Raw genomic sequence first — 72,089 nt, 5'->3', positions numbered from 1 at the left:
TTCATATAAGTTTTATAGTTGCAATTGCATTTAAATGTTTATTTAATAGTTTATATTGTTTTATAATGATGTCTCGATGTAATAAAATGTTAGTATTTGGTATTTAAATTTTTTATTATTTCTTATTTTCATATAAATTTTATAGTTGCAATTGCATCATATTTAAATATTTATTTAATAGTTTATATGGTTTTATAATGATGTCTTTATTTGAAATAACTTCACTTTAAATAATAATTTATTTACTTTTATTAAAAATATAATTATTTTTTAAATATTTTATTTCATTTGAATTGAAATGACAGTGTAAATTATACTTTAATTATATATTAACAAATTTAATAATAATTTTTTTTTTTAAACATTATTTCAATTTTATCTATTTTTAAATTGATTTATATAATATGAATCAATTTAATTAGATATTTGACTGTACATTTAGTTTAAATTTGTTTGAAATTTATAAATTAATTTTGAAAATATATAATCTTAATTATTAATTTTAAAATATTTTTTAAAATTTTAATATACATGATTTGGATTTATAATAACGATTAATTTCTTATTATTTAACTCTTTAATTTAATATATTTAATTAAATTTTAACATATTTATGGGATCGGAATGGAAGTTTATTTAACTATTTTAATTTTAAAATAGTTGAGAAATGTATTTAAATAATTTAACCACAAATTAAAAATTGAATCATTGTCGAAACTAGATTTTAATAACTAAAAATGAAAAACTATTTGTAGAATTACAATTGAGATTTATAATTTGAATTTCACTCTTCAAACATTGATTTTATTATTTATTACAAATTGTGGAAATTAGAAATGATTTAAACAAACATGTTAAATAATAAATTGTACAATTTCAAGATAAGATAGAAGAAGAAGTGATATTAAGTCCTGGCTCGAACCAGAGGTGAAGAAATTGGAGAATGAGGTGACATGGTCAAAGCTTCCTGCTGCTGTAATCTCTTGAAAGACAAACTTACTTGCAAATTCTTCTGCAAACGGAGGCTCTTCCTCTTCCTCGCCGCCATTGAATGCGCCACGAAATTCTCAATTCGTGTAAGAGAAGCATTCACAGTTTCATCATCCATGTTCGCAATACAAACCCTGAACCAACCAGGTTCAGAACAGTGAAACGAAGATCCGGGCGAAACATTCAGCTTCACTTGATTTATAATCACCCTCCATAGTTTAGCCTCTGCTTCAACACTCTGTTCATCCAGAAACCCACGTAAATCCATCCATAAGAATAAACCCGCATTCCCTTTCAAACTCCCGATCCCCAATTTCGCCAATTCCTCCGCGAACACTTTCCTCCTCTTATCTAACCGATTCGCACTTCTTTCCAGGAATTCGTTCACGAATTCGTCGTCGGCTAACATGGTCGCGACCAGTCGTTGAGTCTGAGTTGACACAAGTCCGAAACTAGACATTTTTCTAGCGCAATTCACCACTTCATCGTTATACGAATAGATAATCCCGACTCTGAATCCGGGGAATCCTAGATCCTTTGATAGACTATAGATAATATGGATTAGATTACGATTCGTATGTTGTTTCTCTTCTTCGATGATTTCAGATATGCTTATGAAATCAGGGAAACCCGAAACGGTTCCGGCGTAGATCTCGTCGCAGATGAGATGAATGTTGTTGGACTGAGCGAAACGGAGGATGGATCTTAGACTTTCTTTATCAAGAACTGTTCCTAATGGGTTTGATGGGTTTGTTAAAAGCAAACCCTTGACTGAAATCTTTTCAGCCGTCGCTTTATCGTAAGCGGATTGTAGCGTTTCAACATCCGGTTTGAAACCATTTGAGCTTTTTGTTGTTACTGGAATTAATTGAATTCCTGTTCTCCACCTCAAATCCCGATCAAACCCAGGATAATAAGGTGTCGGAACTAAGAAGGCGTCGCCGGAATCAGCCAAACAGAAAGCTAATGTTTCTTGAGCTCCGGTGGCTCCTCCGCTCATAACCACCCTGTCCGGTTCGAATTCAACTTTTCCACCTCTTACCCTAGTCATAAATTTCGCCACCGCCTGCAATTCAACAATCAAATAACCATCATTCTTCTATACTTTATACAATTATAGAAATAAATTATGCTCAAAGCTGTAGTCTTGATACATACATTTCTGAACTCCGGCAATCCATGGTAGTCTTGATAAATAGCTACATCTTTGAAATCGTGTAATCCTTCGGCAGAGCAAATAGAAGCTTGTGGGTTTTTAATAATCCATTCTTGTATCGAATCAAAGCAAAGCTGAAATAATTAATTAACTATTAGCTTGATCATCATCATCATCATCAATGGCGGCAGACAAACATTTGAGTAAAAAATTATAAAAAATTACCTGGTTTTCTGCAAGACCCATTTGAATAACACCATTGGGATTTGAAACAGAGTGATAAGGATCACTTTCATAAGCTTTCCAACCATCGAAGTAATGAGATTCTTCTCCATGCCCATTGCTTCTTGCCATTTTAGACAAAAGAGTTGAAGAAGCTTGATTCACCATTTTAGAGAGAAAGTAGAGTACTTGAATTGTTTTGGTTGTGAAGTATTTGATGGATGGGATGATATTGAAATACTAGTCTCTATCTCTCTATTTATAGAAGAAGTAGGGTAGATGGGTTTATGCAGACATTAGTGAAGGTTCCCATGAAAGAACAGTGAGCTTCCTGTGTTTGAAAATTTTTTTAAAAAAAAATGAAGAGAAAATCGAAGTGGGTCCAAGTTTGATTATTAGAAGATGATGATAACTTGATACCAGACTGGGAGGTGATTTAAGATTATTAATTAGAAGGATTGTGTACTTTGATTATCCGACCTAAACTAATTATTCAATTATGTTTTAGTGTATGACAGCAAGCGTGCATAATTAGAAAATAAGCCGCTGTGATGGTCCTTAAACATTATAGGTGTAGGGTCGTTATAGCGACTGTACGTGGGGTGTGGGGTTTAGAGAGAGTAAGGATTGACTTTTTTTTTTCTTTCTATATATTGTCTATTTTTAATGTAAAATTATTTCTATATATATAGTATTTCATAAGATTAATTATCTAACTAATTTAGCCTATGTAATCAATTTAAGTTTTTTTTAATATAAAAAATATCATATTATATCACCGTCAGGATTAAAAGATGGTACTAGGTACTCAAAAACCTAATAGTTGAAGGTATTCCCCTGATAGAATGATGGATAATTCATATCGGGTCGTGAACATGAGAAATTGAAATACATGTTAGATTCGGGCAGATTCGGGTTTGGGGATGGATAATAGTTGATAATCAGTTTCGAAACTCATACTCAATATATAATAAAATAATTTTATACAATATTTAGAACTTTTCTACTTCCTGTCTCAGAGATGAGATGTAGAGAAAAAGATCATAGTATTAGGGGTACCCGTCGGTAATTGGGTATTCAAGTTATTGGGGATCGGAATTGAATATGAGATACCTGTCGGGATGAATAACTATATTAAAATCGGATATGAGATTGAGTATAATATTATTTTGTGGGTAGTGTAGTAATTGACATTCTTAGTTATGATATATATTTCAACTTAAGGGTTTTAAGTGAGAATCGAATTTGTGATATTTATTCTCTTCATAAAAGTCGATTGAAATTTTGATTTAAGGTGTTTTAAGATAAATAAAACTTTTGTATTTGAAGTCTATAGACTATATATACTTGAGCTATAGAGTGGGTTAATTTATTAAATGACATTTATTTGATACATTTAATTAGACAGCTCATTTATAGATTTTTCAATATATTATTCAAAATAGATCGTGTCCTCTTGATTTGAAATTAAAACGAAGCTAATAGATTATTTATGAATATGGTTGTTCCGTACAAGTTTTTGTAGAGTGAATTATTTGTGATTATTTGAGTATAAAGATACTATGGAAATAAATATATAATAATAAGTTATTTAAAAATATAAAATATTTTAATTGATAATTTAAATGATTTAATTGAAGATGATGAATTATTTTAAATTAAGATAAGTTAACCTAATTGAAACAAAGCCTAACCTCCTCATCATAATCCTCTTCAATTTAAATGGTTTCTATAAGATAAGAATTTCTTGCAATCATTTAACATATATAATTGAATAATCCACTTCATATTGCATACTTAGTGAAAGGAAACTCCTTGAGCTTGTTTATAATGTTTTATTGGAAAGTTTTAAGATATGAAAAATATTCAGAATTTAAAATTATTTGAGTCAAAATATTAAAATATTCTTTTATATTTAAAAGTTAAATTAAAATAAGATTATTTTGATTAATAAATTTAGTGTTTTAAGGATTTGCACGATTTAATAAAATAAAATCCAAGATCAAACAAGCTCTTGATTATGAGACTGATGATTTTTGAGGATGAAGAGGATTTCATGATCGGTGATCGAAAAGGAATTCTTGATAAGATTTGCAAGACTGAGAAAAATGAAAATGAATTAAAATAATCTAGCGATAATGTAGAAATGAAAAATTAGCTCAAGTTAACATTAGTTTTTCCTTTATTTGAGGTTTATAAAGCGTTATAATTGTGATTTCTTTAATTTTCATAGTTCATTCAAATTATGACAACTTTTGTTATGACTTTTACTATAATGTTTTTAATTAGAATATTGTTTACATCACACTTCTGAATAATCTTCGTCGGTAGGAGAGAATCCTCGTGAAATTATAATCACTTTGAAAATTGTGAGCTATGTGTTTGTGGAAAAGTTGGTATAAAAACTTTCTATTACAATGTAACTTGGCTTCAAATTTAAACAATCCTCATGATGTGTTTGTACTATTGAGAGATTGTTATCAATATCATGATAATGGATACAGATGAAACTGGAGTATCCAATTAACAGTATCTGTCACCTAACACACTCAAATAAATTGCCATTAATGTATGGTGGCTACAATATTAATTTTTCATTTACTTTGGTTGACTACATATATGAAATATGTATTCTATATGCATGTAAGATACATTATAAGGAAAATGTCGACCCGATATTTTGTGGTTACGAATAATATTGGTGGGCACGTAGTCTACACGTGCATGAAATTTAAACCGCCGTGTATGCAAGCTGTAACACGAGTCATACGGTGTTATTGGTCCACCTTTTGTTTTGTTTGAATTATGGCTTACTTTATGCTTTTGCCCCCACTTTTGTTATAGCCCTCTTTGACATTATGATGTACAAAAAGTATATATCTTGTCTAAAGGATATGGCTTTTCAAGTGAATTCTAATTATGGATCAAAATGTTGGAGAAATTTTAGAACAACAATTAATCTTTCGCTAACCATTGGAGTTACAATACATTAAAATGTTAGATCACATTATTGTATTAAAAAAAATTATAATTGCTAATTTTAGCTCGAGGAGAGATGTTTCCCTCAATCGCATGTCTCCTTTTCAGTTGTTTCTTTGTTGGGATGAAGGTCGCTCTTTGTGAGGTTTTGCCTTAAAGCTTGATTTTCACATTTTGAATACGCAAAGATGTGTTTTTCGTTTTTACATTTCGACCAATAATGTCATGTGGTGTATTTCCTCTTGAGTAATGACACTAGACAATTTAACCCTAAATGAACCTATACCCTCTTTTAATCCTTATTTACAAGCTAATTAAGCCTAGTTTTGACTTGAAACTATAAAGGCAATACCGACGGGGCCCTTTGTGATTTGTCTGTTCATTATGCTTCTATGGACGATCTTGTTCACATTGTTTACATGTTATACACTATTTGTATAGGTCTTACTAGACTTCCACTATTTTGATTTGCTGCACATTCTTACATAAATATAATATCTATGTAGATTTAGAAAAATAAACTGTTAAAATGAAACTATGGTCATTTATAACGACGGTAATAAATTTTGATATATAATACAACACAAATGGTTTAACAAGATTCTACGCTTACAAAAATCTCGTTTTGATCCTGTTTTTATTTTGAAAATTTTAAAAGATTAATTATTGACTATAAATATTTTAAAAACTCGAAGAGAATTTGACGGTTACAAAATAAAAACCAAAACTATATGAGAGCATAGTAAAATATGCAAAACAAAACAAAACAAAAACAATTTAAATAAAAAATTCAAAATGTTCCTAGATAAAGATAAGTGAAAATTTAAAACTAACTTTGGAAACGTTTTTTTAAAATTAAATAGAACTAGCTTGATACCCCAAAAGATGATCCCGTTTTCATTTAAAACGCTTCTAATAGAAATTAAATTTGTAATTTTTAGTCTTTCATTTTAAAACGTAATTAAAGAGAATGTTCCTAACTAATTGAATAAGACAAGATTTGTTCATTAAACAAAACAAAATATTACCAGAGAGATACAAACCAAAATGGATTGATTCTTCACTTCTTATTCCTTTGTCTTTAACAGCACATCAAATATTAAATTCAAGACTAAACCACAAAATATTGACTTCGGTTTCAAATAAGAAAAAAAAAATGAGAATGAAAAAATAACTTTATTAATTGTTAAACTTATTAAAAAAATTAATATTTTGTACAACATAATCGTTACTATGATTTTTTTTATTTGAAATACATAATTTTTTGTTTCTTTTAGAATTATTTTACCATTTAAACTATCTTAGTGAGTTATTTTGATATTATTTTTACTTAACTTATTTAAAAAAAATAATAATTATAAGATTATGGGTTCATTAAAAATATATATAAAATTCATATTTAGGAAAAAGTAGCAATTTTAAATACGCATGTACATACTTAACCATTACCTAATCCAACCACCCGTCATGGTTGACCAAATCAAATCCTCCATAGAATTTGTAATGAAAAGAAACTACTAAATCCAATTTGACTGTGACCAAAAGTAATTACTTGTAGAAGAGAGGCAGGCATATGCCACGTCTGCTAATTAAGACAGGGCATAGAATTGGAAAATCCATGTGGCCAACTTTGTTTGAGTTCAAAGGTTGCTGCTAGATATTGTCAAACGCAACATGTTTTACCTTAAAAAGGAAAAAAAAATAAAAACATTTTCTCGTGGGTGGCTGCCAATTCTTCAATTGGAATTTTCTCCTTTAAATAAATTAACTTAATTAAAATACATGTATCAATATCACAGATAATTAATTTCAATAATATCTAATATTGGTGTATATATAATCTTACTTAATAAATTTCAAAACAACCATTCATTATGTTGTATACTTTTTCTTTCAATAATATCTAATATTGGTGTATATATAATCTTACTTAATAAATTTCAAAACAACCATTCATTATGTTGTATACTTTTTCTTTTTCATTTTTTTTATGTCTTTTATCTTATACCGCATAAAAATTGTCTTTCCAAAAATAAATAAATTATGGATTGCATATGAGAATAAAAGGGGGTAAAAGACAATGTTTTATGCTAATTGAATGAAATTTGGGATGTCAAAATTTAGTATTTTTTTACTTCAAACTTTAGGTAACACATAACACCAAATCAAATGAAATACACTAAGGTTAGATAAACGAATTAGAAAGGTATGTTATTCAACTTTCAATGTTGTCGTCTTATCATTAGAAACATCAAGACCTTGATCTAGATGACACCCGAACCCTCAAACTGAAACCCCTTAAAAATGCATTTGGTTCTTTCGGTTTAGATGTGACAAATGATGATCTCCAACATGCATGTAGTGAAACAATTCTTTTTGTATAGAATGTTTGTTTTGTAGACTTGATGTTAACAAATAATAACCTTCTTCCTATTAGGTTACAATGTTTGTTTTGTAGACTTGATGTTAACAAATAATAACCTTCTTCCTATTAGGTTACCTAACATTTTCTCATTTCCCTTCTTTCTTTCTCATTTTTATGATTTATATATGTTTATGTTTTATTACAAGGAGCCTTTTGTATTAGGTGACAACTTTGTAAATACAATTACTAATATTCCAAAATGTAATAATTTACAATTCTAATTAGGCGATGACAAAAATATGAAAAGATTCGTTAATTTTTTTTACCAACTATTCTCAAATCCGGTTTATTAGCTTTTTTTTAATGAGAGTATAAATGTTTGTTTTTGTTGCATAATAAAGTAGGAAAATCTTCTACAAAATCTATAAAGTTTGAAATTAAGGCCATTTGTGCTGAAACAAGAATAAATTATGAGACTTGTAATACTTTTAGCTAGTCTTATATATTTAACAACCACCAAATCTTTTTCTCTTTTTTACCTTTTTTTATCATTCAAAATTTGCACAACCATATGGTAAAAACAAAACACAAATAATCAAAAGGAATACATCACAAAGAGATCAACAAAAACATCAAAACCAACTTTATCCCAAAAATCAAAGCAAACGTTTCAATCTCTTAACAATTATGGATTGCATTTTTGTTAATCAAACTAGACCCAAGTAAAATAGTCATCGTGAAGAATTGAAGTCAAACTTATCTTTGGCCAAGTCAGACATGCTGTGGAGTCAAACTTATCCTTGTCCAATTAAGTAAAAGAATTTGATAAGATTGAAAATTAAACATGACAAATTGACTATGAAATATATTTAAATTGTGTTTTAATGTTTTCTAATTATTTATCAGTTAACTTGAATATGATAGGCATTTTTAATTAAGCTGGTTTGATAATAATTTAAGCTAAAACACAAAATATTATATATTATTAGACATTTGGGGGTGATTTCGGTGACTGGTGTGTATAACAGTGTTAGTCATCATATGGAACATCTAGATGAGAAAATAAAAAAAAATATTATAAGATATTTTTTATTATTTTTTATTCTGTGGTCTAGCTATCTATATTTCTTTTTTATGACTAGTAGTGTTCTTTGAAAATCAAATAGGACCGCTTTTCCTATATTTTCTTTCAAATAGTGGGACTTTTATCCATTAATTAATGAAACCGCGAACCATGACACCTAAAAGAAAGAGAGTGAACGATAAACTCAACGGAAAATTCAGCGAAAGCAAGTCCACGAATCCGACGTGGCTTGCCACGTTGCCCAACGTCTCGAAACGGTCATTTTGGGTCCCCAAAACGCTCATTTTGGGACAATTGTTTTTTTCTCGAAATGACCGTTTCGGAATATTTTAATTTTATCTTTTCTACCCACGTGCATTTTAAAAAAAATTAAAATTTTCTTTTTCCTATCCACATGGTATGTCACGTCAGTTTGTGGATTCGCTTTCTCTGAAATTTTCGTTGAGTTTATCATTTTTCAAATAAAGACTCAAATCAAACAAATAGTAAAATTTTAAACTAATATTATTTAAGGCTATTTTAATGTTAGGACAATCTTTCATTTATGGCGGCTTAAATGTGTAAGCAGATCGGTTTGGTCGGTTTATTGATCGAAATTCACATTCAAATAATTAACTTTGGTTTATTAAATTTTAATCTGTCGATTTTTCAGTTTGAACAGTTAGAAGATGAATTTGATAAATTGACAAATTTCTTTAAATAAATTAAATATATATCAATAACAACGTATACATATTTTCATGTATATCAACAAATACAATATTATGAATAAATTAAATATATATCAATACAATGTTAAAATTTACACCCTTTCCTTATTATATGTCGCATGTTTGCATCTTGCACACCTAGTGATTGTTCATATCGGTTTTTTCGATTACTTTTAATACGGAATATGACATTTATAAAAATAAAAATAAATAATTAAAAAGTTTGATTCTATTAAGAATCTAACTTACATTTGGTCAACACCATCTTTGTATTTATTAAAAATAAACTTAATTAAATGCATTTGTTCAATTTAGTCTAATTTATTTAGGACATTAATAGCCCGGCCTCTTTATTTCTTATCATAAAAGGATCTCAAGATTTGATCATTAATAGCCCATTTAAACGTAATTCATTTGGCTCTAATTATGCTTACTCTTTTAAAAATAACTAGAGAAAAATTAAATGCATCAAAGACTATAGGAAAACATGTTTATATCCGGGACAAAAAAAAACTCCTTAGTCAACAAATTCAAGTACAAAACAAAATTATAAAATTAAAAGTATTCAAACATTTTTCTTAAAACTATATCTTTTTTAAATTCAACCATTTATATATATTCTAAAAAAATAAACAAAATAATATAAAGAATGCTTGAAATAAAATATGACAAAGACACAAATAATAACTTCAAAATGATAAGATAGTTTGAAACTTGGGCACATGTCGATGACACGAGGATGACATGACAAACAACATGTCACATAGGGTGGATCATTTTATTTTCTTATGCCACGATGATTAAATTAAAAATATGTTTCACTAAATAGTTGTTAATAGTTGTTGACAGTTATTTAGAGATATAATAATAATAATTAAATATGTGAGAAATTAAAAATTACATATACTTATCTTTTATTTATTTAGAATTAAAAAATTCTTTAATATTCTTTTTTCTTTGAAAATGGGATGGATATTTCATTTGATGAGTACGTTAAATTAGTTTCTCTTTCTGTTGATGGGGACGCAAAGAGGAAATTGACCGTATATCAATTATGAACCATACCGTTACAAAATAACCATAATAATAGTTATTTTGGTTTGAATACTTCTAATTTAGCCCTTCATAAAATTAATAATTTCACTTAGATATCTTCACTTTATATTCATAACAAATACACGCATCAGAAGGGACTGTACAAAAGCGAAAATCAGAGACATTAAAGACGGGAATTGGGACTCACTAAGAAGAAATCCAGAAGGACAGAGGATACTTGATCATATAAGTAACATACAACTACACGACAGACCAAATATTCATGAATGGAAAGCTGAGGACAATGGGAAGCTGGTATTGAAGAAAATATGGGAGGTAACACGGGAAAAAGCACAAAAAGTAGAATGGGCTCCTCTTGTATGGTCAACGGAGATTATCTCTAGACACCAGTTCATCCTATGGCTCGCCTTCTGGGAAAGACTCAGCACTTGTGATCGTATCAGCAAGTATATGAGCATCCCGGACACGAACTGTCTTCTATGTAGAGGAAATGAAGAAACCATAGATCACCTATTCAGGAGTTGTTGTATTACTTCAGAGCTTTGGGACAGATTCTATAAAATCCTGGAGCTGATCAGTTTCCCGAGCTAATGGAATGATATCAAAGATGCAACACTAGTCAAAGCCAAGGGAAATAGATTTACAATAAGCGTGTTCAAGTGCGGCTTTGGAGCAGTGGTGTATAACATTTGGCAAGAACAGAATGCAAGGGTATATGGCAGAACCCGCAAGAGCGTTGAAGAGTTATGGAAAAATATTGTATCGGATTGCAGCGCCCTCGCGGGAACATGGACAAGAATTCCAAGCACGAAGCAGAACTGGAATATCTGTAGGAACTGGAATTTACCGTTCTTTAAACTTACTAGAATTGAAATCATTGTAATCAGATAATTCATTTACGTTTTTAGTTTTTTAGTTTTTATTCAAAATGTTACGACTTCAAAATCATTCTAGGCCTGTCTAGAATGATCTCTTAAACTCGTGGTTTTTTCCCCATTTTTGGGAATTTTTAATAAAATAACGCTAAGTCGTTTTTGCAAAAAAAATAAAAATACACGCATAAGCCTATAAACTCAATTTCACATTAGATCACATTATTTTGGCTTATATAAAAAGATAACATTTGCACAATTATTTATTATAATAGTGACCCATAAATTCCAACAATCTCATATATTGTATAAACAATTTATCAATTAATTATATCAATATAAGACCAAATAGCTCGTCGTTGTATTTAATCACAACTAGACCCAACAATGATCACATAAATCAATACAATTAACTGACAAGTCATATCATGAATGTGAGGAATGAAAATTTCTTACACGGTGATCTTTTCATGTCAATTTTCAATTGGTCTTACTTAAGTGAGATCAAAATTTTAACATTATTGTACAAAATATCTTTAAACATTATAGAACTGTAAAACATAAGTGTATACACAAATACATTAAAGTCATAGAACAACAATGTAATATAAACAACCACTTAATTAAACTAAAGATCCTCAAATATTAAAATACTCATGTGAGTTGTGTGCTCATGAAAGACCTTGGGTATCAAACCTTTTGTAAAAGGATCTGCTAACATGGAGTTTGTTCCTATATGTTTTATTCTTAATTGTCTATTATGTACTTTTTCTTTAACAAAGAATTTAATGTCAATAAATTTGACTTTGTTGTCCTCTTGTTGTTATTTGAATACAATACGGCTGATATATTGTCACATTACAATTTTAGTGGTCTTCTAATTCCTTCCATAATACGCAGCCCAATGACAAAATTTCTTAGCCATAAACCATGATTTGATGCCTCATAACATGCTATGAATTCAGCTTCCATGGTAGAAGAAACTACAAATGTTTGTTTAGCAATCTTCCAATATATAGCTCCTATAGCTAATAGATAAACATATCCTGAAGTCGATCTTCTACTATCTTGACATCCCGCAAAATCAGAGTAAAAATGCACAATGATCTTAAACTTATTTGACCTCTGATATATGAGCATGTAATCTCTTATTTTCTCTATGTATCTCATAACCCTTTTGGCTACTTTTTAATGATCTAATCATGCGTTACTAATATATATGCCTAAAACTCTAACAATATACACAATATATGGATGCGTACATACTTGAGCATACATCAAACTCCCAATAACCGAAGCATAGAGAATTTATTTCATTTCTTCAATTTCTTCAATTTCTTTTGGACATTGATTGAGATTAAATTTGTCTCCTTTAACGACAAGGGTATCTAAAAGTTTACTAACAAACATTCCATATCTTTTAAGCACTGTATCAATATAGTTTCTTTGAGATAACCTATAGATAGCTCGATAACGATCTCGATGTATTTAGATTTCTAATAAAAAAGAAGCTTCGCCAAGATCTTTCATCGCAAAATTATTTGATAGAAATTTATTGGTTTCATACAATATGCTTAAATCATTTGTGACAAGTAGTATGTCATCAACATACAAAACCAAAAAAATATATTTACTCCCAAATTTTTTTTTATACACACATTCATCAACGACATTTACCTCAAAAACAAATGAGATAATAATTTGATGAAATTTTTGATAACATTGACGAGAAGCTAGTTTGAGCCCATAAATGTATTTTATCAATTTACATACCACTGATGAAAAGGGGGTCAAAACCGAGAGTAAAAATTCTCGGTAATGACTCTATATCTCTCGGTTTTCTGACATAGTTTTCTAGTTGCACCATATAGATTGTTTCTTCAATGTATCTATTGAGAAATGTTGTCTTGACATCCATTTGGTGAAGCTCCATATCAAATTGTGCAACGAATGTCACGATTGTCCTAAAAGAGTCATTTAATGAAACTGGAGAAAAGTTCTCTTTAAAAATCAATCAATTTATTGACGAGCCTTATATTTTTCAACAATACCTTTGAATCTCGTTTGGTTTTAAAAATCCATTTACAACTAATAGATTTATTTTCTTCTAATAATGGGACAATTTCCCAAAATTTATTGTCTTGCATAGATTTATACTCTTTGTTTATTGTACAAATCCACTTTTCAGAATTAATATCCTTCATATAATGTTGGAAGCTCATAGAATCATCTTCCATTATACCACCAATATCCTCATTTTCTTGAAGAAAATCTATATAATAATTTGATATAGCAGTTCTCCTTTCTCTAGTGGATCGTCTTAAAAGCACTTGATCTTGAGGTTGTTCTTCGTGAATTTGTTCAACAATTTCTTGTTTCTCTTGATTTTGATTTTGAATTTGATCATCAATAGGAATAAAATCCATATCAATGTCAAAATAGTTTGGGATATGAATCAAGTTTTCTTCCATAGGAATTGTTGAATCCAAATTATCTTCAAAGACAAAGTTATTTCTCCCATCAAACTCAATATCCTCAAAGAAATATTGTCGTTCCCGTCTCAAATTTGTTTTTAACTTGGGATCATAAATTTATATCCAATTGATCGTTTAGAGTATCCAATAAAATAATTGCTAATTATTTTGGGATCAAATTTTCTTTCATTCGGCCTATAAGGCCTAGCCTCAAAAGGATATCCCCAAACATGAAAATGCTTTAAACTAGGTTTACGACTAGTCCAAAGCTCATAAGGTGTTTTAGTAGTTTTTTAATTGGTAATCTATTAAAAATGAAGGTTGTAGTCTTTAATGCCTCTCCCCATAGGGATTTTAGTAAAGTCAAACGACTAATCCTACTCCTTACCATGTCTTGAAGAGTGCGCTTACGTCTTTTAGCCACATCATTCATTCAAGGTAAACCATGCATGGTGTATTGTTGGACAATATCACACTCCTTTAAATATCTGACAAGAGGTCCTGGACGTTGTTCAACTGAACCGTCATATCTATCGTAATATTCACCACCACGATTATATTTGACTTTCTTTATTCATTTATTAAGTTGGTTTTGAATTTAAATTTTAAATGATTTGAACCCATCCAATATTTGTGATTTTTGATGAATTAGAAATATGTATGCATATCTTGAGTAATCATCTATAAATGATACAAAGTATTGTTGACCATTCCAAGAAGATGTAGGAAATGACTCACAAATGTCTGTATGTATTAACTTTAAGACGTTAATTGCCCTTATTTTACATAATTTTATCTTTTAGTAAGTTTTCCTTTAATGCATTCAATACATACATTACAGTCTGAAAAATCAATTTTATCCAAAATTCCTTCAAAAATAAGTCTTTCAACGTTATTTCTAGAGACATGTCATAATCGCTTGTGCCATAAGGAACTTGAATTTTCATTATTTATTTTACGCTTAGTACCATGTAATTCCACATTCAAGGTTTAATTATAAGAAGTAACAGTTTCAAGCAAATAAAGATTATCATAAACTATAAGTGAACCGGTTCCAACAACTGTAGAATTTAAAGATAAAGTTAAAATTTTGTTTTCAAATTAATAATGATATGCCAATTTGTTCATACAAACAATAGAAATTAAATTACGTCTAAATGATAGTACAACAAAAATATCCATTAAATTCAAATAGTAACCAGTACTTAATAAATATCTAAAATGCCATATCGCTTCCACTTCTACCGATTTCTCATCTCCCGCATAAATGCATCTTTTAGCATCAATTGGTCTTCGGTAATTCAGGCAACCCTACAATGAAACACTTATGTTAGTAGTAGCACCTGAGTCTAACCACCAAGTATTTCTCGGCATTGAAGCTAAGTTAACTTCAGAACATAATAAATTCAAAAATGTACCTTTCTTAGCATGCCAAATACGGTACTTAGGACATTCATTATTTTGATGTCCATCCTTCATACAAAAGAAGCAACTTTTTATCAATTTTAAATTGAGCTTGAGATTGAGTTCGTTTCTTTTGTGCTGAAAATTTATCTTTAACAACCTCATTTTTCTTCTTTATACCCCTTTCTTTAGAGGTGTTTGTCAAATGAACACTTTTAGTATTGTTTTGTTTCAATCTCTCTTTCTCTTGTACACAAAATGAAATGAGCTCAGTAAAAGACCATTTCTCCCTTTTACAGTTATAACTGACCTAAAATTGAATGAATTGAACATGAAGAGATATAAGCACCAAGTGCACGAGTAAGTCTCCAGACATCTCGAGTTTGAGTGCTTTCAACTTAGAAGCAACATTAAACATTTCTATGATGTACTCCCTTATGTTTTCCTTACCTTTAAACTTCATTGAAATTAGTCTCTTTAAAAGAGTGTTGGATTCTGTTTTATCACTTTTCTTAAAGTACATTTCGATTTTGGCAATAAAATCTTTGGCATTGGTGATCTCATAAAATATTGCTCCCCTAAAATCTTTAGGTATGCCACGCTTTATGATCATAAGACTCAAATTATTAGAACGTTCTCACTTCTCATATATTCTCTTATCATGAGAATTACTATTATCCATAGTAGGAGTGAGCTCATCCATTCTAAACGAAAAGTCGATATCCATGCTTCCGAGAATAATAAGAAGGTTCTCTTTCCAATCCTTAAAATTGAATTGCTTCCATTAAGGATCAGAACCGAATTAGCATTAGCAGATACAATAGCAACAACTGTACTCATAAACAAAAATAAAAATAATAAATTACAATAATAACATGCTTATGACTATAATATTAAGTAACAATTAAATTAAAATTATGATTTATCCCATCTCAAAATACTTAACACGTCATTAATATCAAGTCTTTAGACAATAATATTATTTTGTTGTAATGATCAAACATTAATAATAAGACATATCAAATAATTAAATCCATCTTTGAATAGATTAATTATTCACATAAACATGACTTTATAATTATTACATGTTTATCATCACAAGTATTTATGTAATTCAGTTAATTAATTATCGGATCAAATAATATAATCATATGAATTACAAAATACTAACATTCAAAATTTTATTGAATCAATTTCAACAAACATTTTTACTTTGGTGATTATTTATATCAATAAATAAAATTAAATTAATGAACTATAGTATCATTAATTTTGAGTTTAAATGTCATATTATTGTATATAACCCAAATTAATAATATATATAACTTAAATTCCATTTTTTTATTAATTTTAAATTTGTTCACATGTTTGACTATTTTAATCTTCATATAAATATGAAGAATTCAATAAAATCTTTTACTTAATTTATATGTATATAAAATAAACATATATTCATTCATTCTCTCTTAAATTTATAATATATTATATATTATATCAATCATTAACTAACGAGAATCTAAATATCTCTAAATCTAGGTTTAACCCACACAAAAAAAATTCTTCTGTCCTAAAATGTTTTCATTGTAAATCTTTATATTTTACACCAAATTTATTTAAAATTATCACAAATTAATATATATATATATATATATATATATATATATTCATAATAACATGCTTTTAATTATCTACATATTTCAAATTTCATGCATACAAATTTGCATATTGTATATCTACACCGATATAATTTCTCACATAACTAAATATGCATATATATATCTAGATCGATATAATTTCTCACATAATTAAATCTGCATATATCGATATAATTTCACATAATTAAATATGCATATATATATATATATATATATTATTTACACCGATATAAATGACTCTTATACCGATTGTTAGATTTATCTGAATTAAATCCTAATAATTTGTGTGAGAAATTAAAAATTAACGGAAGTAATCTTATTTTTCTTTAGAATTGAAATATTTTTTAATCTTCTCTTTCTTTAGAAATGGATGGATCTTCCAATTGATGAGCATGTCCAATTAGTTTCTCTCTTGTTGATGATTACGCAAAGAGGAAATTGACATCAATTGGGAATCATGCCGTTACAAAATAATCATAATGCTACTTATTTTAATTTAAATATTTCTAATTTAGTCCCTTCATAAAATTAAAAGTTTTATTTAAATAACTTCATTTTATATTCATGACAAATACATTAATAAGATTATAACTTAATTTCATATTAAATCATATTATTTTGGCTTATATAAAAGATAACATTTGTACAATTATTTATTATAATAGTGACTCATAAATTCCAACACATGTCACATTTTAATTTCTTATAGCACGATGATAATTACAAATATGTTTTACTAAATATTGACAATTGTTTAGAGGATACAATGACTATAATTAAACTATATCTCTATAATATCTTAAAAGTAAATTGAAAATAAAAAACAAAAAGACCTGTTTAACAAGAATATTTTAAAAAATGTTAAGAAAAACAAACCAGACTACATGTAGCACGTTTAATTTTGTTTAGAAAAGAAACTAAGATTAGAAACGTCATTTGTTGTGATGTTTCATATGCCCACTTATTTGTGACTAACATTGAGAATATTTTATAAAAAGTAAAGAAAAACAAACCAGACTATATGTGGCACGTTTAATTTTGTTTGGAAAAGAAACTAAGATTAGACACGCATTTGTTGTGATGTTTCATATGCCCACTTATTTGTGACTATCATTGATAGGTGTTGGAGGGATATTTTTTTTTTCATCTTTAATCCTATCTATTTCCATATTTTTATTCATGTGATTAAATCTCTAAAATTTAATTCATGTTTAATAAGGTTCACATATTAATTCATGTATAGTCAACCACTATATTTTAATTTATGATCAATTAAGTTCATAGACTTTATTCAATTTATACTCATAGTTTTGATGTCATTAATAATTACACACTTAAGCTTGATATTTTCATTAAATTGGGTAAATTCTGTGATAAAATGGTATTTTTGTTTTTATGATTTTTCTTTCATTGGATAATAAATATTTGCCTAAAACTTACTTTTAAAAGAATTTATATTTTTATGATTTTTCTTTCATTTAATAATAAATGTTTACCAAATAAGTGAGAATCTTGAACTAGGACCATGTCTGCCTAACACATTGATGCAATTATAAGCTAACCAAAATATAAACTAGATATTTTAAATTCTTTTGGGAACATCGACCAAGAAGACAAAATTGTAACCACAATCATAAGCTAGTAAAAGTAAATATGTTTATATCTTTTTCTTCTAAACACATCTTTATTGGTTAAACTACCTCAATTTGTCAACAATTTAGTCATGATATTCAATACATTGAGACAAGGAAAATAATTTATTTTAGGATATGAAATATGAAAAATTAACATTTTCAACAACATTGTAAGATTTGTATGATTTGTATGATATTAATACAATCACATCAAATATGTCACTAGTTTATCCCTTAAAAATAATGTTGCTTGAATTAGAACTAATTTCGAAAATAATCTATTTATTTTTTCTTCAAATTCTCAATTTGTTCAAACTCAATTTTTATTTATTTACATTTAAATTCATTATTATAATATATATATACATATATATAATTTTATAATATATATATATTTAAATTATTATTTTTATTAAAATATTTAAATTATTATTTTAAAACTTTGATTATTTATATTTTGATATACATATTTAAATTATTATTTTTATAAATTTGATTATTTATATTTTGATATATATTTTAAATTATAATTTATATTTTAATATATATTTCAATTATTATTTTATATAACTTTATTTTTAAGGTTTCATCAAATATTGTTTAAATGAGAATCATTTAAATATAATAACAAAAATATTACAAAAACACTATCGTTAAAAGTGTCGCAAAACAGAGTCGAAACATAATGAGATTAAGCATTTGAGAAATAATAATAAAAACATAAACTAAAAATGTTTAATTAACGAAAAAACCTAACATAAAATCTAGCATTAACAGTTTCAGAGATGCTCAAGAAAAACAATATTGGACGTTCCCAATAACAAATGATTGAGAAAAATATGATAATCTTGTTTCCAATAAAAATTTTGAGAGAGAAGAAAACCATTGAGGTCAAAGTTAGCGTATTCAAACTAAGATTGATAACTATAACCCATAGAAATCCCTAGTCCCGGAAAGGCTCCAGGCTCGAGAAATTTCATCATCGATTTGTGTATCAAAAGAAAAATTAATTACAAAGATTAAAACAAAAGAAGATTTTAACATTTTAAAATTAATTATAACAATAATTAATTCTTAGGATCAATTATAAATAATCTTTTAGGATTAAAATAATCAAATCACAATTTGATTAAAAGAAATTTGTATTAAATAAAAATGATTAATTTAAAAGATGATTTATTTGATGAAATAGTCGCCAATTGATTTTTGATTAAAAAACATCAAAATTTTGTGTACGTGTACACATAAACGTATATTTGATCAGAGATTCTTTTGAGTTCGATGTTTGGTGATACTCGAAAAAGGGCTTTCGCACTATATCATTCGTACCCATTAAAGACTGGTCTCTACTTTAAAAAATATTGTCTATTGAAAAATTAGTTTTACTACGTTTTATTTAAACAATTATTTTTCAAGTCCTAAACATGCACATTTTTTTTCATTTAAAATTATAGAATAATATATAAATGCTAGTACATACGATTGATGTTGATAATTATCGAAGAAGGTAGCTGAGAAATATTAGTTTTAAGACAATAAAATTTAAAAATAAATCAAAATAGGCTTTACTATTATATTTTTTATGAAAATATTTTAAAATTGTTTTCTATTTTTTTGGATTTTAGAAAAAATGATTTGGGGCTTATAATTAAAAAATAATAATTTTTAAAATTAAAATCCCAAATAAATAGGTCCTAAGACTAGTCTCCTTGGTCGCGGGGTCGGTTCTTCGGCCACGGCTAAAATTCCTCGATCACGGGTGTTGGACTCTCGGTCGGATGTAGTTGATCCTCAGACAAGGCTAGGATTCCTCAATAGGGTGTGGGGATCTCTCAATCGCGGGCATTGATCCATCAGTTGGATGCTGAGGACCATTGGTCGGGGATATAATTCTTCGGTCGAAAACCATGTCGAGCTTGTTTTCTCGATAAAAAATCAAGCCCAAGCTAAAGTCCCTCGATCGGGTGCGGGATTTCTTGGTCGGAGTCTATGATTCCTCAATCGGCTGCGAGATTTCTTGGTCGAACGTCAAGATCCCTCGATCGGATGTAGAGGATCATCGGTTGGACTGAGATTTATCGGTTTGATGTTTTGATTGGAGCCTCAATTCTTCAATCCAAGGGTATGGGGTGCTTCGTCTAGTCTCAATGATAATTTATAGCATCATCCCAATGCAACATTCGATCGGGATGATATTCCATTCAATTCAAATAATTTTTAGTAAAAATTGGGATTTTGATTTTAAAGGTTTTATTGGATATAGAGAGTTTACAAACAAATTTCTTATAAATGTTAAATCAAATGAAACCAAATCAAGAACTGAAATTTTTATTTTTATAAAAAAAATTGGTTTTGGATCAAACATAATTGAGATTACTTGGAATTGATCCGAATATACTCCTAACATACCTAGAAATGTGTTAGGAAGGTTTTTGGGTCACTATTATTGAGTTAAAACTCAAGAATATATCTAAAACAAAAACCCTATTTTAAAACTTTCGAAATCAGATTTGAGTACTTTTTATTTAGATTGATTGATTTAAATTAGTTTCGACAAAAAGCTTGCAAATGATCTTAGGATTGTTTCTCAATAAAAAATTGAACAATAAGCCGTATTTAAATTTGATCGAACTAAAATGTAAAAATTTTAAGTTGAATTACAACATGAATGAAAGCTTACAGTGAGTTTGGAGAACACTCCTAAACACTTTTAGAAGCTTTGTGATTACCCAGAATTGAGCTTTAAGGTCTTACACAAGATTTCAAAATTTTCAAGAAAAACTTGAAAATTTTAATGGCGAATTTTGTGTGAAATTGATTTAGGGCTTATGGTTCTAATCATTGGCTTCGTTTTGGCAGAGAGGATCTATTTATATCCAACTAAGGTCAATTGATCGATCAAGTGGATCGAATTTTAGACAAAATGTCATTAATAACTTTTGTATGTTCTTCATCCAACTTAATTGTTTATGTGATGATTGAACCTATGATTGTATGTGAAATGATCACCAAGGTGGGGTGATCATTTCAATCTTTAAACCAGGCCATTTGGTGGATTATCAGTCGAGTTCTATCTTTGAAGAATCAAAGATTTCGACCGATGTTGATCTAGTTTATCGCGAGAAAGAAGACAAACTAGAGTTGAAAATGACGTTGTAGAATTCAACTTTTGAACTTTTCACTGGGTTAATCTTTCAATTTATATTAATGTGGGGATTGTTGGAATTAAACTAATTCTATTAATGAATGGAAAAGATTTTGAGTAAATAAAATCAAATAAAATTCACACTATATTCAAACGTGAATTAACGATAAATTTAATCTAAATTATAATTAAATATTAATTTTTTAATTAATATTTAATTCCTAATTAGAAAATTAAATTTTAATGTGATGATAAACATTCAACTTTAATTAGCCTATCAATTGGCTAACGTATGAACTTTTCATTAGCTAGCATTGAATGTCTAACGTTGCATTTTAGAAATGATGTTAATTAGTTATGGAATAATTTGTAAACGAATGATTAATATTTATTGCCAATAAACGTTTGAATGATTTTATTTGAAGGTTTAATTCTCAGCAATATATACTCATTCTTTATTCATTTCACCCCACCATATCATCTATACCATTCTCTCTTTAAGAGTTCCAAAATATTTTTCTCTCTACATTTTCCTTTTGAACCCGGTGATAGTTCAGGTAAATTGTCAAGTTCAATGCGTAGTGATTCCAGTGCATAATCATTACTTAATTCGTTGTACCCTGGGAGACAACCATCTGTTATAAGCTCCAGCCCAAACGAGAGACGATTGAACTATTTTAAGGGAAATGTGATAAGCACATGCTCAAATCAACCACTTATTTAGTGATATCGTTCTTCATATATTTTATTTATTTGTAACATCATTTTATATATATTTTCTATAATTTTTTAAAGACAAGATGTATAAAAAGTTGTCCATCACAAGGCAAAGCTTAACTACATTAATTCTGGAACTCTGAAAACTAAGTAAAATAACCAAATCATTAAAAATATCATTACCCTAATTAACGAAAACCAATTATTTATGTTCTCTAATTTGTCAATTTGATATGAGACATACCAATAATTTTATTTCAAAATCCATCAATGATCCTAAATGTTCATGTTTAGATTTAGATTTAGATTTTCTTTGTCTATAGTTATCAACATCCTCCATCAAATTATCCACAAACTAGGTTTATAAGCGGTTCGGTTAGTTTATAGACCAAAATGCACAATCAAATCGTTGTGGTTGGTTTGCGTGAATCACAAGCTGTCGATTTCGGTTTATTGATCGGTTTAGTTTAATGATCAGTTCAGTTTGATAATCGGTTTGGTTGGTTTTAAAATTCTATTTTAAAAATTAACTAAAACTTAGAATTAATAAGATAACTTAAATTCTTTTCCAAAATCTGTTTTATTTTCAGAAAAGGTTATTAAGGGATGATATTGATGAACAACTCAATGAAACAGAAAGAGATGCGCTTGAAAACTTCAGGAAGCTGAGTCTGCTTGAAGAGAATTTTATTAGATAGAAATCAAGACAGAGCTGACTCTCGTTGGGTGATAAAAACACATCTTTCTTCTACAGAAAATGCAAGGCTAGAAACATGAGAACAATGTATACAGGTTGAAGAATGATGATGGTGAATATGTTTAGGGTCAAAAGGGTGTACAAGATTTGGCTATCGATTTCTATAAGCAGTTTATGGGTACAAGAAAGCAGCATCAAAGTCACCTGAATACCTGGTATCAGATTATTGATAGGAAAATTTCTGTAGAAGATAGTCGCGAGTTGATAAGAGTGGTCACGAGGGTTGAGGTTAAAGAAGCTCTATTTACTATTGATGGGAATAAAAGCCCGGGTCCTGGTGGGTTTAATGCACAGTTCTTCAAAGACAATTAGTCGGTTGTGGGTAAAGACGTTACTGATGGGGTTCTGGAGTTTTTCAAGAACATGAAGATGTTAAAGTAATGGAATACAGCGGTCCTAACCTTGATCCCCAAAACTGCGGTACCCGAGAAAGTACAAAATTTCAGACCAATTTCCTACTGCAATGTGATTTATAAAATAATTTTAAAAATCATTTCTAAATGATTTAAAAATGTCATAGGAAAAATTATAAATCTTAACCAATCTGTATTCATCTCCGATAGGACAATCTCTCATAATATTATTCTCATCCAGAGCCTTTTAAAAGGCTACGGGAAAAAGAAAATATCCCCGAGAGTGACTTTCAAATAGATATCAAGAAAGCTTTTGACTCTGTTAGATGGGAAGCCATTCGAGACTTTCTGGTTGTATCTACTTTTCCTATGATTTTTATTGATTGGATTATACAGTGCGTTTCATCATCTTACTTTGTTGTTAGCGTCAATGGAGTCCACAAAGGCTATTTCAAGGGTGAAAATGGGGTAAGGCAAGGGGACCCCCTCTCTTCTTACCTTTTCGTATCTATCATGACGATCTTTGAGAGCATCTTCGCGATGTTCTGAAAGAATCGTCAATACATCTTTCACTCATTCTGTGAGGAAGAGGAGGTAACTCATTTATGATTTGCTGACGATTTGTTCATTCTAGCGCTCACAGACATTGATTCCATTAAAACTATTAGGGATGCACTAATGTTCTTTTCTAAGGTTACATGTTTAACTATTAATGAAAGCAAAAGTGTGGCATTTTATGGAGGTATGAAGGACGAAACAAAGTAGGACATTTTCAACATCATGGGCATCAAGGAAGACAATTTTCCCGTAAGGTACTTAGGAATTCCGTTAACCGCGAAGCAGATCGAGATAACACATTGCAAGCCGCTGATGGAAAAGGTAAAAAACACGATATCTGGCTGGGCAGAGAAAAAACTTTCTTATGCATGGAGGATCGAACTTATCAAAACTGTGGTCATGGGCATAGTTAGCTATTGGGCGCAACAGATGGTCATTCCGAAGAAGGTAATGAAGGAGCTCGACACGCTGATGAGGAACTTTATCTGGGGCAACAGTGGAAGAGGAAGGAAAAAAGTCAAATGGATCGCTCTCTGCAAACCGAAGGACGAGGAAGGCATCGTCTTGCAGAACTGTATCGAGTGGAACAAGGCTCTCACTTTCAAGCATCTGTGGGATTTGAAGCTCAATCAGGAGTCACTATGGATCAAATGGGTGCATACGAGGTTTATGAAATACGAAACCAACATCTGGACCTGTAAAATTCATGAAGGTATGAGATGATCTCTGAAAAAGATTTTTAAACTAAGAAGCGATATTGCAGATCTTTATGACATCCGGCTAGGGGACGGGAACGACACCCTATTCTGGCATGAACCCTGGTTCGAAAACCAGCCTATCATCCACAAGGAGGAGTTTCAAAATACCCGCATCAGAAGGGACTGTACAGAAGCGAAAATCAAAGACATTTAAGACGGGAATTGGGACTCACTCCTAAGAAGAAATCCAAAAGGACAGAGGATACTTGATCATATAAGTAACATACAACTACACGAAAGACCGGATATTCATAAATTGATATTTGAGAACAATGAGAAGCTGGTATCGAAGAAAATATGGGAGGTAACCAGGGAAAAAGCACAAAAAGTAGAATGAGCTCCTCTTGTATGGTCAACGAAGATTATCCCTAGACACCAGTTCATCATATGGCTCGCCTTCAGGGAAAGACTCAGCACTCATGATCGTATCAGCAAGTATATGAGCATCCCGGACGCGAGTTGTCTTCTATGTAGAGGAAATGAAGAAACCATAGATCACCTATTTGGAAGTTGTTGTATTGCTTCGGAGCTTTGGGACAGATTCTATAAAAGTCTGGAGCTGATAAGTTTCACGAGCGAATGGAATGAAATCAAAGATGCAACACTACTCAAAGCCAAGGGAAATAGATTTGCAACAATCGTATTCAAGTGCGGCTTTGGAGCAGTGGTGTATAACATTTGGCAAGAACGGAATGCAAGGGTGTATGGTAGAACCCGCAGGAGTGTTGAAGAGTTATGGAAAGATATTGTATCAGATTACAGCGCCCTCGCGAGAACGTGGAGAAGAATTCCAAGCACGGAGCAGAACTAGAATATCTGTAGGAACTAGAATTTACCATTTTTTAAACTCGTTAGAATTGAAAGTATTGTAATCAGATAATTCATTTACGTTTTTAGCTTTTTATCTTTTATTCAGAATGTTACAACTTCAAAATCATTCTAGGCCTGTCTAGAATGATCTCTTAAACTCGTGGGTTTTTTCCCATTTTTGAGAATTTTTAATGAAATGATGCTAAGTCGTTTTTCCTAAAAAAGGAGCTCAATAATCTTATGAGAGATTTTATATCGGGAAATGTGGGACTAAGAAAGTCAATTGGGAGCATGTTTGTAGTCCAAAGGAGGAAGGGGTTCTTGACATCAAGAACTGTGTGCAAGGAACAAGACTCTCTCCTTTAGACACTTTTGAGTGCTTAAAAAAACAAGTTTCACTTTGGGTTCAACGAGTGCATTTAAAATTTATGAAATAAGAAATTAGAATTTGGATTTGCACAATCAAGAACGACATGACTTGGTCCATCAAAAAAATCTTCAAGTTGAGACAAAGCGCAAGCAAGGTGATACAATTTGTTTTGGTGATGGCAAACACAACACTCTTTTGGCACGACCCATGGTTTGAGGATCAACCAATCTTCTCAAAAATAGAGTTAGAGCAGGTTCGAATCAGGAGATTGTAAAGATATCATAATATTATAGAATCCTGAAGGTATCATAATCTTTGATGTAAAAACAGGGAATGAAACACAATTCTCAGTCAAATTCATGAAGGTATCAAATTCCTTGATTTTGTTGTTAATATTCTTCAATTTCATGATAGTAGGGATTATTAGATTTAGAAAGTGGAAAGTTACAGAAAATTCAGCTCGAGTTTGACTTGGGATATTGCTCGCACTAAGGTAGGGGTGTAAATGAGCCGAGCCGCTCGTGAGCCGCTCAGTCAAAGCTTGATTCGAGTTCAGTCAAAATCGAATTCGAGCCAAGATCGAGCCAGCTCGCTTAAAATTTGAGCCGAATTCGAGCTTAGGTAAGACTCGTTTGATGGCTCGTTGAATTTTCGACCCTAATCATATATATATATATATATATATATATATATTATTATATTTTACTTTTTAATCAAAATTTAAAACACCAATAAGACTATTTATGGATTTATTACTTATGATACCGATACCAAAATTATTGGTACGTAAAAGGTATGAGATTTTCAATATTTAAGTATATCAAGATATAATAGAATAATATTTATAAATTAAAAATTATATATTATATAATACTTATAAAGAAATAAATAGATTTGATATTAATTTAATTACAAAAACATAATATTTGAAAATCAAATAAAAAATATAATTATATTATAATATTATTTAATATATGCAATCTCAATATATAATATTTTATAAGATATAAAATTATATTTATTTCACTATAAAGTATTTTATTTTTCAAAATAAACATAATGGAGTCTAATATATTTTCAAGTTTATCTCAATTACAATACACGACTTCCACAACCATTTTGTAAGAAGACTCAAGAGATTACCCATTAATACTTCTTCAACAAACTTATATCTCGTTATGAAATCCTAAATCTCGCTCCGATAAACCCTAAATCTTGTTCAGTTATTTTTTTAATATAAAAAATTAATATATAAATATATTTAAATTCGAGTCTTTCGAGTCGAACTCGAGCCTATTATTATATGATCGAGCCGAGTTAGAGCTTAATATTAAAAGTTTGATCGAACTCGAGCTATAGCCGATCCAATAAAAAACGAGTCGAGCCGAACTAGAGCCAGGACTAGTTCAAGATCAACTCGACTCATTTACACCCCTACACTAAGGGCGCGACGTTGAGTGTTGATTGACAACATATTAAGTGGTCTCAAAAAATCATTCCATGAAATCAATTCATTATTTAGCTTGCTTTTTGTGGAAGGTTGACAACACGTGGTCGTCTTCGAAAGTATATGAACATCCCAAATACAAAGACCTCCTATGTGTGGGGAAGAGGAGACTATTGACCATCTTTTCAAAACTACCCTTAGGTAACATTGATGTGGGGTAAATTTTTGACTGATATGAGTTTTCTTAACCTCTCAAATCAATGATGTATTATCAAGCAATTTGTGTTAATCAAAGCAAAAGGTGGTGAGTTTTACTCAAACATTTTGCTTTTTTTTCCACCGTCATTTACCAAATCTGGGCAGAATAAAATGCAAGGATCTTTATGAGGACTCGAAGAACCTTTGATCAAGTTTGGAGGGATATGATCAATCATGATAATAATGTTTGGAAATGTTGGCGGGCAATCGACATATTCTCTCACAAACTCAAGATCAATAAAAAGGGGAAGAGATTTTATTTCATTTCATCTGCAAGTACAACTATTATACTTATAATAGGACAAAATATTTGTAACTTCTAAAACCTCCGTAACTCTTAAACATCTGAATTAATGCTTGTTAAAAAAACATATTAAACAAAAATATAATAACTCTATTATTAAATAGACCTTTAAACTTTTAGGTGACTCTCAATTTATTAATTAATTTTATTTTCAACACTCCCCACTCCCCGTAAAATTGTTTATTCTTCGTGATTAAAAACATACTCTTCATTCTACTGAAAAACTCTACTCCAAGAGGCTTCGTAAAAATATCTACAACTTGATCAACAAATTTCAAATATTCAAGTCTGATCAACATTCTATCATTTGTTTCTTCAAACTCCACAAAATTGGATTAGACACCATAAGAAACACAAATCCAATTGTGCTATTCCGATCATCTATATCTCCGGAAAAATCACGATCGGAATATCCAACAAGTTAAAATTCCTTGGACGATGAATAAAGCAGTCCAAAATCAATAGTACTTTTTAAATATCTCAAAATCCTTTTTTCCTCCTTCATGTGCTTCGTCGTGGGCACCCCCATGAATTGACTAATAATTCTCACATTAAAAAAGATATCCGGTTGAGTACATGTCAAATATCATAGACATCCAACGAGACTTTTGAACAGTGTGAGATTCACCTTTTCTCCATTATTGTTCTTGCTCAATTTAGCTCCAACCTCCATAGGAGTAGCCGCATTTTTTCTATTCGACATATTAAATCTATCTAGAACTTTCTTAACATATTCTTGTTTCCCAACAAAAATTTCATCATCCGATTGACACACTTTAAATCCAAGCTAAAATAACATTAAGCCAATATCTATCATCTTAAATTCTCGGGCCATATCATTCTTGAAATCTTAAAAAAGACTCAGATTATTTCTTGTAAAAATAAGATCATCCACGTAGAGGCAAACGAACAAACAATCTCCATTTTTATCCATTTTCACATAAAGTGCAAACTCATGTGGACATCTTTCAAATCCTTTCTCACAAAAATAAGCATCAATCCAAGTATACCATACTCGAGGAGCTCGTTTGAGACTGTATAAAGCTCTCTTCAACTTTGATTCATTTCATTCTTGTCATTTCATCACATAGCCTTTTGATTGCTCCACAAAAATATCCTCCTTAAGGGAACCGTTAAGAAATGATGACTTCATGTCCAATTGGAATATTTTTCAATTTCTTTGTGTCGTTAGTGAAAAAAATCTGATTGTTTCTAAACAAGCAACTAAAGCAAATGCTTCATCATAGTCCACTCTGTGTCGTAGTGCATACCCTTTGACGACTAATCTAGCTTTATATTTTTTCACAAAACCTTTGACATTCTTTTTCTCTTTGAATATCCACTTGACACCAATGGACTTTTGACCCGCTTGAAGAAAAGCTAGTTCCCATGTATTGTTTCTTTCAATGGCTTGAATCTCATCTTCCATGGCTTCTCTCCATTTCTTCTCCTTACTAACTTATTCCAAACTCAAAGGCATTATTTCGGCTAAAAGATAAAACATATAGACATCATTCATTACCTTTGTATTCTTGTAAAGTTATTGGATAATTCTCATCCTTCATGATCCTTCATTAGAGCTTCCATTGGATGAAGATGCACTAGAATATGTGTTTGATGTCGTCGTAGGAATTGCGGGTTGTTGCGTTTCTTCTCCTTGGTTGTCCTCATCAAAAAATGGGAAGAATTCGTTGGTAGAATCTTTATGTACTTCCCAATTCCAAGAAACATCTTCATCAAACTTCACATCACGACTCACAACAATCTTTCCGTTGATAAGATTATAGAGCTTGTACCCTTTGATTTTCTGTCATAGCCGATGAACACAAACTTCTCGCTTCTATCATCAAGTTTGGTTCTCTCTTGCTCCGGCACATGCTTGTAAGAAATACTCCCAAAAATTCATAGGTGAGATACATTTGATTTCTTTCCACTCCAAGATTCAATTAGTGTAAGGTCTTTCATGATTTTGGTTAGACAATGATTAAGGAGAGATACACTACACAAGCCACTACTTTCGCCCAAAATTCTTTTGGCATTTTCTTATGTTTTATAATGCTCCGAGTCATGTTGAGGATGAACCAATCTTCCTTTCAGTCACTCCATTTTGTTGTGGGATATTGGAGCTACGAGGAAACACCCAATGTCATTTTCTTCACAAAAATGGTTAAAATCATCAGAAGTAAATTCTCCACCTCTATCGGTTCTCAACGCCCGAATCATATATCCAGACTCTTTCTCCACCAATGTTTTAAAATTCTTAAAAGTATCAAAACTCTTAGGAGATGCTTGGTACATAGTTTTTGTACTCGTGAATGAGAAAGAGAATAAATTGAGGTGTTTGGTTGATGGGCTTGATTCCAACATATTGAATTGATTACCGGATACTTAGGAATCATCCATTCTTATCTAAATTAGGAGGAATGATGCACTTTCTCTTCCATGATGTTCACTCTCTCATATTCTCTATCATAAATATAATTATAATATTATTAAAAATTGTGGTCACAATGAGGTTAAACACTTAGACTGCAAACATACTTAACTATTTAACCAAGCGTAGAATTTGTCATGTGACAGGCTCAAACCCAAGACCTCTTAAGGAGGCTAGGGATATCCACCTCTTATTGTCGCTAGGCTAGAAGAGGGAATTAAAATATGTGGTCACAAGAAGTTTAAACACATAGTCCGCAAACAAACTTAACCATTTAACTAGGTACAGAACTTACCGCCTGACGGGCTCGAACCTAGGATCTCTCAAGGAAGTCAGGAATATCCATCTCTTGTTGATGCTAGGTTAGAAGAGGGTATAATATTATATATATTATAATTAGATTAGACGTTCTTTTATAATTAAAATAATAATTTTTTTTTAATTTATTTAATGAAAGAAATTATTTCAATTATTTAAATAATATCAAGAAACTATTTAAAATAAAATTTTAATAATATAATGTCTTATATAATTAATTTTAAATATTATATATTAATAATAAAATATAATAAATTAATTAAAATATAAAAACTTAAAAATAAAATAATATTTTTTTTATAAAAAAAATATTTAAAAAATATTAGAAAAGTTAAATATAAAATATTATAATAAAAAAATGTTATTAGAAAAATTATACAATGTTATGATATATATTATTAAGTTAAACATTATATTTAATTTAATCAATTATTAATATATAATAGTTTAAAATTTTTATCTTATTTTATTTATATTGAATAGATAATTTTTAATAATAATTAGAAAACAAATTAAATTATTAAACTATTTTATTATAAGTACTTTTAAAATATATATATATATATATATATATATATATATATATATATAATTAGTATAATAAGATATTAGATGTTTATATTTTATTAAATTATGACACATTTAAATATTTTATATATTTTAAATAATTATGATATAAAAATAATAATAATTAATATTTTAATTAAATATAATATAATATAAAATAATAAAAATATTAATATTAGTTTCATTTACAAAATATTATTAATAATTTATATATAATTAATCCAAACATTATCAATGAGAATGGAAATATCCAAGCATTATCAATTGGAATGAGAATTATTAATAATTATAACGAAACACTACACTTTTATTAATCATACGCATTCTCATATCAAACATTTATGAACCACATTCATATTCTCATTTCCTTGTTTAAACAAAGCGCACTTAGATTTTTCTTTCATGAAATAAACCCAAGTCTTCCGACTATAATTGTCGATGAAAAATAAGAAATAATTATTTTGACCATAAGACGATGGTTTGATCGATCCATATACATCGACATGAATTAATTCGAGCGGCTTTTTTGCTCTTGACGTTGTTTCCTTCGGAAAGTTTTTCTTGCGTGTTTTCCTAGAAGACACGCTTCACAAAGTTGATCTAGATGATTGATTAAAGGCATTCCTTCACAATTTTCTTTTTGGACATCATTTTTAGGCCACTAAAATTAAGATGTCACATCCTCATGTGTTAACACCATGAAGGATCTATCATAGACACTTGCAAACAATTTGGCTCTTCAGTTTGAATAGGAAGCAAAAACATCATATTTTTCGATATCGTCACCTTCGCAATTAGATTAGCGTTTCCAACTCGTAGCCAAAGATTACGACCCTTCATTAAAATCTGGTAGCCTCTTTCCATGAGTTGCCCCAAACTCAAAATATTACTCTTTAATTTATGGACATAGTACACATCGAAAATAAACTTGTGTGTACCATCCTTCATCCGAAACAAAATGGTATATTGCCTTAAATCTAGATTTTTGAAGCATCTTCGAACATGATATTTCAGTTGCATTTTTCTGAATCTCAACAAATTTCGACTTGTCGCCACACATGTGGTTACTCGCACCGTTGTCAAGTCCTCCAATAACTTCTTGATTTAGCGCCAACAACAACGTCGACTCCTCAGTTTTTTTCTCTTCCGTGAGATTGACTTCTACTTTTGCTTCCTTGGCATACAAGTAGTTACGAGTATAATGACCCAATTTGTGACAATTGTAGCACTCAACGTGTGACTTTTTGTATCCATTCTCGTATCTGTCACTTCCTTGCCCTCGTTCGCATCATTTTTCTCTTCCTCTACCACCACCACTACCTCTCGGATTTCCTCGAGGCTTTTCATCATTTGTTCTCTTGACATTTGAATTTTTGTTACATCCTCGGCCGCCACCACAAGAATAACCTTGACCTCGACTAGGACCTCGATGAACTACACTCCCATTTTCTCCAAACGAATGCTTGAATAGAAGGGTTTGCTCTAAAGACTCCTTTTTGTGTTTGTTCATCTGTTCCTTATGCACCCGTAACGATTCATTTAATTCGTTGATTGAGAGTTTCTCCAAATCTATGTTCTCTTCGATTACAACCACTACATGGTCAAATATTTGATGTAGAGAGGGTAAATTTTCTCGATTACTCGAACGTCTTCTATGCTTTCTTCATTTCGTTTCATCTAGTTGATAATAGATAAGACCCCCATGAAATAGTCTGAAATAGACTCCGACGCTTCCTGATGAAGAGCTTCAAATTTTCCCCATAAAATTTGAAGCTGTGCTTTTTTTTTACCTTAACAACTCCCTTATGAGAATTTTCTAGAATTTCCCATGCCTCCTTCGACCTTTGAGGCATTTACTTTTTCTCAAAAGTAGTATCATCTAAACACTAATGGATGATATAAAAGGCATGTCGATCCTTCTTTTTGTTTTCTTGATCGCTTGAATCAGGGTCAACGTCGCATCTTCACCAGGTTCGACAATCCCACTACTTACGATTTCCCATGCACCTTGGGAACCAAATAATGTATTTATTCGGATAGACCAACTATCATAGTTGTCCTTCGCAAGATGCGGATATTGGAATATCAAAGACATCATCGCTCCGATACCACTTTGTTTGAAACGTTGGTGGACAATCATCGTATTCTCTCACAAAATCAAGATAATAGGATTCAAAAGATATTTTATTTCATTTTATCTACAAATACAATTATTCTATTTATAATAGGATAAAAAAACTCGTACACTTCTAAATCTTCGTGACTTTTAAACATTCAAAATTAATATTAGTTAAGAAACCTATTAAACAGAAATATAATAACTCTATTATTAAATAGACTTTTAAACTTTAAAATTTATGGTGATTTATCAATTTTTTAATTAATTTTATTTTAAACAAACATTTGAAGACAGAATCCCGTTACTCAACAAAATTGGACCATTTATCAAAATTGGAATATCTCATATGATGAAGTCATGGAAACAACTATCTATAAATCTCGCTCTCTCTTATTATTTTTTTTCGCGACAATTTCATTTTAGTCAATAATTTGATAAATATTGTTTTAATTCTCATACTGCTCCCCTTCAGTGTGTTTTTAATAAATGAGATTACGTGTTAAAAAAATGGTAATTTTTAAGGAAATTTAAACTTATCTTTTATCTTTATTAGTGATTAAAATTGAGATTAATTTAGAGATATTATATGGGTAATTAATTAAAAATTAATTATCTATTTTTATATATAAAAAAAATAATATTTTGAAAATTAAAATAAATAAAAAAATCGATTGTGTCATACGATGTGTGGGATAAGTAAATCAATCTAACGGCTGTAGATTACTGATGGCCACTTCTAGTTCTAACCATGGCTAACCGCCTTCACCACCGTTCTAGGGCTTATTGAGTTCCTTCTCGGAACCCTCTCTCCTCTCCCCCTCCGATCGTGAATTCACAACTTTTTTTTTTGGGGGGGAAGAGAGAGAGAGAGAGAGCGAGAAGACGACAGCGCGGAAACCATGACGGCGCCCGAAGCTCCTGTTTGCTACGTTGGAATCCCCCGAAAGTCCGCCGCTTTTCGTCTTATGAAACAAATGGTAAGTCTCTGTTTTTCAATTCTTCCGATTCAAAATATTCAAAGAGCTGAAAGGCTGATCTGAAGTACGTTACTTTCTTAGTCTTTTCATGAACTAAATTTAGTCAATCGCAGGGATGGGAAGAAGGTGAGGGTCTCGGTAAAGATAAACAAGGGATAAAAGGATATGTTAGAGTCAAGAACAAACAGGACACTAATGGTAATTGTCTATCAATTTTGTAATTTTCCTTAGATTTATTGCCTTACCATAGATTTATTCCAGGAATTGGCGTAGAAGAGGCCAAGAAAAGTTGGGGCTTTGATACTTCCCAATTTGACAGCATTCTCAAGAGGTTGAATGTGGTAATTTTACACTTCTGTGATTATCAATCTTCCTAAATAACATTTTGATCTTATTCTGACCTAATTGTTTTGTTTCTGAAGCAAGCAAAAGAGAGCAATGATGAAGGTACGATTAAAATAGATAAGATCAATGATGCACAAGATGAAACTAAAGAAGACAAGGAACCTAAAGAATCCAAAGTTATAAATAATATAGTTGTCAAAACTACAAGGCCTCAAGGAAGGTGAATTAGGATTTCATTTTCATGTTCTTCATCAATTTTCTTCTAAAAATTGATTTATGTTTGCTTAATATTAGGTATAAAAAGAGGGAGTGGAGTAAAGCTCATCTCGGGAACTCGTCAAATTGTCTTGAAGGAATACTTGTGAGTCAGGCAAAGGATTATTTTCTGTTACTTGAACTAGATTTTGTTTTTGAATTCTTTGTTTATATTTCATTGTATAGGGTAAGAAAGTTAAGGAATCTCGTAAGAGAACTCTGTCGGAGCCAAACTCTCCATCTCAAAATCTCATTTACGTGGTTGAAGGTAACGTTTTACTCTTCCATGGGATTTGGAACCGTATTTTTATGCTCTTTTAGCTTTTAGGGTGTAAATTTGAAAAACACATTGCAGGAACAAAAAGTAAAGAAATTCCACTAGATTGGTGGGGATATAAGCTTGGATTTGTATCTGGAGGTGTTTTAGGAGCTGAATCTAGAAGAAAGAAGCGTCTCTCTTGCAATAAGAGGACTTCTTTTTGTGAAGATGATCAGGAGAATCTTTATAATCTTGTTCAAGTATGTATCATTTTGAATTAATTGATTGAAACTGTGTAGCTGACACATCTAGGGTTTATAGAAGAAATATGATAAACTAGGGTTTATAGATAATGATTCATTTGGAAACACTTTTTGGATATGGAACTGTGAAACCACTAATGAATTTCTATATACATATTCACACTTGGTATATAATATGTGCCTTTAGGCGTAGCTGAATCTGAGCCAGACTGGTTTGCATACACCCGTTTCCAAATGGGTTGGATTGACACCCAGTTAAGAAAATTGTCTAAAATACATGTAATATCATTTGGAAACACTATCTGTTAAAATTCTCATCCATGTATGGATGGATCTAATTGAATCACATTTGGATTGAGAATTTTTTGAATTTAATGGACACATATTGCGAAATTTATTGATAGTTTCTCCACATGATTAATAAACCAAAGTGTTTTCAAATGGGGTGAGTGTTTCCAAATTGATTGGAAACACTTACTGTTTATGTATCTAGATCTGTTTTCAGATACAGACTTAACTAAAAAAAATTAAGTTTGGAAAGATCCAGATACAAAAACAATTTTCAGAATGAGGTCCATGATATTGATTCAAATTATAGTATTGATAAACATTGCCTTGTTAAGATTGGGTTATTTGAATAATCATAGAATAAGTCACCATCTTTTTATTAGTCTTATTATTAATCATATCATTCAATTCATCAACCAAAAAAAAAAATCATCCAAACGTTTTTATCCAAATAACTCAATTTTTCATAACCCAAATCAATGCTCAAGTTATTTATGCGTAAGTCTTGCATTGTATGATGCAGAACAAGGCAACATCAGGAAAACAAGGTTTGGGTATTAAAGATGGACCCAAGAAAATAGCGGGTTGCTATTTCCAAGGTAAGAAAACATCTTTCGACGACAGCGACAATGAAGAATCATCTGACAGCGACAATGAAGAATCATCTGACAGCGACAATGAAGAATCATCTGAAAGCGACAATGAGGAATCATCTGATTCTCATGACGGAGATAATTTGGGAATGGAGAATAGCAACGAGCCAAAAGTGAAGCTGAAAAAGCTTTGCAAGAAGCTTCTTCGTCAAGTATGCCCACATTAATAACCAACTGTTGCAAAAAAGATTATACTACCGATTTCTTTTCCTTAAAGCTGAATGAATTCTCATTTCAGGCACCAGGGCAGAAATTGAAGCTGAAACAACTTAAGTTTTTTCTTGATGAGAAGGCACCAACTGCATTGGCAAACTTTTCGTCCGAGGAAGATGGTTTGGCTTACTTGAAACAAAAGGTTTGTTTGTGATACTTTGCAATATCATTGGTCTCTATTTTATTCTTTGTTATTTTGTGATTGTGTTTTCTGTTTGTCGGGTTTGCAGCTTGAATGTTGTGACAAGTTCTTCGTGAAGGGAAAGCATATTGGCCTCTTGACAAAGTAGTAGTTGTCATTTATAATTTATAAGTGGAGTGTTGATTAAATGAAATGAATGATGATTTTTGTTCCTTCTATATTTATTTCTAATGATTCAAATTGAGGTGTTGTAATATAAGTTTGAAGTATTTTAGATTTAAATTCATTTGTAGCATGTTTAAAAAAAATTATATTACACCATACATTTTTGTTTTAATTCATTATCAATCTCAAAAGTTGGGTATCTATTGTTTTACTGACATGTCTGTTTAACGTTTTTTTATTAGTTTAAGTTAATTTGACATGTTTATCTTAATTTTGACTTGTTTAACTTAATTTTTGCCTGTTTAACGATCTTGAACCATTTGACTTAATTATGACCCGTTTAACTTTTTTTTTTATCTGTTTAGAATAATTTTTAGCAGTTTAACATTTTTTTGACTGGGTTAACATAATTTTGACTCAATTAATTTTTTGACACATCTAATTTAATATATTCAACAATCATATGTTCTATTATTAATTAAATTTAATGATAAAATATAATCATTCAAAAGGGTTTATTTTTTATTTATTTAAATCAGATTGTAACTATTAATCAAATAAATATTACATTTATTATTACGTTGGATCACTAATTTATCCAAATTTCAATTAAATTATAAATAAATATAATGTTAATATTACAAAAATGTCTTGTAAAAATTATAAAAATAGAATATTAAAGGTATTCGGTCTTAGTCCAAACGTAGTAGACAATTCATAAATTAATAACTCGGTTCGTTTACATTCACAAAACGGGTCAAAAATTGCGGAGCGAATTGCGAAGACCCAAATGTTTATTTTTCCAAACTATATCAAACAAAAATCTGAATGATATGTGCAATTTACATTGCAAATTCTATGAAAGTTATCGGGTTAGGTATTAAGTCCTACTCCATAATGCTGTATCCTACTATAATATTAGTATGATACTTCAATTTATATAGTACAGTGTACTCGACACTATATCTTATTAATCATATATTTTCTATTTGATTAGAGTTGCATAAGGATGAAATTAACTATTGATTTTTTTCTTCTAGTCTAACAGTTGAACTTCTCAGCAATATAATCAAGACTAAATTCATCTACTTCATTTTTGTCTTGTTCCAAAAATCAACGTTTTTCATTTACAAAAACTGACTCTGGACCCATTTCTATTTACAACCTTTCAAACTCCAACTTGTATGTGCAATTGCATGTCTTTTCATGCCATCCATATTACACAATTATATTACATAAAAATAACAATTTAAATCCTTATTCAAGTAAAAAAAATATAATAGAAAACCATTTATATATAAATATATGACCATCATCAACATTTTGTGTCTTATGTTGTATCATGCATGGAAAATGCTACTTCTCAAAATACCATTTCATATGGTAGTTTTAATTAGAGCAACAATCATGATGATTTTATTTGTCAATTATTTATATTGATTTGGACATTATTTATATTTATATTTTCTTTTTTAGTTTTAGCTTCGAAATATAATTTATAATAAAAAAAAATTTATAATTTAAAATTTATTGTTTTTGATATCTATCACTTAAAAAAAACACAACGTTTAAAGTTCACATATAATCCACTCTTCTAGCTTAACGACAATAAGAGGTAAATACTAACCCTAAGTTCCTAGGTTCGAGCCCGTGATGCGACAAGTTCTGCGTTTGGTTAAGTGAGATTAAGTGTGTATGCGGGATATACTTAATCTATTGTCCTTTTTTTTTCTTCATCAAGTTGAAATGAAAGATTAAGCTTAATATAAAGTAAATAATAGTCTAAATTAAGTTATTTTTATTCATTTTAGTTTTAAGTATATTTCTATATTATTTTAAACAATATTAAAAAAAATACATAGAATTATAAGTTTATAAGTATGCGGGCTACATACTAAATCTATTGTCCCTTTCTTTTTTTTCCATAAAGTTGACAGATAGGTTTAAGCTTATTAGAAAAATAAATAATAGTCTAAATTAAGTTATTTTATTCATTTTAGTTTTAAATATATTTCTATATTATTTTAAACAATATTAAAAAAAAAGTACATAGAATTATAAGTTTATAACCCCAACAATAAACAACCCTCACGGCAGGGTTTGGTTTTCAACCTATAGATTAATGAAATTATTTTATCAATTAAAATCATTTTGTTAAAATTTTAAAATTAGGAGGGTCAAAAATCAAAGTTAAACAAAGTATAACTTTAATTAAGGATGACAATCAAAAGATCATAAAAAAATTGATTAGTAACATTTATACATTCTAAAATAACATAAATTACAAACAGAAAAGACTAAATTCAAACATAACCATTCCAATCTGGAATTTTCGCATGTCATCTATTTTCATTGAGAAACCTTCTTCGTTTTCCTCTAATGATGAAAGGAGATTGTATTAAATAATATTAAAATTTTATTTATGCCTTAACTTGATTTAACTTATCATTTGTTTAGCCTAGCGGCAACAAAATATGGATATTTCCGTCCTCTTTGATGAGGTACTGGGTACGAGCCATCAGACGGCAATTTCTACGTCTGGGTAAATTGTTAAATGTGTTTGCAGGCTACGTGCTCATCTCGCATAGATTAGTCGACTACACAGGAAAAACGGAACCCAACATTCTAAAAAAAAATTTAAACAAATAAATAAAACTTGATTTAAGTTGTTTTTTTAATATATATATTCCATCATTTTGTTGATATCTCTCAGTCAATATCATCTTTTTAAAAATATATTGGAAAAATAAATGTTTTTTTTGAGAAAAATAAGTAACCAAATTAAAAATACATCTGTCCCTTGGTTGAATTTAAAATTGATAAATATGTTTTTGAATTTATTAAGAAAAAGTCAGACCCGATCAATTGCCATGGATTATTTTTAATAGAGGGGTGACAGTGAGGAAATATGAGAGTCAAAAAATTTGACAAAAATAAAATAAAATAAAATTTGTGAGGAGATAAATTTTATTATTTTTTTAAATCAATAAAATTGAACAATGTCATTTCCTTTAGCTATCATCTTTTTCTTTTTATATTTAAATTAATTTCTCATCCATAAATCATGCCTTGATCTGCCTTAATATATACTTTCTCTCATCTCTCTTAATTTCCACATTCTACTTGACAGTTATGGACGAAGAAGTTGACTGGGATCTGCAGGCGGTGGTTAGCAGTCACGGCGACGGCGGAAGAAACATGTGTTTTTCTTCGGTCATGGATCTACCAGTTGAGGAAGATTATTGTTCCAATTTTGGGTTTAATGATGAGTTGGGCAAAGTGTATAGGCCATTCTGTCCTGGTCTCTGTAATAATATTTCATCTTCACATGTCGATGAAGAAAAGAAGAAGATGGATGAACAAGAACAAGAACGAGAACAAGAACAATCTGATTCTGTTACTGCCATGGGCGCCGATAATCCTCGTAGTTCTACTACATGTTCATCTCTAAAGACAAGGTATTTCTTAATTAAAGTGGTTAGTTCTATCTTTGAATTAGGTTTTTTGAAAACCATGGAGCTTGTTAAGAAATGGTGGTTTTAAATAATTCTTGGATTTAATTGCTAGATTATTTAAAAAAGTGTTGATTGACATGATTTTTGAGAAAATGTGAATGGTCTCAGTATAGAAGTGATAAAATATTATGTTTAGAAGTAGAAAATATTTTGATGAATTATGAGAGTTAATAAAATTATTTTTTATTATGGTTGAATTTACAAATAAAAAAATATTTTTAAGTCATTCTGAACTGTGACATCTTTTGTAATTTAAATTACATGAGTTAATGAGTTAAGTATTTTTATTTGTCTTCTTTTGTTTTATTGATATATTTTTCTTTCTTTTTTTAAATAAATCTTATGTACACATGGTTTGATTGATTTAACAAACATTTATTAAGATAATTCTCTCCTCTAGTCTAGCGGTAACAAAAAGTGGATATCCCTAGCCTTCTTGAGAGATTTTGGGACGGTAAATTCTGTGTCTGATTAGATGTGTTTGCATTTTTGTGTTATGTGCTTAACCTTTGTGACCATTTTTTAATTTCAAAAAAACATCTATTAAGATAATTTTAACTAATAAATTAGAATGAAACATATTTGTTAAAACAGGAAAAATGAGAAGAAAAGAAGAGTGGTGATTCAAGTTACAGCTGAAAGTCTCTCTTCTGACTTATGGGCTTGGAGGAAATATGGCCAGAAACCCATTAAAGGCTCTCCCTTTCCAAGGTATGTTTTTATATATATATGAAGAAAATGAAATGTACATATGTATTATGAATTGATCTAGCTATAATAATAATAATAATAATTGTAAGTTCAATTTCTTTTTATAGGAGTTATTATAGGTGCAGCAGCTCGAAGGGATGTCTAGCAAGGAAGCAAGTCGAGAGGAGTTGTACGGATTCCGACACCTTCGTGATTACTTATACCGGCGACCATTGCCACTCCCGTCCGACTCGTCGGAGTTCACTCGCTGGAACCAGCCGCCAGAAGTTCTCCTCCTCATCCTCGTGTTGTGATAAATTTGTTTGATATGCATATATAATCTATTCTCAAATATTTTATTTGTATGTGGATGTAGATGAGATAACCTATCAAACAAAACCTAGATTGTTGTTTGACCAAAATAATGTAAATTTCAAATAAACCCGTTTATTACTAGTAGTTTCAAACTAATTTGGGATGATAGATTGAAAAGCGAAGTAAAGATTGTCCAAAGTCAAACAAATCTCATAACAAATGTTATCATATATAAATTTTATTTTAGAAGGTATGTATATTATATTTATAAACTCGAATTTGGGGTATTTTTATCAGATGAGTTTGAACTATCAAATATATTGTCATGTGATGTTTTTCCTAAAAACAAACATTTATTATGTTTATTTTAATTGGCGTGGCATTACATTGTTTTAATTATCACATGGCAAACATATCATAACCTCCACATCTACAACGAGTTCTCTCTTCCTTCAACATATTTTTCTTCTTTTTTCATCTATTTCTTCAATCCACCTCCAACCAGTTCTCCATCAGACCATCTCGACAATTTATATTTTTTTTGTTTCTTTTAACTTATAAAATTAATATCGTTTGGTTTGATTTTGGGTTTAAATTATGGATTTCTCTTTGTTTCTTTTTAGATTGATTTATAACGTTCCCAAAGCTCACATATAATCTTGTTTTGTCTTTGACATATAGATATAGATGTAGGCGACATTTTATTTTGGTCTCTATTTTAAACAATGCATATTCCTACTGGAATGACTTTTGTCTGACTGACTTGAAATTATATAGACCAACTTCTTTTTATTTTTATTTTTTTATTTTGAGAATATTTATATATATATATATAACTACTGAATTCATAAATATATGTGTCATGATGTTTGATTGTGTTCATCTTTATTAAATAATATATTTGAAAAATAAATAAAGGTTTTCATATGTCTAGATTAGAAAATAATAGAAGAGGTGTTTTCTTTGAGAATATCGTATCATATTTGATTGCATTTTTATCCATTGATAATGGATATTACAATCATTTCATTCAGGTTTTTGCATATTATTCAGGTTTTGTTTTCACTTCTTGTATGTAATATCAATGAATAATGAGGAACTACTTTATGCTATTAGTCGAGATGCAAAATGATCACATTACCCGATAACATGGGCTGTGGTGGAAGGAGAGAGTAAAAAAGAATGGGAATAAATTTTCAAACTTCTAATTGAGGATCTAATATTTAGAAGGAGATAACATTAATTAGACATGCAAAATGTATGTTTTTAAATTATAATTTGGTTTTAGTATACATTTAATGATCATATGTAAATTTGATAATTAAATTTCATTTTGTTAGGGATTAATAAGAGCAATTGTTGAATTATTATCAAATGCATAGCATATATTTTGTTGTCGTCATTGGTATATAAATTGGGCTAGAGGAGGAAATATGAGTGAAGACTTGAAATTATTGTTTTGGAAGTGTGCTCGATCCAGGACAATTTGATGTTAATTTAAGAATACTCAAACAAACCAAACAAAGAGCCAGTACTTCTGCAATCCGAATTACTAAGAGAAGATGGTCAAAGGCATACCTCAAAGAGGATCCAAAGTGTGACATGGTAGACAACAATATTTATGAAACATTTAATTTATGGATATTACCAAGTAGATATATGTCTATCATTAACATGTTGGAGCACATCCGATTGATGATAATGAGAATGATTCACCGTTTAAGAAAAGAAATGGAGATGAATTGGATTAAAGACGTTTCTCCCATGGCAATGAAGAGACTTGAATTTGCAAAAGCAAGGTATCATAGGTGCACATTGCACTTTAACAGAGAATTTGGATATGAAATCACTGAGGGAATACATAGACATGTCATAGACATTGTGAGTCTAAGCATTGATTGTCAACAAATTGAAAGTAGTTGGCTTTTATTGTCTTTAATGCAATTATGGCTTATTAATTATTAATGGGCTTGGGCATGTATTATATGTAATTTAGGGTTTCTAGGTTAATTTAATCCTTTATAAGGGTTGTTTATAAAGGTTGATACACAACACTTAAGACTTTTAAGACTTTTCCTCTTTAAACAAATATAATTGTCATTTCGAGTTTTTCCAAAGTTTTCTTTCTTTATAACTGTTCTTAGAAGATCCAATAATCAGATACAACATTTGGTATCAGAGCCTATTTGAAGAACATGTCATCGACAAAATCAACTAAAGATGCGACAACTATGAAGATCGGAAGTGAAGGGAACATGACGCTCTCATATCCGTTACTCATGAAGAGTAACTACTCAGTGTGTGCGTTGAAAATACGGGTAAACTTACAAGCACAAAGAGTGTAAGAAGTTGTGATGCTCGACGAGGTCGACGAACAGAAGGATATAATGACTCTTACTGCCATTAAACAAACGCTTCCCGAGGACGTCCTTCTCATGGTGGCCGAGAATGATTCTGCCAAGTTAGCGTGGGAGACGCTAAAGACGATTCATGTTGGAATGGAGAGAGTCAAGGAGGCAAAAGTGCAAACCTTGAAGACACAGTTTGAGGCAATTTGCATAAAGAACGGGGAATTAGTGGATGATTTCTCCATGAAACTGACATCCATCGTGACTGGTATCCGCTCGTTGGGAGAGTATGTGGAGGAGATCTCTATCGTCAAGAAGTTCCTTAAAGTTGTACCACAAAAATATATGCAGATCATTACCGCAATCAAGCAATTTGGTGACCTCAAGAATATGATCGTCGAAGAGATCGTCGGTTGTCTCAAAGTCCACAAGGAGAGACTTTGCGGCTACAGAGACCAAGAGAAGGAGCACCTATTGCTCACGCATGAATGGATGTCACGAATGAAGAAAAATGGAGAAGCCAATTTTTCTTCTGGATCGTTGAGTCATAGCGGAAACGGTGGAGAAAACTGAGGTCGTAGAAAAGGACAGGGACAAGGTCGAGGTCGAGGTTGTGGAGAAAGCTCATATCGATAAGAAGACGCCAAATCCCGTAAAGATAAGAGCACAATGAAGTATTACGTTTGTCAAAAGTATAGGCACTACGCGTCCGAGTGTCTTAACAAAAGGCCTGACGATGAGGCAAACCTCACTAGCTCTAGTGACGAGGAGCCAACATTAATGTTTGCTAAAGAAGTGATGAACGCTTTGTCCGAAGACGATGAGACAAACCTCGAAGAGCTCGTGCAAGAATCCTCTAAAGAGGAACTAGATGTGGTGTTTCTCAATGAAGATAAAGTCACGACAAACCTCCTCGCAAGTGACGATGAGTATAATCACACCGACGTGTGGTGCCTTAACAATGGAGCAAGTAACCATATTATGAGCCATCGAGAAAGTTCAATGAGCTTGACGAGAAAATTACCGAAAATATAAAGTTCGGAGACGGCTCACTCATCGAGATCAAGGGCCGAGGATCCATCTTGTTTGAATACAAGAACGGAGATCAACGTATAATGACCGAGGTATATTACATTCCAAACTTGAAAAGTAATATTATAAGTCTCGGTTAGATGATAGAAAAATGCAATATGATCATCTTAGCCAGCTCGCTCCTAAAGATGTTCGACCAAAATGGTGTTATATTGATGAAGGTAGAGAAATCGCCAAATCAGTTATACAATATTTCTTTCGAGACAAGGCAACCCGTTTCTCTATTAACATCGCTAGAAGATCCAGCTTGGTTATGGCACGCAAGACTTGGGCATGTAAACTTTTATGCGCTCAAGATGATGGGGAGAAGGAGATGGCTATAGAGTTTCCCAAGATCACACACCCCAACCAATTGTGTGAGAGTTGCATGATCACAAAGCAAACAAGGCTACAAATTCCTGTCCAAGCAAACTTTTGTGTTGACCATCCTCTACAACTTGTGCACGCAGATCTGTGTGGTCCGATCACCCCTCCATCACTCATTAGTAACAAGTATTTTCTTCTACTTGTTGATGATTATAGTCGTTGGATGTGGGTGTACATGCTTAGAGAAAAAGGAGAAGCTTTTGAAGCATTCAAGAAATTAAAAAGGCTCGTGGAGAACAAATTCGAGCACAAGATGAAGACTTTGCGTATTGATCGAGGTGGAGAGTTCACATCACATAAATTTGCGGAGTTCTATAAAGAGGATGGAGTCGAACGTCACCTCAAGGAACTATACACTCCACAACAAAATGGCATGGTGGAGAGAAAAAATCGTATTGTGATGGCTTCTGCGAGGAGCTTACTCAAGAGCATGCGGGTACCGACAAACCTATAGGGAGAGACCGTGCGACATGCAGTTTATCTCTTGAACAGCTTGCCGATAAAGGTTCTAGGAACTTGCACCTCTTACCAGGTATGAACCAATAAACGACCTCATCTAGAGCACTTAAGAGTATTTGGGTGTACCGTACATGTTAAGACTGTGGGACCACATCTCATGAAGCTTGATGATCGAAGTCAATCCATGGTGTACCTTGGTATCAAATACGAAAGCAAGGTGCACAAGTTTCTTGATCCAGCTTGTGGGAAAATCCGTGTGAGCAGAGATGCCGTGTTCGAAGAGGAGAAGAAGTGGGAGTGGTGCAACGACGATAACGAGCTCATACAAAATTCCTTGGAGTTTAGAATCATACGAGATGATGACAACCTAGCAAAGATGGAAAATGCAATAGGTACACCGAACTCCCATCGTCATCAAGAGAGCTCGGGTGAGTCCACAAATGAAGCTAGCCCCATCAAACTTCATTCGCCAATGTCTATGCGGAGGCACCACTTGTACAGATGGATCTTGAGGAATTGGTGTTTCTCACCACCGATGAGCCAACAAAATATCACAAGGCGACAATCAAAGAGCCATAGAATGAGTCCATGAATAAAGAGCTCGAGTCTATCAAGTAAAATAAGACATGGGAGATCATCAACTTACCACCCGGTCACAAGATCATCAGGTTAAAGTGGGTTTTCAAGTTGAAAAAGAGACAGGAAAGGCAACATCCTTAAGAACAAAGCGAGATTGGTAGCAAAAAGTTATGTGTAGAAGCAAGGCGTTGATTTTTAGGAGACCTTTGTACCGATGGTGAAATTTGACACAGTCGAGCTAATTCTTGCCATCGTAACTCACAGTGGATAGGAGATTCACCACTTGGATGTCAAATCAGTATTTCTCAATGGTGACATCGAAGAAGAATTTTATGTCGCTCAACCTGAAGGCTTCATTATCAAGAATAAAGAGCACAAGGTGTACAAATTATACAAGGCTCTCTACTAAGGATGACAATTTGAAACCGCCCCTCAAAAACCGAACCGAATTGCCCCATTTGGGACAGTTTTTCTCCGAAACCGAACGAGGATGGGGCAAGGATGGTATTTGTGTCTCCCGCCCCAACTCACCCCAATTTCACCCCGATTCAGCCCCGAACACTATAAACATAATTAAATATATTAAATCATCAATATATTTATTTATTCACTATATTTTATAAGAGTAGTAAGGTTATTTCTTTATAATAATATAAAATTTTAATATATTACAATATATATTATATTAAAAAATTCGTTTATATAATTTCATTATATATTTTTTTTAAACAATTATTAACGGTGCCCCGCGGGATTCCTCAAAACCGAAAAAACTCGAACGGGGTAGGGATGGTATTAAAAAAAATCCCCGAAATTAAAACATGGAGGGGATGGTAAATGCATTCCCTGCCCCGAACCGCCCCATTTCCATCCCTACTCTCTACGGACTACGTCAAACACCAAGGGCGTGGAACAATTGCCTCAACAAGAGAATGATGAGTCTCAACTTCGTGAAATGTTCTCAAGATAAGGTTATGTATACGAGTAACCGTGGAGAAGAAGTACTCATTGTTGGCGTATACGTCAACGACTTGATCGTGACAGGATCAAGCATCAAAGGTGTTGAGGAGTTCAAAAAATAGATGATGAAGGAGTTCAAGATGAGTGATCTTGGGTTACTTTCTTACTATCTTGGTATCGAGGTGGACTAGAAGAAAGATAGCATCGAGGTGAATAAAGAAGCTTATGCGAAGAAGGAATGGAGGATTGCAACTCGAGCAAGTATCTAATAGAAGCAAATTTGTAGCTCGAAAAGGATGTGGAAGGAGGCTTAGTGGATTTAAAGGAGTATAAGTGTATCATCGGGTGTCTTAGGTACTTGACGCATACTCGACCCGATATCTTTTATACAGTTGGCATAGTGAGTCAATACATGGAGTAGCCTACCATTATACTCCAACAGGCATTAAAAAACATTCTTCGTTACGTAAAGGGAATGACGAACTATGGGATTTAGTTAAGAAGATGACGAGAAGTTGAAGAACTCGTTGGTTTTACTGACAGCGACCTAGCTGGTGACACAAACGACAAAAAGTACTAGAGGGATATTGTTTTACCTCAATGAGAATCTGATCACCTGACAATCTCAGAATCAATGAATTATTACTTTATCTTCATGTGAGACAAAGTTTATGGAATCTACTGCGTCATCGTACCAAGAACTTTGGCTGAGATACTTGTTGAGCGAGGTGCTTAGATATGAGTCGGGGTCGATAACCCTTTATGTTGACAACAAGCCCGCAATAGTATTAATGAAGAACCTGATATTTCATGGACGTAGCAAACACACTGACACTCGATTCCACTTTATCCGCGAATGCGTCGAGAACTGAAAAATCATTATAGAGTTTGAAAACACTAGAGAGTAGCTTGCAAACATTATCACCAAGGTACTAGAAAGAGTCAAATTTGTGTAGATTTGAGAGTTACTCGGTGTGAAGAATCTCAAACCAAATCAAGCTTACGGGGGAGATTATGAGTCTAAACATTGACTGTCAGCAAATTGAAAGTTGTTGGCCTTTATTGTCTTTATGCAATTAGGGCTTATTTAATTATTAATGGGCTTAGGTCTGTGTGTATAAATAATTTAGGGTTTCTAGGCTAATTTATTACTTTATAAGGGTTGTTTGTAAATGTTGATATACAACACTTAAGACTCTTAAGACTTTTCCTCTTCAAACAAATATTATTGTCATTCCTAGTTTTTTCAATTTTTCCTTTCTTCGTAATTGTTTTTAGAAGATCCAATAATCAAATCCAACAAACATTAGAGAAAGAAGTTGCACATGTAGACCGTGAAAACTCACATGTATACATTGTGCACATGTTGTTTGTGTTATATACCATTATGGTGGAAATCTAGAAGATTATATCTTGACTTTGTATGATTTTCTTGTTAAATTGGTTCTCAACCAAGACTTTGAACTTACTAAATGTGAGAAGGACATTGGATTTTCTTTGAATATGATACAACAAAGTATATCGGCTAAAATTGTCGACAAAGTAAATAAAGTAACGATAGACACATAACAAGAATGTTTGTGATGGTCCCTAAATATCAACATTAATTAAATATAGAGGAGCATTAGTTTACAATCTGATATATTTAAGGTTTGTTTGTGTGATTTTTCCAAGCTAGCATACTTCACAAAAATGAAGAGTTTTAATGCTCAATACAAGTAACTAGAATCGAGAAATGATAGAAGATATGGTAGTTGTTGAAGGATGTCCAAACATAAGAAGTGATGTTGATGTTGAGGACCGAGAGTTGATGAACGCTTATTTGGTGGGGTAAGTGGTATAAGCCATTTCTAAGCGTGTCACGAAGAACTTCTGTCTTCGTAATTCAATTCTTTACCGCCAAATATTATGGATGGAATTCAAATAAAACATTATTATCCGAAGAAAAACAAGTAACACTTAATCAATTCTAAGTAAATTTAGGTATGTGTAAAATATTGCATAGTTGTAGAGGTTTAGATAAACATGAAATAGTGGAGTTCTCAATATTAGAAATTGATAAATACGTACAATTATCAACAATAATTTTCTAAATACATTGACAAGGAGAGTGAGTTTGAAGATTCTCTAAATTCGTTGTAAAGTGATTAGTGATACCAAAGTTTATGTACCATATTGAGTCTAATATAACAAACGAAAAAACACTTATAGTAGAGAAAGTGATAGGTAAAACATTATGGTCCAACATGTATCGACATTTTATGACAAGATGAGCAATTCCATTAGAATGTTGACATTGTTGATTGGAACGACAATTTGTAGATACGTGTCCAAAGCAATTGCATTTAGAGCATTTTGGACGTTGATTTCTTCTATAGGGTCGACTGTCTTGATGTTGTCCTCTAGAATTTCTAAAAGCCACATTCTTAGTGGACGATTTTGAAACATTATTGGCGAGTTTGAGCTTTTGTTTGCTGTTCGTGATTAAGGAGAAGACCAGTGAGATCTTCAGTACTCACTAGTTGGACCTTATTTTTGATAACGACGACGAGTGAATCATATTTGGGGACGAGATCTCCTAAAGTTTGAGTAAAATGATCTAAATTAAATACTAATTGACATACGTCCTTTATGAATCAGAGATATTTAGTCATCGATTTGTCTTCCTTTTTCAGAGTTTATAAAGGTAATTGGAATTGAACGAGACGAGCCATATACTAAGTGACATACGTCATTTTCAATGCAGTATAGAGACAGTGAGATATTTCACAAGCGTTTTTGATGATTTAAGCAATTACGGGATCCATGAGAGTTGATAAGAGCCAAATTATCGTCCTTCAATTGTTTTAGTCATTTGATGGATCGAAGAAAATGAGAATCCAGTATGCTTTGATACCAAAGTGAGAATATAAAATATAGATAAAAGAGGAAGAGAACCAAATGAAGACGCTCTTATCGACTTTGAATATTATTTTTTGTTATTAAAGATTTATAAATAGTATAGATCCGGTATTTATACAATAAGAGTTAACATTATTCAAGAATAATAAATGTGATGGTTAGTAAACTAAGAAAATATTTGAGTAACTGTGACAATAAATATTATGTAGACTCTTCAGCTTTTGTAGAGAAATGTGTTGATTTAACAATTATATATTAAATGTATTGTCCCTTCATGTTCGAGAATAAGTAGTTGGTTATGGTCGACTTTTTACCGCGAATGCAAGAGTGGTGGGGGAATTAGGAACCCTCGGGTTCGGCATCGTCGAATCTTTTAACAAATTTGAGGAAGCTCTTGAAAAGTTGGTACGTGTGGCAACATGCATTTTTTTGCAAAGATTGGCGAATTATGCAATAAAATTAATGAGATCGATGTGGTAAAAGAGATTCGAGATCTTTTGGCTTTATAAGTCAGTTCTCATATTTATTTGAAGAATAACCTTTTAGATCTTTATAAGAAAAGGAGATTGGAGCGAGACAACGCAGAGCTATCAGGCTGAGAGAGGGGGTAGAAATTCAAAATATTTTCACGGGTATAAAACGTACAAGCGAGAAACAATGTGATTAACTCGATTTCGGTTAAGGGTATTCTTCATGATTGTAAAGCGGTAATTTATGATACAATCGTGCAATTTTATAAGAATTTGTTCAAAGAAACGTACACGGTTAGACCGAAATTAGATGGTGTGTCTTTTGATGGTATCAATGATGAGAAAAATGGTGTTTTGAAATATCATTTCACACTTGAGAAAGTGAAATTGACAATCATGGGATGTGGTAGTGATAAGGCTTCGGGAAGCGATAATTTTACATTAGAATTTTTCAAAAAGGCGTGGTCATTCCTTAAATTTGATATCATAAGAGTATTTGAGCATTTTCATATTATCTTCCTTCGACAAGAGTTCGAACTCAATGTTAATTTGTTTAATCCGCAAGGCTTCCGGAATCATCAATATAAAGAACTTTATACAAATTAGTATTGTGTCGGCATTCTATAAGATTGTATACAAATATATGGCGAACAAGTTGTGTGGGTTTTTTGAAGCGGTGATTTCGGCTAGTCAAATGGCTTTTATCAAGAGTCATCAAATTTTTGATGCAACACTTATCGCAAATGAATGCATTGACTCGAAAAACTACAAGGGGATAAGTGTGTCTTTATTAAGTTGAATATCGAAAAAGCATATGATCACGTAAATTGAGAATTTGTATTTAATGTTATGGGTAGAATAAAAATAGGGGATAAATGAATCAGTTGGATTAGATTTTGTGTTTCGACGACCAAGTTCTCTATGATTATGAATGGAAGTCCTATAGAATTTTTTTTAAAGTTCAAGGTTATTAAACAAGGTGACCTATTGTCTCCATATGTGTTCATCATTATCATGGAAGCGCTTTTTATAATGTTGAAGTTTGCAGAATAAGCTAGTGTCTCCAAAGGAGTGGATTGAGAGGCAATGGTATCTTCTTTTTCCAATTCTCATATGTTCTTCGATGAAGATACATTGTGCATGATGTAGGCCACACACAAAAATATAAGCATCTACGTGATATTCCATGGTTGTTCGAAGCATGCTCTAGATTGTGGGTCAATATTAGTAAGTCTAATATTTTTTCTCGGACTATGTTTCTAATAGGAGAAAAACATATATGGCAAGTATTATGGGCTTCGGCATTGGAATATTTCCGTCTACTTATCTTGGTATATCTCTCGGTGTTAAATCCCGCTCTAAAGCCTCTTGGGACCCGATTATCTCTAAAAGGGAGACGAAGTTACTTATCTGGAAAAACAAAATGAATTCGAAAGGGGGTTGTTTGGTCCTCAATAATAGTGTATTGACCTTTTATGCCCACTTTTATGATGTCTTTGTTTCTTATTCTCAAGAGTGTGGCTGTGAAGATAGAAAATATTATGTGCAAATTTCTTTGGTGATCCTAAGAGTCCTCCTTTGGTCATTTGGTGAGTTGGGCTAAAGTGAAGAGATTCAAGGATCAAGGGGCCTGGGAATTAGGGATTTATATTCATTTAACAAAACTCTCTTGTCATAATGGTGCAAGAGATTCTCTTTGAAGCCTAACTATTTATTGGTTTATATGATTAGATGCAAATATAGAAATGATTAGATTTGATGGTTCATCAAAGCTAGCCCCCGACCAATTGGTTTTAGTGTTTGGAGAAATATATTTACTATGTGGAAGTCTTTTCGTAGACAATGTAGATTCTCGTTAGGCGACGCCTCATCGATTAGCTTATGGGATGATATTTGGTGTAGTGTCAGAAGTCTTGCATTGTCATTCTCAATCCCCTCTTCAGTCGCGATTTATAGAAATACTTCGGTCAAGGACATGTTCGATCAATATTCGAATAGTTTTGCGAGTATAATCAGACACAGGAGAAGACTTAATGCTAGAGATGCAACCTTACATTAAAGGATGTTGCTCTTAGTGGGTCGTAAGATGGTGATTACTTCTTCGTGTGATATTCACGTTGGAAATATATATTCATTTAAAGTTGGTCATTGTTACACATTATTTGCATAAACTACCCTTATGACTTCTTATGGGAGAAATTGTGGAATTCTAAATTCTCTTCAAAAATCTCGTTTTTTTATGGAGTGTCCTGCATTGAGGGATCTTGACAAATGATAGATACATAGAAAATGAACATTTTATGATTAGTCGTTGCAGAATGTGTTGTGAAGAGGTGGAGACGACACATTACTTACTTTTGCATTGTAAATGAGTAGTTACGATTTAGAGCCTACTTTGGAACATTATTGACATTGAGTGGGTGAGATTTGAGTCAACCGTTAGTTGTTGGGATGTTTAGATAGAAACTGTGAGCTCGGTTGGATTGAGTCGATGGGTCCTTATCCCGATTATTTTTAGTTGGACTATTCAGCTCGAACAGAACCGTATGACGTTTAGTGATCGCGGTCGACTAATGCGTTTACTCCACAACGTTATTATTATAACGATGTAAGAGACATCCTCAAAAAAATCGGTAAAAACGGTCAGTGAACTTATTGATTTTCTTGAGAATTTCCAAACTCGTTAACGTTAAATTTTTTGTTATATTTATTGGTGAGATTTTTTTTGGTTCATGTTAAATGGTTGCTTTATGATTTTTTTTTATTATTATTTATTTAGAAAACCGTTTAAGATGCTTAAAGTCTCGTGACATTTCAATTAAAAGTCCAATGCTACCTTCACATTATCAATGATAAATAATCTTTGTAATCTTTGATAAATAATTAATAAATAAATGAGAAAAGCTTACTTGGCCCTTTTTATATTCCAAACATGATTATTTTAGTTTTAATGATAATTTGATGGGGGCTTGATTTCTCCTTCTTTTAAGAAATTCTAAATCGGAACAAAAAATGAATTTATCAAAAAAATAGACTCAATTGTTTTTTTTATTTTTTTTTTTATTTTAAGAAGTTAACAACATCACACTGAAATAGTGTCCCCACTTTTTTATTGATTGAAATGTGATGTCAATTAATACACATGACTTGCAAATGAATTTCAGACTAAATCACAATTTGAATAATTTCATACATTTCAATCGGATCACAAAACGCGATACCACAATCTATGTCCCACAATTGCTATACTTGTGTGAATTTTATCCCATTCATCATTCATTCTCGAATGACTTATTAAAGAAACTCGAAGAGGTTATCTTTATAATTCTTTTGGATAATCTTTTTCATATAGCTATGTTTCTTCCAATTTTATTGGTATCATCCATCAATCCATCCCCGATTCTTCGTCATTATCATCTTCCTCCGTCAACGAAGCCAATGAATATCCCGACAATTGGCTTCGGTATTGTTGTATCACAAGCACCGATACCGTCGTTGAAAACTCGGGTGATGTCAATAATCCTCCAACCGGACCTAATTCCCGACACTCATTCTTTGTGTTCTTGAATGCAACCGCTAACTCACCCTCGGGCATACGCCCCACAACCAATAGTTGACACCGGTTATGTTCGTTAATCACCTCAACCGCTTCGCTCGCACTCCCCACTTCCTTCTCCACATATGTAACCATCCCGTCTTTTTTAACACTCTGTTTGAATTCATCTAGGAATTCTTCGTCCTTCTTCGATTGTTCTTGTCGGCTAGATGTTGTTTCGCCAATGTTGATCCTCACATTGTTATCCGCTAGCTTCGCCCTTACTCGGAAACGAATCACAACTAGCTTAATCCCCGGATGTTCCGCCATTCGCGAACCGTAAGCTAGGGCTTCAATATCATCGGGTCCACCAAAAAACAAGACGGTTATGACCGAGTTAACGTTGCTAGCCGAAACATGAGTCGTCCCGCCAAGTCCCCTATCGACCAAAATTCCAACCGAGCACGGGGCGAGCTCAAGGACACGTTTGTTCAAATGGCCAAACTCAGCTCGTGTCGTCTCCAACTGCCCGTCTAGACGTTGGTGTTTATGAAAAGGCATGATTATAATCGCGGCATGTTTACTCTCCGCGCTCGAACAAATATCTTCATGAATATTCGACATTCTCGAAATAGCCATTGTTGGTCGAATAGTTACTTTGCTCAACTGCTCGAATGCTTCGAAGGCAACTACGATTTGGTTGCTATCGGACGATTGACCTTTGGTCCAAAAAGGAAGGCCGTTTTTCCTAGCCTTATGGACCATTCGAATAGCCGACGTTCTTTCGGAGAGTTCCATGAGGTGCATCGCGTAAACTCGGAGACCTTCTTTTCCCGTGCCGCGAGATAACTCGATTAGATTGATTAAGGATGGCATGTTTCTTGTGCTGTTGAAACATGCGAGAATTCTTAACTGAGAATTCTGTCTTTTTCTTTGAACGGTTCGTGTCTTGTACTCCACGTTACCCATTCTGGCTGGCTTGTAGACAGCTATAACGACCGGAGTCGTTATGAAGGTTGTGAATAGAGCCATTAGAACCAATATGGCAAATGTTTGATCGTTCAAAACCTGTCAATGAAAATAAATTACTTTCAACAAACGGTAACGATTATTTAAAAATTAATCTAAATTATGAGATTAGAACAAAGGTAAAAACAATTACACTATTAACTTGTTTATAATGATAAGCCAAATCCAAAATCACAAAAATTAAATAAATTTAATATCAAAATAGAAAACATTAATGATTTAAAAAAAAAATACTTTACAAAAAGATTAGTTTCTAAATTAACTAAGAAACCTTTTAGAAATTTGTAGTTGGATAGGGTTTGAAAAACGCTACTAAGTTAGTTATAGTGAGATTTTATTTAATATAATTTTTTTCTTAATAAATAAAAAATGATATATATATATAAATACAGTTTTTTCAATTTTATCTAAACCTCTTCTATTCAGTCCCGATTTTTGGCAGGAATTTTTATTATATAGGATTTCCGTTATCGGAATTTACAGTTGTGCAACAAATATTCAAATGATTTTTAAGATAATACAAATAAAATGAAATATTTGTTCAATCTTTTTTAGTTAAAAATTATTTTGATGGGTAAATATAAGGATATAGAAAAAAAAATATGACCTTATTTCTATTAATCATACTTCTAATTACTCACTTATCCTAGAAAAACTAAGATTGGAGTGTAGGTTTATGAAGATTTTTACTTTATTTTTATTTTGAAACTTATATTACAAATATTCGTATTCATATAAATGTTATTATTATAAATTGATATATTAGGCATGATTTTGGAGTGTGGATAGGAAAGAAGCAAAGAATTATCATCCCGCTCCAATCATTAAATGTCTTCACAGTTTTTTTCAATCCGTCCCGATTTCATATAAAAGCGGGAAAAATCCGCCAATCGGCTTGGATATGCTCAGTTACCCTTGGGACAAGTTTTAATTGTCCCAAGACAGACAGAAACCTCAATAAATTATTTGAAAGTTATAGTATAGCATGTTTCATGAACTAGTTCTTTCGAGTTTTTAAGTGATTTATCACTAAGGTATGAGTTTCTACTGTTCACGATTAATGTAAACTCATTACATACCCCTCGATCTTTCCCGATATTGAGTACAATAAGCTCCACCAATCCTTTAGTATTCATCAAGAATCCCAAAGTAATAGACTCCTTCCAATCTACTCCCGACAAAACCGAAACAACAACAGTACCCACCATCTTACCAATACAAGCCGTGGCAATAACCAAACCAAGAAGAGCCCACGATAGAGCACCTTCAATAGTCGCGACATTCGTTTTCAATCCACTAGAAACAAAGTACAACGGTAAGAACAAACCCGACACAAGATCTTCAACCTTCTCAACCAACGCACTCGAAAACGCACCTTCTTTAGGTATAAGAACACCAACAACAAAAGCCCCAAATAAAGCATGAATACCAATAGCATCGGTTGCAAACCCAGCAGCCAAAACCAAAGATAGAGTCGCACAAACGTGTGTCTCATTAACCGGCTCCCCTTCAGGGCAAAGACCAGACATCCATTTGAAAACAGGCGGAATAATAAGACTACAAAGGATAACGAAACCGCACCCGGCTAAGAGTACCCATAATGAGATAATGGGAGAACTTGTTCCCGATAGTGCAATAGCTAGGGCAAGAAGAATCCAAGCGGCTACATCGTTTACAGCTGCTGCAGACATTGCTATTCTTCCCACTTCGGTTGTTAAGAGTTTTAGTTCGGCTAAGATTCTAGCCAAGACGGGAAAGGCTGTTATGGAAAGAGCTACACCCATGAAAACTAAGAATGGACCTTGGCTTACTCCTTTGGAAATGGTTGCACGGAGAACGAAAGATGTACCAACTCCTAAACCGAAAGGAAGGGAGATTCCTGCGATGGCGATTGATAAGGCTCGTTTACCTGTTTTCCGAAGAGATTTTGGATCTAATTCCAAACCGACGAGAAACAGGAAGAAGAGGAGACCGAGATTGGCTAGTGTATCTAGAACTGTTAGGCTTTTTGGTGGAAAAATTGCGTGTAGATAAGCCTCATTTCGACCTAAAGCAGATGGACCTAGCAATACTCCTCCCTGTAACCAGATCAGCCATCAGAATTGCAAAAGTTTTCACGTAAAATCTAAGGCAATAATGATGATTAATTACTTACAATAATCTCGGCAATGACACGAGGCTGCCTCAATGGACGGAGAAGGAAAGCAAGAACTCGAGTTAGAACAACGACCAAAACAATCTGTAGAATCGCGAGAGGGAGAGCGTAATCGAGAGGATTATCTCCCTGGAAGATTCCATCAGATGTAGCCTTCATCGGTGATGGACATTTTGTAGCATTTGTAACCATCTTTTCAATCATTTTGTATCAAGAGAGACTGATCACACTTGAGTTGGCTTTTCAGATTCGTTTTCTTTCTGCAGATTGAATGAATGAATGAATGACCTGATGTTTGAACTTCGGATTTGAGGGAAGAAGAGTTGTTTATATAACTTGTGCTGTTGAAACGAGGAGACCACAAAGATTATAGAAATGAGATCCTACTTCGAAGCAGATAGATGAAGAGTGGTAGAGAGAGAGTTTTCATCGGCTATTTCTTTGGTTGTTGGAGAAGACTCAATCATATTCTGTTTATTAACCGCCAATAACATACTTTTAAAAATTATTTGTATATAATATTTGTGCTACATGACTAGATTAGGTCCTTGAGATTATGGTTGAATTATAAATTTATTCTTCCTTACTTGTCTAAAAATCAAATCTGATTTTCCAATTATAAGAATCATGGGAGACTTTAATTATTTGAAAATTAATAAATTTATACTTTATTTTATTATTTATCTAGAAATATTTACTGTACTTGAATTGAAATATTTACTTGATATTAGAGAAATCATGTAATTTTTATTTTTTTATTTACAATATTTCAATAATTCAAACGTTGATTCAGTTTCTACTTCGGAATTCTACTAATTCTCGTGTACTATATACGCAGTACGCAACACACTCAAACAATTTAAATAAGCGACACGTTTGATTGGTTCGAACCTAAGACTTCGGGGAGATAGGAGATATTTACATGTTTTAACACTAGACTAAAAGAGGGGAGAAGTATATTCATTTGATTAGTAGTGATTACATAGAATTTTATTTTATTTATTTTTAAAAATTTCCATACAAATATATATAATGTCATTACTGTAATTTGATGTATTTTGGCAGTTTCGTGTCAGAGATCGGAGCGGGACAAATAATTATCATCACAATTTCGATCTTTGGTCAATGTAGATTTTTCTTGATTACGATCACCGATCAAAACAGAAAAAATTTGTCACAATCGGTTCGGAACAGCTTAGTCACCGTTTGAACCGTTTTTAATTACCCTTCTTAGTTAGATTAGAGTTGAATAATAATTTATTGAAATTTAAATGAGATCATGACGGGATGCATGAATTATTTTATCTTAATTAAATTCTGAATCACAACAAAATAATATATATATATATACACTAGTAGAAAAAGAGCTATCAGTAAGGGCGAAAACCATTACTGAAAGCATCAAAAGTCGTTACTGATCACTATCTGTAACGGCGAATAAAACCGTTACCATTCGTTATAAATACGATCGTTACTGAAACTTCTCAGGCATCAGTAACGGTTGTCGAAAACCGTTACTGGTAATCGTTTGACAACAGTTACAGTTCTAACCGAGGTAAACCGTTACTGAAACGCATTCAACATCAGTAACGGTTTTCGAAAACCGTTACTAATAGTCATTGTACAACAGTAACGGTTCTAGCCGAGTTAAAACCGTTACTGTTGTCCAATGACTATTAGTAACGGTTTTTAAAACCGTTACTGATGTTGAATGCGTTTTAGTAACGGTTTCTTATTTGTTAAACCGTTACAGACAAACTTATAGTAACTGTTTTCTAATATATAAAACCGTTACTAAACAATAATCGTTTTTTTTAAATTTCATATTTGTACCTATATAACAATAATCAATAACCAAAAACCACAATCATCAATAACCAAAAAATCACAATCATTAATTCAAAACAACAATCATCCACAAACTACAATCATATCTTAAATCCACAAAAACCATTAATTAACGTACTTTAAATAACACATACATTTCAAAAACTACATAAACCTTCAACTAACCAGAATTCAAGTGGGAGGGGCATCATCACTAGTCGGAGGGGCATCATCTCTAGTGGGAGGGGCAGGTGGACGTGGAGGGCGAGCGTTAACGGGAATCAAGGATAATATGAAGTTCATCTACTCCCTCATCTCAATCATCTCATCCCGCATTCTATCATGCTCTTCAGTTGATTGTTGTCTCTCCCTTTGTGCTTCTTCACGCTCTATTTGACACTGCCTTTGTGCTTCTTCACGCTCCATTTGATGCTCGAATAATGCTTCTTCGCGCTCTCTTCGTGACTGAAATTTCTCCGCTTCACGCTCCTCTCGCATTTTCTGCATCTCCTCAAGTAAAACTCGGTTTTCTTCACGGATCTGTTGCGTGTCACTGCGCGGTGTGCTAGAACCCCCATAAGCATCTGCTCTAAAAGATGTAGGTGTGACACCTGAGCCCATACCCACGACTCGCCCATGTCCCTGAGACCTGAACGCATACTCAGCCAACTGCAGGTCATTCCTAGTCGGGTCTTCTTCTATAGTAGTTCACAAGGCAGTCTACAAACACAACTTATATTTGATTGATTATAGACATAAAATAAATGAAACTAATAAACACGACTTACCACTTTTCTTGAATAATAGGGGGGACCTCCGGATTTGGATCTTGTAGAGTCGGTTTCTTCGTATGAGTGTGGAGAAATAATTCAACAAAATTAGGCGAGGTACCGGTAGTCTTCTCCTATACAAATTTAATAATTGATAAAAACGTAATAACATTATAAATTTTGCATTCAATGGTAAAACGAACTATTTGCCTCTCCACTTGCGAAAATGAGATGTTGCCCGCATGATTCTTGTACACAACACGCGACCTATTTTGCACATTCACATTACTTGTTTTCTGCAAATAAGAAAAGATTTGTGTTTAATGAATGATTAATGTAAGAGCTCTTTATAAAAAATTAACTTAACTTGAACTCCGGAATGAGAAAGCGACGATCAAGAAGATAATGCCAATCACTTAGGGCGATCTCCGGAGGGGGATTTACCCTAATCGCTGCCTCGTTACCTTCACGAGCTTTAACGTACAAGGTGTTCCATTAACATCTCCATCTATCCCATAATTTGTTAGCTTGAAATAAACCTTGTTTGCGATAGTTGTTGATGTCCTCCCCCACAGCCTTGAAAGGATCCTGAAAAGTCAACATTAAAATACAATTATAGATTGTGATTAACACATAAAAATTAATTATATAATAAGTTACCGTGATAGCCATCCATATGTGATCTAGTTGTGTAGAGCTCAGGTCCGACCAACGCAAAGTAATGTGAGGTAGTGCATTGGAGTCTCGAATCACACTCCTAATATGCCTCGACCACGCTGTCCTATTCTCGCACATGGACTTACCATCTACCGGGTTAAAACGAAGAGTCATCTTTTGCCCCGTTTGCAATCTATCAACTGTTGTATTTTTGTTCTTACCACGTCCTCTCCTCGAAATAGATCCTAAAATTAAACATAAAATTATATAGGATCATAACACAATACTTAATCAAACACCGGTACTCCATCTTGCTCCTTAGACGGGGATTGTGTCTCATCATCATCATCAAGGTTAGTATTTGGTACACTATCAATGTTCATGACATCATCAAGGTCCAAATCAAGGTCCCCGATAAAGTTAAGTAGTGTCAAAGGGTCTTCTGAATGCTCCTCGGTCCTCTGTACAAGGTCGTTTAGCGCGCTGCTAAAACCATTACCTTGTATTCTTTTAGGTGCCATGATAGCTGCAAATATTGAATGTAATGTTTATAAAAAAATATATACAAGTAATCCTTTATAGAAATAATTCAACCTTAATTAGAGTGACGGAGATTTATTGGTGTCACAATTTTCCATTCAAGCCTTGACGCCATATCTGTAGAGTAAAAGACGTGTTGTGCTTGGCTTGCCATTATGAATGGTTCATTTAATTGAATATGTAGAATCATGTTGATATTTATACTAACATAACCATACTTATCAACTTTAATGCCCCGATCTTTTTTGAACATCAAACCATTTGCATTTGAAGAGAATCACTCATCTTCCACAAAAGAATATCACTTCTATTATTTCATTGATCACTCCATAGTAGTAAATAGTCTCGGCCCCATTATTACCAACAACCAAAACCCCGCTATTTTGGGTTGTCAAACTCTCGTCATGTTTTCAGTGTTAAACTTGTACCCATTTATTTTGCACGAGTTATATTTCTTTGCATACAATGTAGGCCCACGTCCTAAAATCTTAAGATTCGTTGTTCTATCGGATTGATCGGTTAATTGCTCCACCTATTAATTAGAAATTGTTGTTAAACTAATTGTCACATACTAAAAAGAAATTGTTGAGACGATTATTTACTCTTTCTTAGAAATATCTAACATATTGTTTATCCCGAGCTTCATTGAAAATATTAGGAGGGTATGATTGAACGAAATCGTTGCGCAAATTATAAATTAAATTATTACTTAAATCATACCTCATAATGAATTAATGGACTTACTTATAATATTCTTCAGCTTCGCGATAATTTTTTAAGATGTACCAATGAGCACGCTCACGATCACCTGGTTGATATGTGTAGGTTGTGCCATTAGATAAGTCTTCCATATCGATGAATATGTAGAATGTTGTACTTGTATGTATCGAAGAAAAGAAAGGAAGAAGGAAAAAAGAAAGAAGTCGGCGCAGGTTATTACAGACTATCTGTAACGGTTATTAAGAAAACCGTTACAGATACAACATTAGTAACGGTGTTGGAAGAAAACCGTTACTAATATCCCTTTCCAAAAACGGTAACTGAAGCCTTATCTGTAACCATTTTCTCAATAACTATTACAAATATTAGTATAGAAGATGAAAAGACGGTTTACTATCTGTAACGATTATTTAGAAAATCGTTATAGATACTGCATTAGTAACGGCGTTGGAAGAAAACCGTTACTAATATCCCCTACCAAAAACTGTAACTGAAGCCTTATCTGTAACGGTTTTCTCAATAACCGTTACAGATACTAGTAGAGAAGATGAAAAGACGGTTCACTATCTGTAACGGGTATTTAGAAAACCGTTACCAATTCTATATTAGTAACGACGTTGGAAGAAAATCGTTACTAATGTCTCTTTCCAAAAACTATAAAGTGAAGCAGTATCAGTAACGGTTATACTATAACCGTTACTAATACTCTTAAATCGAAAAATAAAATTTAAGCCGCTATTATTTGTAACGGTGAATCCTTATATCTGTTACTGTAAATTCTTAACTGCAACGGTCTTATATATATAGTCGTTACTAATGCGCTCATAATAGTAACGGTTAATTATAAATTTTACTGATAAAAAATATTAGTAAGAGCGTTCGACGCCGTTACTAGTAGTCGTTAAATAAGACCTTTTTTCTATTATTATTATTATTATTATTATATATATATATATATATATAAATTAATTATGACTTATCTAAAAATTAAATTTGATTTTGTTTGAGTAGAATCACTTCCACTTGCATAGATGGTCACATTTATATTTAAAAACAACTTAAATTTATACAAATAACATGTGTTATATTCAAATTATAAATAAAAAGGAGCATGATATATATATATATATATATATATATATATATATATATATATATATATATATATATATATATGACTTATCTAAAAATTAAATTTGATTTTCTTTGATAAGAATCACTTCCATTTGCATAGATGGTCACATTTATATTTAAAAACAACTTAAATTTATACAAATAACATGTGTTATATTCAAATTATAAATAAAAAGGAGCATGATATATATATATATATATATATATATATATATATATATATATATATATATATATATATATATATATATATATATATATATATATATATAATATATATATATTCTTATGACTTATCTAAAAATTAAATTTGATTTTCTTTTATAAGAATCACTTCCACTTGCATAGATGGTCACATTTATATTTAAAAACAACTTAAATTTATACAAATAACATGTGTTATAATATTCAAATTATAAATAAAAAGGAGCATGATATATATATATATATATATATATATATATATATATATATATATATATATATATATATATATATATATATATTCTTATGACTTATCTAAAAATTAAATTTGATTTTCTTTGATAAGAATCACTTCCACTTGCATAGATGGTCACATTTATATTTAAAAACAACTTAAATTTATACAAATAACATGTGTTATATTCAAATTATAAATAAAAAGGAACAGCTTATCCGGGTCGAACCTAACGGAGATCGGAAATATCTACATTTTTGAACGCTAGGCTATCTAGAAGATTGGATAAATAGATTGATTTAAGGAAAAAAGCTCAATTAGACGTATGTAATTGTACAACTAGCTCACTTAAACGTATGTACTAATAAAAGGTCATTTAAACATACGTACTATCAAAAATTGGCTCATTTAGCCTTTTAGTAACCATGGTTAACTTTTATTTTTAAATTTATATATTTATCAATTAAATATTAATATATTTTCTCTTTCTTTCCTTTTCCTTTTCATTTATTATTTCATTTATTACTAATAAATAAACCCTCTATTTTTATCTTTTTTTTAAAATTTTTTATTATTTCTATATGAGTATTTATGATTGATTATTTTAATTTTATTTTATACATATGAGAGCATTTATCATTAATTATTTTAACTCTATATTTCTTCTTCTTTTTTATATATGTTTTTTATATTCACATTAACTATTAATTATTTTAAAATTGTTTAATCCAAATAATTGAATATAAAAATGAAATTTTTTTCAACAATAAAAATCCTTTAACACAAAAATAAATTAATTAAGAATTAAGAATTTAATAATAATAAAAACTCATTCATCAAACACTAAAAGAGTAATAATCAAATATTAGACAAAACAATTCATTTACTAATAATATAAGTCGCGAATAAAAATTAAATAAAAAATTATTAATTTCATTTTTATTTATATTAAACTAAATAAGAAAAACATTTTTTCATTTTTATTATATTAAATTAAATAAGAAAAAACCCTTCAAAAAAAAATATTACAGTAAAACATAAAATTTATAAATAAGTTGTTAAATTTTAAAAAAAATGAGAATTTAAAAAATATGAGAAATAAAAACTAATAAAAAAAGAAGATGAAATATAAAAGAGAAATTAATATTAAAATAATAAAAAATTTAAAAATAAAATAAATTACCTAGTTTAATTAATGAAAAGAAGGAGAGAGAAAATATATTAATATTTAATTAATAAATATATAAATTTAAAAATAAAAATTAACCATGCTTATTAAAAGAGGCTAAATGAACCAATTTTTTATAGTACATATGTTTAAATGGCCTTTTATTAGTACATACGTCTAAGTGAGCTAGTTGTACAAGTACATACGTCTAAGTGAGCTTTTTTCTTTGATTTAATTAGTGTAAGTTGGACAAAATTTTACTTTATTTATTTTTAAAATTATAATATATATTAATGGCATTATTGTAATTTGATGTATTCATACGGTTTTGTGTTGGGATTAGACCAGGACAAAGAATTATATTCCGCATTGATCTCCTCGGTCTCGATCTGTCTCGTCAAGACAAAAAATATTTGTCACATTCGGTTCTGATTAGAAGGAAAAATATTTATCACATTGGGTTCTGATTAACTCAGTTACTTGAAATATTGATTTGCTTGTTTAACCATATGTGAAAGTAGTATACTCCAAATTTGGGGTTAAAAGAGTTTTATAAAACGTTTTCGGTGAAAATAAAAACGTGATTATGATTAGTACCCATCTTACATATATTTGGGTTGAAAAATAAATTTATTTAAATTTAAATGAGATGAATGCATGTATTTTATAGTAATTAAATTCGGATCACAACAAAATAATATATATATATATATATATATATATATTATATATATATACCTTATGAACTTTTAAAAAAATGAGATTTGATTTTCTTTGATAAGAATCACTTCCACTTGCATATATTGTCACTTTTATATTTAAAAACAACTTCAATTCACTTTCAAATTTATATTTAAAACAACTTAAACTCATACAAATAACATGTGTTATATTCAAATTATAAATAAAAAGGAGCAGCCTATTACTTTACATAAATTCCTTCTTTTTCTTTTGTTCTTGGTTGTGACTTGTTCAATGAATTGACTGTCTATTATTGTTTAAATCACTTACTTCAATATTTTTTTTATCAACTTTATATATTATACCTACATATGGGAATTATTGGGATCCAATATTTTTTCAAATATATATATATATATATATATATATATATATATATATATATATATATATATATATATATATAAGTATTTTTAAACACTCAACCAATTTAAAGAAGTAGCACTTTTACGAATTCGAATAAAATAAGATTTCTAGAAATATTCATCTATTTTAACGCTAAACTAGAAGAGGAGATGAGTAAGTATGTAAAATGATTTGTTAGGTAGTGCAGAGTTTTACTTTATTTACTTTTAAAAATTATAATACAAATATATATATTTATATAATAATATAATATAATATAATATAATATAATATAATATATATATATATATATATATATATATTTTTTTTGATTTTGTAATATGATATATTCTGGACAGTTTCGTGTCTTACTATCCCGTCCAAATATTCAGTCAATATGGGTTTTTCCTATCCACCCTAATCACCTATGTAAAAGGATCTGATTAACTATCGGACGGTTTTTAATTATCATATCCTTGTTAATAAAGATCCCGATGAAGAGATGCATGTACTATTTTATATGAATTAAATTCCAGTTTACAACAAAAAATAATAATATATTTATATTCTTTATGACTTATCTAAAACTGAAATTTGATTTTCTTTGATAAGGATCACTTCCACTTGTATATATTGTCACATTTATATTTAAAAGAACTTAAATTCATACCAACAACATGTGTTATATTCAAATTGTAAATAAAAAGGAGCAGCCTATCACTTTACATAAATTCTTGACTTGTTCAATGAATTGACTGTCTATTCTTGTTCAAATCTTCTTCTACAATATTTTTTTTAGCAACTATTTATATAACCTACATATAGAGGAAATTCTTGGGACCCATTATTTTTGCAAATATTATTATTTTTGTCTAGAATGATAATTAGCATAAATATTTTTCTTTTTTTTTTACAACATAAAATAAATGTCAATATTTTTTTTCGCAAATATAGTAGTAAAAATGATGAAAATTCATAAAAAAAAATACAACTCAAATTATACATGTTTTATCATAAATTATTCATAAGAGAATAATAAACCCAGCCTAGCTCAGATTTATATGGCGTGGTATATGCAAACTAGAAAGTGTTTTAAAAAAAATTGATCTTTGCTCTCAAATTTTCTCAGTTCCCCCTCCACATGCTCTCCATGGAGGGGAAAAACATTCATTTAATTTTTTATTTTTTTATTATTATTTTGCCCTCCCTGTCAACAAATAAAATTTGGGAACATGCAATCCCACAAACCATGATCATGAAAGAATTAACCTAAAAAATCTCTGACATTTTTCATACAAATAATTATTTGTAAAGATAAAATCAATATCTATAAAGACTTGAATTTTTCGGAATATATGTGATTTGAGGTTCAACGGCCAATGGAGGTGGTGATCTGAAAAAAAAATGGCTAAAACTAAATAAGTTAGTCAAGCTCTCCTTATATAGTAAGTTACAATTAGAAATACATTTAACAAATATGAATAAGATTTTTCTATTAACAAAAAAAAACTCTTTCAAAAAATAATCAACAAGCTATCTAAAAAACCAAAATCCTAAAGATCATAATTAAGCAATTTAAATAAGTTTGTTTATGATTATAAACATTTTATTTAACCCGAAAAGTTGAGATTAATGTTAAACCTTTATTTATGTAAGTAATACAAAAATAAGTTATATTTTTTCAGTTCTAAATTAGTCCTCGTATATCTAGACAAGTTATTATCAAACGTAAGGGTGACAATTTGGGTTAGTTTCAGGTTAACAGGTTAACGAGTTGAACGATACTAACCTGAACCTGACATGTTTAGTGTTTTGGGTCAAAATCTCTAACTTGAACCTGACATGTTTATTTGTGATTGACCCGAATCTGGTTTAACCTGAACCTAGCCCGTTTGACCCAATTTATCTAACTGAACTCGAACCAAACCTGATGTAATTAATTCACATCTTTATTTTAAATTAAAATGACATCAATACAAAACGAAAATAAAACTAGATCATAAATTCGTTTATAAAAAAATTACAAAAGAAAATGAGTGAGTAAATAAGAAATAATAACACAAAACTAAAAAAAACTTGTAAACGTATTATCGGGTCTACTTTGGGTCATTTCAGGTCGACTCAATTTTGACATTTTATAAATCAGGCTAAACAGGTTGACCTAATTTTGACCCGAAAAAAAATACATGATTCTAACTTTATTTTTTTCGTGTTCGGTCTGAATCGTATTTTCGTGTCGGGTCCAAAAGTGTCGGCCCTAATCAAATGAAAGAATCACAATCACTCATTATCGTAAACTACATAAAAAAAACTCACTAAAATTTACATTAATGAGAATTTCGAACTTAGTTAACATGGTTAGGGTTAAGGAGTTTGTATATATTTTTTATGTTATTTTTTAATGTTATAATCATTTCAATTTATTAATGTATTCATTCGAGTTACATGATCAAAATCTCTCTCTATATATAAAATCATGCTTAACTTCATGTCTAGATTACCGGGTCGAGAGCTATGCTTAATTTGGATATATATGTGAGAGTAAATAAATACTTGGGTCGGACTGTGGGTTGACCCGTCCATAAATTTAATTAAAACGGTTAAAAATAAAATAAAAAATGCTATACATATGTTTCGAACTTACAACCTAACAAAATAAGTACAATCATTTAACCAACTAGATTCATAAGACTTTTATATTTTAAATTCAACACCAAATTTGATGAACGCGGGACATTCTTAACAATTTAAGTTCAATTATGTCAGATTTTGGGTTGACCCGTCCATAAACTTAAAACGGTTAAAAATAAAATAAAAAAATGTTATATGTATATTTCGAACTTATAACCTAACAAAAACAAGTACAACATTTTAACCAACTAGGCTAATAAAATTTTATATTTTTTTAATTTAATATCAAATTTGATAAACGTTTGACATTCTTAATAATATAAATTCAAATTTTTAACTAATATATATATATATATAATTATATATGTATATATAATGATGCTTAATTTCAATGTGTCTGAATTGTCGGGTCGAGAGTTGTGGTTAATTTAGATACATATTGTGAGACTAATTAGATATTTTGGCGGAATGCGGGTTGACCCGCCATAAACTTAAAATGGTTAAAAATAAAAATAAAAATGTTATATATATGTTTCGAATTTGCAACATAATAAAATAAGTACAACCATTTAATCAAGTGTGGGATGTGGTTTGCCGAGGGATAATAGACCGGTAACAATTGAAAATGGTTAAAAAATATGAATCAAATATTTGATTGACCAAAGTGTGAGGTCACGATCCTAAATGTTAAAAATATGAATAAAATATTTGATTAATCAAAATGAAAATATAAAGTCACTAGATAAGAGGTTGATTGAGAAGAAATATGTGGAAATATAAGTTATTTTACCAAAATGAATAAAATATGGAACGAGAGTGTTTTATTTTTTAGTTTAATATATTATTCGTTATTTATTAAAAATTTTAAACATTAAATATATATTATTATAATTTTTTTATTAAATTTATTTTGTTTTTTATTTGTATCCGTGTGAATAACAAATAATTTTCTTATTTATTAATTATTACATTTTTTAAGTTAGTATCACTAACTTTTTGTTTGAAAAAATTAAGTTTTTTAAATTTATCTATCATAATCACATGTTTACTATTTGGGGGTATTTTTTTTTTTTTAAGTAAATCAGACCGGATTTGAAATCCCCATATAAGTATAGGATTATTTTAAAAAAAATCATTTTAAAACCCACAAAATAACATAGTTTTTTTTATATATATTTAAGATGCTATGTCATTTAAGCAATTTTTTTTAAAATAAATATAAGAAATCAAACAAACAAACATTAAAACCCTAAATACTCTCTCCCGAATATTTTCACATTAAATCCAAACAGCTCACTTCTTCTTCAGCTGAAACCATATTTAATCTCTACAAAATCTCAGCCTCCTGTCGGCGGCCCGCTACCCGATTCTTTCCACGGTTCGTCTTTTCCCGTCGGCATACACATTGCTAACCTCACTGTCCATTTTATACGGGTCTATTATATGGTGGAATAACTTTATTGCCCATTTTTGTCTCCAAAAATTCATGTTTTCTGTGATCACATCTTATACATCCAATTTGGCACTAAGGTACTCCATATACATGATTGTAAAAACACCACAGTCCCCACTCTTGGTGCACTTTGTGACTGTTGGGTGTGGTATTACAACATATAACAGACTTTCCAATTTGAACTTAGGATACCTGCGCTTGTCAACATGGGTCCTTCCATGTTGAAACAAATATGGAATTATTTCACATAATGGTTTCATGAACTTGTCATAATGATCATTTTTGAAAAATCTTTGTTCGTAGTCATATACATTGATGCACAAATCTTGTAGATGCACCTGACACGGGACTCAGTGTTTTAGCTTCAGGTTCATAGGGATATATATGATATCTACGCTACTCCAACAAGTCAGGAATTTGTCAACATCACCCATGAAATATTCCATTAATGTAATGTCGAACTTGTAATTTTCTAGATCTTTGGCGACTTTGCATAATGAGACTCAAATTTTAGAGCGATATGACAGTCACATATTGTGAAATTCATCGGATAATAAGTTTTGAGGAATTAGGCAACCCTTTTTCTAAGAAGGAAACATGATGCATCTATCTCCTGCGCAAATCGAAAAAATGAATTAAGAACATTATACTGACAAAACAAAATTGCAATTTTCGTAGGCGAAGATGCATTTTTGTAGGTGAAGATGCAATTTTCGCAGGCGAAGATGGATCTGTCGTAAGCGAAGATGCATTTTTGCATGCGAAAATACTATATTATTGAACAAAACTTACCTTATCATGTATCCAATTCTGAGGCTTCAACAATCTGTCAAACAAATCTTGACCAGCTAAGCTAGTAACCAGATCTTTCATGTCTTCATCCTTCACCTCCTCCAACTTCATCCAATTGTTCAACTCATCCATTTGTTCAATGTCAGAATCCAAAATAGGATTGACCGTTACCGGATCATTGAGTTTAAAAAAATTTCCACTAAGGTCTGTGTAGTTCCCCAATTTTGTGGACTTCTGTCTCTTTCTCCGAAATTGTTTTCCCAAAAATTTTGTTGGAGTCATTTCTAACACATCATCATCCATCTTTTTCTCCAACTCCTGATCACCATCCTTCTTCTTCTCCAACTCCACCTTCCTCTTCTTGGCCAACTCCTCCTTCCTTTTCTTGGCCAACTCCACATTCCTCTTCGTTCCCAACTCCTTCTTCTTCGTGGCGAACTCCTTCTTCTTCGTGGTCAAATCTTCCTTGTCGTCCATCTTCAACTCATCCATCTTCAACTCAACATGCTTCTTTTCTAACTCCTCTTGCTCAAATATCTCCAACCACTTCAACTCAAACAACTTATTCCGCTTCAACTCATCTTCATCTTCTTTGTTCTCCAACCCATCAACATTTACTTCCTTATCCAACTCATTCAACCCATCATCAACATCATCATTTACTTCCTTATTCAACTCATTCAACCCATCAACAACATCAGCATTTACTTCTCCAACTCATTCAACCCATCAACAACATCAGCATTTACTTCCTTCTCCAATCCATTCAACCCATTAGTAACATCAGCATTTCATTCCTTCTCCAACCCATTCAGCCCATCAACAACATCTTTCTTCTCCATCTCATTCAACACATCATCATCATCATCTTTTTTCTTCTCTAACTCATTCAACTCATTATCATCTTATTTCTTCTTCAACTCATTCAATTCATCATCTTCTTTCTTCTTCAACTCCAAAAGCCTATTATTCTTCAACTCATCATCTTCTTTCTTCTTCAACTCCAAAAGCCTATTCATCTCCAACTCATCATCTTGCTTCTTCTTCAACTCATCAAGCCTTTTCAACTCCAACTCCTTCTCCACTAAATCTGAATCAACATTCTTCTATTGTTTTATTTCCCCCAATAATTTGATTATTTGGTTGAACATAACACGTTGATCATCTTTGATGAACTTCATTTCAGTTTTAAGCTCATTTACATCCTTTGTCAGCTCCTTTAGATCCTTTGTCAACTCATCAAACTTGACATAATGTTGGACTTGAGTCATTCGATTGTCTTGGCTAGTTGGAAAATTGTCTTGGTTAGTTTGAGGAGTCGTCGTAGAAAGGACATGGCTAGATTCATGAGTAGTAGACCGAGAGGTGTCTTGGCGAGATTC

General features: G+C 31.1%; 5 protein-coding genes across 5 annotated transcripts; 2 read left to right on the top strand and 3 right to left on the bottom strand.

Moving 5' to 3' along the window:
• Window positions 1–801: 801 nt before the first annotated feature.
• LOC124931458 (1-aminocyclopropane-1-carboxylate synthase-like) lies at window positions 802–2,599 on the bottom strand. The gene is made up of 3 exons (XM_047471922.1): window positions 2,372–2,599; window positions 2,149–2,280; window positions 802–2,056 (listed from the first exon to the last, which is right to left on the bottom strand). Exons 1-3 carry the CDS (start codon window positions 2,534–2,536, stop codon window positions 905–907), a joined length of 1,449 nt encoding a protein of 482 aa, XP_047327878.1. The 5' UTR covers window positions 2,537–2,599; the 3' UTR covers window positions 802–904.
• Window positions 2,600–34,275: 31,676 nt separating this feature from the next.
• Window positions 34,276–36,938, top strand: LOC124931707 (G-patch domain-containing protein 1-like). Its single transcript, XM_047472233.1, has 9 exons — window positions 34,276–34,493; window positions 34,607–34,691; window positions 34,755–34,834; window positions 34,916–35,058; window positions 35,133–35,199; window positions 35,280–35,361; window positions 35,449–35,612; window positions 36,427–36,708; window positions 36,795–36,938. Exons 1-9 carry the CDS (start codon window positions 34,416–34,418, stop codon window positions 36,921–36,923), a joined length of 1,110 nt encoding a protein of 369 aa, XP_047328189.1. The 5' UTR covers window positions 34,276–34,415; the 3' UTR covers window positions 36,924–36,938.
• A 3,270-nt stretch (window positions 36,939–40,208) lies between these two features.
• On the top strand, window positions 40,209–41,608 carry LOC124930480 (probable WRKY transcription factor 29). The gene is made up of 3 exons (XM_047470819.1): window positions 40,209–40,534; window positions 41,186–41,302; window positions 41,422–41,608. The coding sequence occupies exons 1-3, from the start codon at window positions 40,209–40,211 to the stop codon at window positions 41,606–41,608; spliced, it is 630 nt and encodes a 209-aa protein (XP_047326775.1).
• A 12,339-nt stretch (window positions 41,609–53,947) lies between these two features.
• On the bottom strand, window positions 53,948–57,682 carry LOC124932050 (cation/H(+) antiporter 18-like). Its single transcript, XM_047472650.1, has 3 exons — window positions 57,491–57,682; window positions 56,415–57,413; window positions 53,948–55,374 (listed from the first exon to the last, which is right to left on the bottom strand). The coding sequence occupies exons 1-3, from the start codon at window positions 57,680–57,682 to the stop codon at window positions 54,157–54,159; spliced, it is 2,409 nt and encodes an 802-aa protein (XP_047328606.1). The 3' UTR covers window positions 53,948–54,156.
• Window positions 57,683–70,483: 12,801 nt separating this feature from the next.
• LOC124930479 (ribosomal RNA-processing protein 14-like) lies at window positions 70,484–71,518 on the bottom strand. The gene is made up of 3 exons (XM_047470818.1): window positions 71,515–71,518; window positions 70,708–71,414; window positions 70,484–70,528 (listed from the first exon to the last, which is right to left on the bottom strand). The coding sequence occupies exons 1-3, from the start codon at window positions 71,516–71,518 to the stop codon at window positions 70,484–70,486; spliced, it is 756 nt and encodes a 251-aa protein (XP_047326774.1).
• Window positions 71,519–72,089: the final 571 nt, after the last annotated feature.

The sequence above is a fragment of the Impatiens glandulifera genome, chromosome 3, assembly GCF_907164915.1.
Source record: "Impatiens glandulifera chromosome 3, dImpGla2.1, whole genome shotgun sequence".
NCBI classification, from domain to species: Eukaryota; Viridiplantae; Streptophyta; class Magnoliopsida; order Ericales; family Balsaminaceae; genus Impatiens; species Impatiens glandulifera.
Note: the sequence above shows the minus strand (reverse complement) of the source record. Positions and strands in the feature narration are given on the sequence as shown.

What these genes read in the sequence shown, in the direction of transcription:
- LOC124931458 (XM_047471922.1), bottom strand. Translation starts at nt 2,536, where the DNA reads ATGGTGAATCAAGCTTCTTCAACTCTTTTGTCTAAAATGGCAAGAAGC. An exon ending in TGGGTCTTGCAGAAAACCAG is followed by an intron (nt 2,281 to 2,371) that starts GTAATTTTTTAT and finishes TAATTATTTCAG; the next exon opens with CTTTGCTTTGATTCGATACA. An exon ending in GATTGCCGGAGTTCAGAAAT is followed by an intron (nt 2,057 to 2,148) that starts GTATGTATCAAG and finishes GTTGAATTGCAG; the next exon opens with GCGGTGGCGAAATTTATGAC.
- LOC124930479 (XM_047470818.1), bottom strand. An exon ending in AGAATTGGATACATGATAAG is followed by an intron (nt 70,529 to 70,707) that starts GTAAGTTTTGTT and finishes CGATTTGCGCAG; the next exon opens with GAGATAGATGCATCATGTTT.
- LOC124932050 (XM_047472650.1), bottom strand. Translation starts at nt 57,682, where the DNA reads ATGGTTACAAATGCTACAAAATGTCCATCACCGATGAAGGCTACATCT. An exon ending in GTGTCATTGCCGAGATTATT is followed by an intron (nt 57,414 to 57,490) that starts GTAAGTAATTAA and finishes ATCTGGTTACAG; the next exon opens with GGAGGAGTATTGCTAGGTCC. An exon ending in ATATCGGGAAAGATCGAGGG is followed by an intron (nt 55,375 to 56,414) that starts GTATGTAATGAG and finishes TTTCATTGACAG; the next exon opens with GTTTTGAACGATCAAACATT.
- LOC124931707 (XM_047472233.1), top strand. Translation starts at nt 34,416, where the DNA reads ATGACGGCGCCCGAAGCTCCTGTTTGCTACGTTGGAATCCCCCGAAAG. An exon ending in ACTACAAGGCCTCAAGGAAG is followed by an intron (nt 35,059 to 35,132) that starts GTGAATTAGGAT and finishes GCTTAATATTAG; the next exon opens with GTATAAAAAGAGGGAGTGGA. An exon ending in GCAAGAAGCTTCTTCGTCAA is followed by an intron (nt 36,709 to 36,794) that starts GTATGCCCACAT and finishes TTCTCATTTCAG; the next exon opens with GCACCAGGGCAGAAATTGAA.
- LOC124930480 (XM_047470819.1), top strand. Translation starts at nt 40,209, where the DNA reads ATGGACGAAGAAGTTGACTGGGATCTGCAGGCGGTGGTTAGCAGTCAC. An exon ending in TGTTCATCTCTAAAGACAAG is followed by an intron (nt 40,535 to 41,185) that starts GTATTTCTTAAT and finishes TTGTTAAAACAG; the next exon opens with GAAAAATGAGAAGAAAAGAA. An exon ending in AAAGGCTCTCCCTTTCCAAG is followed by an intron (nt 41,303 to 41,421) that starts GTATGTTTTTAT and finishes GAGTTATTATAG; the next exon opens with GTGCAGCAGCTCGAAGGGAT.